This window comes from Beta vulgaris, chromosome 6 (genome assembly GCF_026745355.1).
Source record: "Beta vulgaris subsp. vulgaris cultivar EL10 chromosome 6, EL10.2, whole genome shotgun sequence".
Classification (NCBI taxonomy): domain Eukaryota; kingdom Viridiplantae; phylum Streptophyta; class Magnoliopsida; order Caryophyllales; family Amaranthaceae; genus Beta; species Beta vulgaris.
The window spans coordinates 34,494,466-34,566,554 of NC_079207.1; the positions used below are offsets into that span (position 1 = coordinate 34,494,466).

Below are 72,089 nucleotides of genomic sequence, written 5' to 3' on the forward strand. Positions count from 1 at the left end.
GCTGCCATTGTCTACGAGCACTCTCCTCAGAAGGCAGATTCCAATTGTGAGCAAGATAACGATCGCGTTGTGATGCGGGTCTGCCAAGTTTGCTGCATCTTCTTCATCAATAGATATAGGTATGCAATCTACCATACCTTTTATGCACACGTCGACTGGTTTTTCCATAGCGCTTTCCTTAGCATGATGCTTTACAGCTTAATACATTAGGTCGTACACGTCTGATCCACCTGAAATGAGATTACCAATTCTAGAAGGTTGCGGGGGAGCTGGCGACCTTTCTGAAGTTGACAGTTCGCGCTGCAAGGTTGTTATGGCTTTGTCAGTCATGAGGTCCTTCAAAAATCCTTTCCAGAGCAGGTGAGCAACTTCTCTTTTGAGGGTAATGCATTCGTCTGTTGTATGGCCATCTTGATGAATCCTACTTGTTCGAGGGCCTGTCTGACTTCTTGGGCCATCTGACCACATCTCCTAACTTGTCAAGGCTGTTGAGTAGTCCTGCGGGACTGACATTGAAGTTATATTCTCGGATTCCTTGAGGGTGATTCGAATTTGCGACGTTGATATTTTGCACAGCATCTTTGTGATATGTTTGATATCGGTTGTCCCGGCGGTTGTTTTTGGCTGGGGCCTTTCTCTCGCCTCGATCCAATTCTATGGCGCCTTTTCTAGTATCGACATCTTCCTTGAAATTGATTTACGTGAGGGCCTTTTCCTAGGAATCTTTAAAGGTTGGGAAAGGATACTTCGTCATCTCCTTATACAACTCTGACTCTTCTAGCAAACCTCTTCGGAAAGCTTCGATGGCGGTAGGAGCATCGCATCTTGGGATGGAGACTTTTTTACGATAGAACCTGTTGAGGTAGTCCCATAACGGTTCACCATATCTTTACACGACACGGTACAAATCGTTGTCGTACTTTTCCAGGCGCCTACTGCTGGCGAATTGGAGATTGAATATGTCTATCAAACCTGCAAAAGTCAAAATCACACCATTAGGCAAGTTAATGAACCATTGAAGAGTGGGCCCTGACAAAGTTGCACTAAAGCCCTTGCACATGCAAGCTTCACGCATTTCGCGTGGGACCGGGATGATGATCATTCTATGCTTATATTGGGCGACATGCTCGCTGGGACCCGTCGTTCTATATACAACTTCATAGCAGGAATAGTAAAACACTTCGGAATCTCTACCAAAGCAATGGCATCCGCAAATGGTGAGTTCGCATAGATGGTCAGGGCAGATTTCTCTACGGGCCTTGGCACACCAGGAATCTTGAGGATCATCTCTTCGACCTGCCAGAGATGCTCGTACAAGGGATCTGCTGACATTCGATGTTACGACTTTTGCAACGTTGGGCATAGGCTGCTGGCTTGAGTCCCCTGGTATCGGCTTAGGCTGTTCAGCGGCTACTTTGAGTGATGGATCTTCCTGAGGCGGCTGATCTTGTATCTTGCCAGCATCTTCCTTAAATGGGGAGACCCACTCATAAGTGTTTTGGCCATTCAAGCTAGGATACTTGCCGCCAGCTGGCGCTCCTTGCTCTAGCATGACGTCTTCGTCATCTTCATGGATGGGATCCTCCATGTCGAGTTGCTTGGTTATGCTGCCGATATCACTTTAGTGCTTGCGAGAATTGGACACGTTGGACAACATTTGGGATCAGAGCTCCTCGGTTTCCTTCCTGAGCTGGGCGCCTTGCGTCTCAATCTCATCTCTGAGAGATTGTTTCATTTTGTCACTGGCTCCCATAATTTGGTCCATGGCTTCTTGCCCTGGCACCTTGACAGGCGATTTGGGAGTTGACGACGATTCATCAGCATCGATTCCAGACATGCTTTGCGACAAATTGATGGAGTACTAGGATTGCTTTTTAATTACCAGCCCCACGGCGGGCGCCAAATTGTTTAGGGCAAATTTCACAATAAGGCTTATTTGTTTGGAGTAAGGGGTTGATAATTAGCTTGTGAAATATAAACAAATTAATTGCACGAAATAAAGTTGGAAGAAATAAAATGAAGAACACAACAAGTTTTACGTGGAAAACCCATTGCAAATAGGGAAAAACCACAGGAGGATTGATATCCCACCAATTCACTAAGTTGCTTGAATTTGCGAGAGAGTAGAAGTATTAGCTAGAGTGGGAGAGTAGTGAGTGATCTACAATATTCGAACTAACAGAATATGTATACTAAAATCATCACAATGACGTTGGAGTGTAGTTGTTTTTGTCCCAACTTCTTATTGGCTGAGATCCTATTTTGTTGGGAGAAGATGAGAACGTCTGCTTGTAATAGTTAGAGGCCTCCCCACATCTCTATCCATATTGCGCATATCTTCCCAAGAAATAGGGATCCTTGAACTACTTTGCCACGTTATGGATCTGCTTGCTTTCCTACTTACCAATTAAATGCTGCCACTTAATCGAGCATAATAACACATCTTCATCATGCATCTTGGTACCACGCAAGAATAATTCGATCCCTAACATTATTTAACCTTTAGCTAGTTGATAAATCAACATGTTGTTGTGGAGGATAAAGCTTGTTTGGTGCGTATTTTTCTTATTACCTCTAACTTCTCGAGCTTAGTGGATGTGATGGTGATGCAATAGTAATACTGTGCTCTTATTATTGGATATCTGAAACTACTTGAGAATTGGTTCTGTCGTTCAAACTCGATCTCGAGGAGATGGTAAGTGACGTGCTTCGGGGTGTCCAACTAGTTATGATGGATTTTAGCAAAGATTGGTAGCTAAAGCAACTTTGAAGCGGAAGATAACAGCATCTGACGATGAAAATTCGATTGAACAAACTCGAGTGACCTAAGCAGCTCAAAAGGGAAGTTTCCTCTCGGATTTAATATTGTCAAACTCGAACATAATACATAAATTATTTATGTATCTATTTATATTTGGTGACATGTTAGTCAATTTGGGGGTTGAGTTAGAGGTTGAGACATTCAAGGAAGCAAACGAGAGTTGGAAGAGTGGAAACTATGTAAAATCCAAAGCACCTCCAACAGGATTGGTGAAAGGGAAGTTCCCATTTTCTCTTATTGCTAATATTTCAAGTCTAGCTTATTTGCATAATTTATTTTATGTGCCTCATTCATTGGCATTTGATTTATATACACATGTTTTGGCAACTGTTGTACCGGTTAGTGGTAAGTTAGTATTTGGGACTAGCAAGTTAGTTAGTTAGACTCACTTTGGTGAGTGTGGGGAGGACTAAAACTTCCATGGGAGCTTATGTTGTTGGGAATCCTTGCGTTAATTTTTTGAGTTATGAGATGTTTGCTTCTGCTTATTGCATTTATATATATTATATAATTTTGTGCATTTTATTGTTTGGAGTGGCTTTGTAGTACTCTTGAAAATTCTTAAATTTGTTGACTATGTTCAGTCCAGTGGACTACTAGATTTGATAGTTGCAACTCAAGTTTTATGTTCTTGCATTTATTAAACCCCATAATTGTGTCTTTGATACGTGCTATATACCGTATACAAATTAATAATTTATAATACATATCTTAACCTGAAAAATATAAAAAAAGTAGTAAAAGGGTAAGAAAGGATCGATTGTATGAAAAGATTGTTAAAAATTCCTAACTCTCAAAGTTAACTAGTAACAAAAATACACGTAAAGAATATAAAACTAATATATACATTATTAAATCACATCAACATAAATTAAGAGGTTTGAAATTATACTTGAGTAACTAATATAAATTAAGAGGTCGGAAATATGCTAGACATAGCCCCTACCCTCAATTCCACTCATGAAGAATGATCATGCAACTTCTTATACACATTCAACATTATAGCCATAAATTGAACTTGCAATATCTTCACTATCTCATAGAACCTTTACTATGTATATATACTTGTGTGTGTTCCTTCCGTATAAATTAGGGGTCTATAGACCTAATTGAAAATTTTAATCTTCCGATTATCAATTTTAAGGAAATTACTTGTAGAGAAAAACAAAGAAACAATTGGATTTGCTTTATATTCCCTAAATTGGACTCGTGAATGAGCTATCAAATCTTGAAAATGAGGAAATAACTTCCTCATTGCTGTCTTCTTGCATGGATTGAGAAAATAGAAGAAACTTCATATTTTTCTTGTTGCTTGTTGTGCGAGAAGAAATAGGAAAGAGAAGATGGTCAAGGGTTTATTTTTGTTGTTGCAACTTGAAATTCATGTGTGATTGGTTTCACTCATCCTTTAGCTTATGTAATTGCTCCTCCTTTTCCCTTTTATCTTTGGTGATTTTAGAGTAGTGAGTTATTGTAGTTGGACCAACACATATAATTTGGCTAAATTTCTTTGGACTCTCATATGTTATCGATTGATAATTAAGACGACTGGTGCCAAAAATTCCTAATCACAAAACAAAATAATATTAACCTTCAGTTAATAAGCAAATGTAAAATATACAAGAAGAAAACTAATAACAATTTAAAAGGTAACAACAATGGAAAATAATATATAAAAGACATCCAAAGACTAATCTTGGTGAATGAAGATTAAATTAGGCGCTTATCAATCTTTTTGGAGAATCAAGTGTGTTGATTCTAATGAACTTATCTCATTTGCCTAAATTGGAGTCATGATTAGTGTATACTATTGTGTTTTATATTTGACTTTCTGGTGGTTAGCATTCCTCATGTCAAAGGTTTAGGTGAAAAATATCAAAAGATCTCAAGACTTTCCCATAATTTTTTGGTGCATAATAAGAGACCCTCCTCTTATCCCGCGCCGTCGCCATGACACGAAGATCAATAGCAAAGTGAAAGAATTCGCAAGCTAAGAGTCAATCTAAAGTGAATAAGAAGGGCTACGAGTCCAATTGAAGGTCAAAAACAAAAAGCGATGGCGGAACTCCATGGAACTCAATAATTGAAGGTTCAAACCCCTGAATTGAATCGACCACTTTCATCTAAGATTTCCTTGATAGAGTTAGAAAAACAAAATGCTGATACGTGGAAAATGTCTGAATGGCTCACAATCATGAAGAATACACAAAAGAGATTGGAGGCTAGTGAAATAGTTAACTCAAAACCTCGAACTCTCTAACCTGAATATGAGGAAGTTCAATTGAATTCTCAAAAGCCTGTGAAACCTGCAGTTAAAATCGATGTTGAGTATATTCAAGACCAGAGTAATTATTGGGAATCTTCCATGATTTATTATGTTGTGGGGGCTAACCCTCCGTTTTCGATTATGGAAGGTTTATTGAGAAGAATTTGGGAAAAAAAAGGAATTGAGAAGATTGTAGTGGTCAATAAAGGAATATTTCTAGTTAGATTTCATTCAATTGAGCAACGTGATGTAATTCAGAATGAAGTCTTCCAATTTTTCGATAAAAAACCATTAATTATGAAAAAATGGCATGTTGATATGGATTTCAAGAATGAAGAATTAAAGCTGTAAGTATATAGATTCAGTTGCCTGCACTTGATTTAATTAAAATATTGGGGAGAGAAATTTATGTTCAAACTTGTGTCGGGAAATAGTAAACCTTTGAAGTCACATCAAGCAACACAAAATAAAGATAAGCTGTTGTATCCTAGAGTTCTTGTTGAGTCTAGTATGAACCAGATTTTTTCCTGATTGTATTGAATTTAAAAATGAAAAAGGAGTGATGAAGAAACAGGAGGATGTGTATGAATGGAGGCCTTTTATATGTGGTAAATTTAATGGTATAAGCCATGTGATAGATGATTGTAAAATGAAGAGTAATAAGGTTGGTCAGCAACAATGGAAACCTAAGAAAACTTAGCCTAATGAAGAATGCAAATGAGTTTCAAGCTGTTACAGAGGGTCCTGTCTCACCTACTCATAGACCTCAACATGTGGCTATCATCAATACCTTTGCTGCTTTGGGGGATATAATGGACATAGAGGATGTAGAATTGGAAGAAGACAACAGACAAAATCTTGAACATGTTTGTGAGGAGAATTTGGACATTCATGATGAGGAGGGGGAGCCTCCTATCATGAATCAATAATATTGCTTATTGGAATGTTAGGGGAGTAAACAGTTGAAGAAAGAAAATAGAGGTGAGAAATTTTTTAGTTTCTCATAATGTTAGATTATTGAGTTTCTTGGAGACAAAGGTGAAAGCTCATGCTTGAGGTGAGTTTTACCTGAATGTTTATCCTTGGTGGTGCATTACGAAAATAATCCTTGGCATGGGAATGGAAGGATCATCTTAGTTTGGTATCCTACAACAATGAATGTTAGTGTTTAATTTGCACTAGTTAATTAATTCATGTAGAGGTTGGAATTGTGAATGGTGGCCAGAAGTTTTTGTGTAAATTCAAATATGGAATGAATAGTAGGGCTGAAAGAGAGGGTCTATGAAATGATCCTAAAAGCTTTGGCTATGTGAATCAACCTTGGCTTATTTTAGGTGATTTCAATTCCCTAATGAAGATGGATGAGAGATTGGGCTAGCCTGTTAGACACAGGGAGATAATAGATGTGCAACAATGTATGGAAATGTGTCAGCTATAAGAAGGGGTGGATATGATTTTTTGCATGCTAGAAAAAGCCTTGGGAAATGAGGAATGGTTTAATGCCTAGCCTAATGTTGAAGTTCTTTTATTTTCTCCCTGAGGGAGAATATGATCATTGTCCTCTTTTGGTCAAATCTTATCAGAATGATGCAAAGAAGAAGCCATTTCATTTTTTCAATATGTGGTGTAGGGCTCCCCAATTTCACTCAGTTGTTGAAAGAGTTTGGCAGCAGCAAATTAGGCAGTAAAATGTTCCAAATAGTTAACAAGCTTAAGTTATTGAAAAGAGACATAAAGAAGTTGAATGCAGAGAAGTTTGGGGACGTGTCAATCAACTACACTTAAGCCCGTCATAACTTGAAAGAATCTTTGGAGAAGCTTCATCTGAATGTGCCTTCATCATCTCAGGCGAAGAAAACTCGTGCGATGGATGAAATTCTCGGAGTTCAGGCTCTGGATTTTGAGAATTCTAATGATGTTGAGTTAGTGAATCTTGGTTAGAATTTGTCGCCAAAATCATCATTGAAGCAATTACAACAACAATCTGAAGTTAGATACCAGTTCTCGGAATGGATGACTACAATTAAATCGAAGCAATTGGCTACTGGTTCAACAACCCCTGTTTTGTAGATTTCTCCAGGTAATCGAAATTCACCTGATACTGTGCAAGTGAATGATCCATATGTTGTGATTAATAACAATAATGTGGTTGATTGCGCTGATAAATGTGATGCAACACATCATAACATGGAGAAAAATGATGTAATTGATAAATATGTTAAAATCAATGTGGATGATATTCAAGTTGAGGTTGATTTCTAGAATTCCTCTATTATATGCTATGTTGTGGGTGCGAATCCACCAATTTATGTTATGGAGGGATTTATACGTCGAATTTGGAAGAAATTAGGGGTGGATAAGGTGGCAAGTATAAGCAAGGGGATGTTTATTGTGTGATTCACGTTTATAGAGAGTAGGGATGCAGTTTTACATGGTGGATTTCAATTCTTTGACAAGAAACCTGTAATCATGAAAGTGTCGTCTCCTGAGATGGACTAGGAAAGGATGTGTTGCATATTGTGCCCATGTGGATTCAGCTTCACAAGCTGGATATCAAATATTGGGGGGAGAAAAGTTTATTCAAGATTGTTGGCCAACTTAGGAAGGTCTTGAAGACAGATCAAGCTACTTCAAAGACAGAGAGGTTACAATTTGCTCGTGTGCTGATAGAAGCTGAGGTTAATCAAGTGCTCCCTGATCATGTATGTTTTGTGAATGAGGAGGAGAATGTTGTGCATATTGATGTTGTGTATGAGTGGAAGCATGAAAAATGTGAAAATTGTAAACAATTTGGGCACCTAAGTGTGCATTGTAATAAGAAGGATGAATCTAGAGTGCGGTAAAGGAAGGCTATTACAGTTGATAAGACACAATAGAAGAGTTTTGAAACTAACATTGAGGGATTCAGGAAGGTGGTGAGTCCACCTATAATGCCTTCTCAGAAGAGTAGCCTTGTGAACATTCAGAATTCTTTTCAGTTCTTGGCACTGGAGGAGGTTAATATGGGAGATGTGGTGTGTGAAATAGGTGTTGATAAGGCGTGGAGGGTGGAATTCTCTCCAGCACCAAATGAGTAAGGTTTTATGTTGGAATGTGAGAGGTCTAAACAGTCCAAATAAGGAAAGAGTGGTCAGGGGTTTCATTTCTACATTTGTTGTTGGACTGGTTAGCCTCTTGGAGACTAAGGTAAAGGTAGGCAACATGGGGAATCTTTATCTTAGGGTGTGTCGTGGGTGGTTTTTACATCCAACTCACAATGTCATAATGGAGGGAGGATAGTATTGATGTGGAATCCTCATTTCTTTAATGTGAATATTGTTCTTTGTACTAGTCAATTAATACACTGTTACATAGAACCTAAGATTGGGAAAGCTTTCTATGGCATATTTGTATATGCATTTAATGATGCTGGTAGTAGGAAGGATTTATGGATGGATCTAGCTCAGATTCAGGTGATGCAAGATGCTTGGATATGGATGGGGGATTTTAATAATGTGTTAAATATGGATGATAGAATAAGAGCTCTTCTGAGGGCAAATGAGATTATTGATTTCAGGAGATGTGTGGAGCAATGTAGTATGGAGGATATGAAGGCCACTGGGTGTTTTTACACTTGGAACAATAAACAAGAGGCTGAGAGTAGAATCTTTTCCAAGATTGATAGAGTGATGGGTAATGTTGCATGCCTAGAGGCATATCCATACACAGAAGCTCATTTTCATCCTGAAGGAGAGTTTGATCACAACCCTGTGATCTTGACTTCATATCCAACTCCCAGTTTGGGGAGGAAACCACTCAGATACTTCTCAATGTAAAGCACTGCTGAGAACTTTAAAGCTCTAGTGTCTGAAAGCTAGAGTAATCCTATTTCAAGGGCTCCGATGTTTAGAGTGGTTTATAAACTCAAAAGGTTGTAAGTGGTGTTGAAAAAGTTAAATGCAGAGGGATTCCATGATTTGCAAGCTAAGGCAATGAAGCAGGCTCGATATTGAAGCAATGTCAAGAACAACTTCATAGGCAACGTGATAACATGATTTTGAGGAGGCATGAAATAGAAGCTGCTAAAGAGTATAAGAGTGCTTATAACATATATATGCAATTTTTGCAACAGAAGGCAAAATGTGATTGGCTGAGAGATGGTGACTTGAATACTAAGATGTTTCACGAGAACATCAAGAAAAGGCAGTTGCAGAATGCTATCTTTAACATTCATAATGAAGCAAGAGATTGGGTGGATCAGCCTCAACAAGTCAATACAGCATTCGTGGAATACTATGAGAATATCTCTTGGGATCTAGAATGGGGAACAGGAAGTCTGTTAAGAGCAGTGTGGTTCAATGTGGGCCTCTGGTGACACAGGCTTAATGTGAATTCCTATTAAGGCCAGTGATAGGGGAGGAAGTTAAGCATGCCTTGTAGTCCATTCATGGTGATAGAGCACCAGGCCCTGATGGGTTTGGTAGTCAATTCTTCAAAGACTGTTGGCACATAGTGGGGGAAGATGTAATTGCTGCAGTGGTGGATTTCTTTCAAACTGGAAGGCTGTTAACAGAGGTAAATTCCACCATAATCACTCTTATACCTAAAACTATTTGCCATAGTCATGTTGGTGATTACAGACCCGTCTCATGTTGCAATGTGATATACAAGTGTATCACAAAGGTAATATGTAACAGACTGAGAGATGTACTCCCTGATATTATCATGGACACTCAAGGAGCTTTTATGCATAGTAGATATATCATGTACAACATCATGATTTGTCAAGACTTGGTGAAACAGTGTGGTACAAGAAGTTGTAGGCCTAGTTGCATGATGAAAGTAGATATGAGGAAGGCCTATGACACTGTAGAGTGGAGCTTCTTGAAAGAAATGCTTGAAAGTTTAGGGTTCCCTACAAGGTTCATTGGCTATGTGATGATATGTGTGGTCCCCTAAGTTCTCTCTCATGATAAATGGAGTAATGCATGGATACTTTCCCTCTCAAAGGGGGTTGAGACAAGGTGATCCATTTTCCCCCCTCCTCTTTGTAATATGCATGGAATATCTCTCAAGAATTATGAAAAGGGTGAGTAAGAGAGAGAGGATTTCAAGTTCTGTCCTAAGTGCAATGCTATGAAGTTAACCCATTTATGCTTTGCTGATGACATCTTACTATGTTGTAAAGGTGATTCTCTTCAATACATCTCATACTTAGAGGCTTCAAACTCTTTTCTGAAACCTCGGGGCTGCAAGCTAATGTAAATAAGTCAGCAATGTATTGTAGTGGAATGAAGGATGAGGATATCCAAAGAGCTCTTGATAGATCTGGTTTCACCAGGGGATACTTGCCATTCAAGTATCTAGGAGTACCAATATGCTCAAAAAGAATCTCTATTGCTGAATGTGAAAATCTTACAGAAAATATGGTGGCTAGAATCAGAACATGGAGCACTAAACACATATCTTTTGCAGGAAGGGTTCAAGTCATCAACTTTGTATTGATCGGCTTACACTCATACTGGGCTCATGTTTTTGTCCTACCTAAACAGGTCCTACAGGATGTTACCAAGATATGTAGAGCATTTTTGTGGTCTGGAGATCATTTTAGCTTGAAGGCAAGCTATGTGAAGTGGGATGGTGTTTGTACTCCTAAAAGTGCAGGTGGTCTAGGCATAAGAAACATATTCTTATGGAACATTGCTGCAGTTGGCAAGTATGTATGGGTTGTTGAGAAGTAACCTGTGGGTCAAGTGGATTCATGCTGTTTATATTCAACAACATTCATGGTGGGAATATGTGCCAAAAAGTACTAGCAGCTGGTATTGAAGGCAGGTGTGTAGTGTAAAGTACAAATTGAAGGAGTATTATACTGAGGCCCAAATTCAGCAAATGTCTCATTACTCTATCACTGAGGTTTACAATAAACTCTCTGGTGAATATGGGAAGCTCCAGTGGAGTACTACAGTCTGGGGAAGAATGGGAGTTCCCAAGCATCAATTCTGCAATTGACTAGTTATCCAAGGCAAATTACAGACTAGAGACAAACTACATAGCTGGGGGGTGAGTGATATAGACACATGCTTGATCTGTGAATCTCAAGTGGAGAATCATAGACATCTGTTTTTCAACTGTGAGTATAGCTGGAGATGTCTTAATATAATTAAGCAATGGTGTGGCATTAATACTAGCAGTCAAGACATTCAGCAGCTGTTTCATTGCCTGGTTAGCAGAAGGAGAGGCACAAAGCTCAGAAGAATGGTGCAAGCTGCTGCACTAGAAGCTGTTATTTACTGCATTTGGTAGGCTAGAAATCAAGCTTTTTGGGAGGGGAAAGTTAATTGTATAGATTACACTGTAAAGAGAATACAAGGAGATGTGAAATATAGATGTCTGAGTGTCATTCCTAAGAAGATTAGTCATAGTGACGAAAGCTGGCTGGAAGCTTTGTAAAGTAGTTTGGTAGTCCTTAGTGTAGCTAGTCTACTCAAGGAAAATTAGGATATAAATGATTTTTTTTTTTTGATAATCTCAACTCACACTTAACTATCAAAATAAAAAAAGCTTCATCTGAACCCTACTGACTTAGATTTGAGCAACGGTGAAAAGTTAGTTTGAAGTGCATAACATCAAGCTCATAAAATTTATACAGAGTACTTAAGCCTAAAGGCAAAAGTAAGATGGTTGACTGAAGGTGATGAGAATACTAGGATTTTTCACCAAAGCATCAAATTGAGAAGAATGCAAAATATAATTAACACAATAAATGAAGGTGATGACACCTGGGTGCATACTTCAGGAGAAGTGGTAGATGCCTTCATTGTCATGTGGAAGCAATGGCAACATTATGTATTATATCATGCACGGTTTCGTGCTTATTCATGAAGAGGTAAGGGTGTGATGGCATGCTCAGGTTCATATTTTATGATATGATGGTAGGCTGAACGGTTTATTCTTAATGAATCCACATCTCTTTACTGGTGTAATTCAGTGATACGACTTAATGGATTCGACGAACTTTGTGAAGATGGATAGAGATTATCTATGTTGTATCTATACTAAATAGTACAATGATTGTACTTGTTTGAGGTCCTGAAACGGGATTGTCATGAGATGTGACTTATAGATACATTGTTTCTTCAAATGTGCATGTTTTTGAGATCCCGTGATCAAAACTTGTGAGGTTGGACAATGATTGTCCTTAATGTGCCTATATTAAGTCATGTAGAGATTGCATTTGATTGAGATCATGAAATTGGATTTATAGACACACCATAGAGAATAATGAGATGTTGTATGTGAGGTTGAACTCAATTGTAATGGCCCTGCTATACGGCAGGACTTCAGGACGAGTGATTCAATTAATTAGCATAACAATTATGTTTATTATTGTTAGGAAAAATTGGTGAATAACCACCTGTCAGATACCCCTATTTCAAAATAACCACCCCAATTTCATTTGCATTTAAATAACCACCTCTACTTAGCTTCAAGTTTTTAAATACCCACCTTTTAACGGAAAAAGGTGACTCCGTTAACAGTGGGGCCTGTTGACACGTTTTTTTATTAAATTTCCCGCCAATTTTCCTCGACTTTGACCTATTTATATATCTGTAACATTGACAAACCTAATCTAAACAAATTTGGCAAAGATTTACTTCAATTCCACTGTGATTCCTCTTGAAGCTCAAAATTCAGGTATGTTCTTTGCAATTTCTAGGGTTTTAATGTATATATCTAGGGGAAATTAGGGTTTTTTTCTTGTATTCTTATGAATTCTAAAAATTCTACCTTTAATAATCTTCTTCACAAAATCCCCACCAACTTGAAGCCTAATTTGATATTTCGACATTCTAGCAAGGGTAAAACTGAAATTAGGATTCTACCAATTTCATAAGGCAATCAACAGCAATTAAAAATCAATCAAAAACGAAAAAGCAATTGCTTAACCAAGCTTCTAATTACTTAATTGAATACTTTATACATAGAGTAGTATAGTATAAAGGTTAAAGTTTCAGTTTTTTACCTTGTTTAGGGCATATAATCAACTTCACTGATGACACAATGCAGTAACACCAGCGTCACTCACACGTTCTTCTCATTGTAAAAAACTGAGTTACAGTTTAGAGTAGAAAAATTTGAAAATGAAGAATTTCAAATGGGGAGGGGAAGGTGAAATAATAATTGAAGTTTGAAGAAGAAAGAAGAGAGAGGAAAGAGAGAATAGGAAGAAAAGTGAGAAACGCGTGGTCTGTTGGAGGGAAATTAGGTCAGTAAAAAAAAATGGGCCCCACTGTTAACGGAGTCACCTTTTTCCGTTAAGAGGTGGGTATTTAAAAACGTGAAGCTAAGTAGAGGTGGTTATTTAAATGCAAATAAAATTGGGGTGGTTATTTTGAAACAGGGGTATCTGACAGGTGGTTATTCACAATTTTTCCTTATTGTTAAGTATCTAATAGAGCATGTTAGAAAATATAACAACTAAAATATTATATTATTTTGTGGTATGTCATATGAATATGTGTAGCTTGTGTTATGAGATTTGTGTAATGTTTTATGGTGGAACGAGATATCTATATATTGTTAATAAAGCTCCTTTTTGTGAGTAAGTCATTAAGTTGGGTTATTAAGAAATTATATATTTTTCTCTCTAATGCATTAGGAAAGATCTATATAAATATATTACAAGGCGTGCATAAACAAGAAACTGTACTACATGGCGCTCTCCCTAGGGAGTTTTAGTTTATGTTATCCATGTACAACAAAAAATTTTAGAATTGTGTAGTATAGGTTTGATCCCAAGACCTCAAGTACATATACTAAAGTCTTAACCACTAGATTAAGTTGTATTTAGTGTTATTATCATAAAGTATTATATTAATAAATGAAATTTTTTCTTACCAGAGGCATATCCCAGACCTAATAACTAGTTAGAAAGTATAATGTGAATAATAAAGTATAACTCATATGATTAATGACTTAATTAGGGAGCATAAAGATATGTGTAAAATATTTTTCCTATATAACAATTTCGATTAAATACGAGTAGTTCACATTGTTTGGTCTGCGTATTTGTGTGCGATAATAAGTACATGATTAAGCAGCCAATGAAAGTTGTGTAACATAGTACTATATACCCTCATATGTTAGTTATGTGTGATTTACATATAAAAGAATATATGATAAATTATTAGAATTAAGAGTGGTTAATTGTTAAAAGGGAAGATTATATACTTGTATGAAGATTATTATTAGAGGAACCTTTGAAGAGCATAAGGACTTAAATTTTAAGTAAGAGAACCTTAACTCATTTAAGGAAGGTGGTAGACCATGTAGGGGCTCTAAGCCACTAGTAAGAAGGAAAATTGCATAATTAATATTAAATTAAAACACAAAGAGAAGATCTGAATCTTTGTTGATTGACCATTTGAGATGAAATGACCAAACACGCTCATTAGAGGGGTAAAAGCCACGAGATAAAGCCACTCTAACCTTCCTCATATTCACCATTACTTATTATAATTTGTAGGAAAAATTGATTCTAATAATCCAACCTTTGGGTTGTTCGCTCAAAATAATCCAACCTTTTGATTATTATTTAATAATCTAACCTTTTAGGACAATTCGCAAACAATGCACCGTGACCTGTTGAAACAGGTAGGTGACCATTAGAATAGGTTAATTGCACACGTGTCTTGCCCTGATTTGTTGTGATCTAATTAATTAATGTTAATCTTAATTAAAATAACCAAACAACACCCCACCCCCACCACCACCACTACCACTCCCAACAATATCCATTTCACCCCACCACCACCACTGTCAACAACCCCCCACCACCACCACACAACCGCAGTACCAACCACCATTGCCCACCGCAGTACCAACCACCACTACCAACTGCATTTCACCCACACCACCACCACTGCCAACAACCCCCATATCACCCCACCCCAAACAACACCACCACCACCATCAGTAAGAAGAAGAGAGAGAGATTCGAAGGGGGGGAGGCGTTGCTGCGGTATTCGAAGAAAGGATGCGGGGGAGCGGGAGGGGGAGTGGGAGGGGAAGGGGGATTCGAAGTGGGATGCGGGGGAGCTAGAGGGGGAGGGGGATTTGAAGAGGGATACGGCGGAGGGGGAGGCGCTGCTATGGGGGAGGGGCTGGTGGGGGTGCTCAAAGTGGGGGTAGGGGAGGGCAGGGGAGAGGGCGGGGTGCTCACAGTGGGGGTTGGGGATGGGAGGGGGTGAGGGAGGGTAGGGGAGGGGTGATCCTGGTGAAGTGATGAGTAAAGGACTAAAGGGTGGTAAGGGGGAGGAAGAGAGATAGGGAGGGAGGGGTTAGAGAAGAAAAAAAAAATGGAAAAAAAAAAATTTACAACTTCAACAGGTTACCGGTTTCATGGATTATTATGAGCAGATACAACTAAAAGGTTGGATTATTAAATAATAATCAAAAGGTTGGATTATTTTGAGCAAACGCCCCAAAGGTTGGATTATTAGAATCAATTTTTCCAAATTTGTATCCTAAATCTCTCCTAAAACCCACTGTCCTTAACTAAACCACTTCTTCCTTCCCCTATCGTCATTCCAGTGGGCAGACAAGAGCTCATCTCATCTTCTTTTCTTATATGTCCTTTTGAAATCTCTTGCATGCAAGTTTTTAATATTTTTCTACAAATCCAAGTACATAATGGGCAAGATTTATTTTGAGATTAAAATATAAGGAAGTAGAAGAAATAGAGTTATCTTCCTCAAAAAGGAAAATAATAAGTCTCGTCAAATTTTTGGGTAAATTAACATCAATTCATCATCCCATTCTCCTCAAGACATCCTCTTCTTGGTTTCAACTTTCAAGTGTCAATACATCAAAAAAATCCCTCCCAAAACCCTCTAGTGGCGCACGTTTAGGAGTGAAAGCTATCGTGCACCCCTTGGTGCTATGGGGCAGAAGAAGAAGACGGCAGCTCTGGTGGATGGTTCGCTAGATCCTGGGTCATCTACAGGACCCATATCTGAGATAAGAGGAGAGATTCGCGAAGGATCACAAGAGCAGGGCAATGCAACAGTAACTAAGGAGAACCCTATACAATCACCATTGATTGTTGCTTTTGCACATGTTGAAGAAGCTCAAAAACGATGGCAAGGATTCACGGGTCAGAATAGAATGTCTGATAAAGGTATGACGTTAAGTTTTATCGCTCCTACCATTGTTGATGGATCCATGACAGCTAAACTAGATAAAAATGAAGTTGAGAAAATGAATGAAAAGTGGGAGAATGCAATTATAATGTATGTTATGGGTCAAAATCCGACTATTACTGTTATGAATCCTTATATTAAAGCTCAATGGGGCATTTCTAATTCCCCTTCTTTGTTCAAGCATGATGAAGGATATTTTGTGGTTCGAATAGGCAATAGAGAAGACAGGGACTCAGTTCTCCATTCAGGACCTCACTTATTCTATGGAAAACCTACGATAGTTAAACAGTGGACATTTAATTTTGATTTTCATAAGGAAATTCTTAAGTTGGTTCATATTTGGGTCAAACTCCCAAATCTTCCCCTTAACTGCTGGAGTGATAACTCATTAAGTCGAATTGGGAGTGTCTTGGGTGTCTCATTTATGCTGATGAATGCACCACCAAGGTGTTAAGGGTATCCTATGCTAGAATACTTGTGGAAATAGATGTGACAAAAGCTATAGCTAATGAAATAATGGTAGAGGATCCAAGTGGAAGAAAATTCTCATAAAAGGTGATCTATGACTGGCTTCCTGCATTTTGTAAACGCTGCCAGATGATAGGGCATAATTGTGAGTTGAAAAGGAAGATTGAAAGTAAGCCTGCTCAAAAATGGGTGCCTAAAGCTGCAAGTCAACCTATTCATGGAGAATCAAGTACTGACCCTATCCTTTTGGCCCCTGTTCCTAAGGATGCAGAACAAGTTGTTAACAAGCACAACAAGAATCCACCTTTTTAGCGTCTGAATTTAGCGTCCGACAGTTTAAGTGGACGGTAAATGCAAAATTAGCGTCTGATATATGACAGACGCAGATTAACGTCTTCTTTCTTGGTTTTTAGCGTCCGTTCTTGTAAACAGACCCTAATTAGCGTCCGTACAAAAACGGACACTAATTAGCGTCCGTTAAGTAAATTAGCGTCCGTTTGGCAGACGCTAATTTATCCATCTTACCAAAATCAATCGACCAAACCATCTGTTCATACCTCCATACCCCTATTAATAAGAAATAAAATCCTCTCTCACTCAATTCTCTCACCTCAATTCTTTCCTCTGTCTAACTCTTCATCTCCCTCAAACTATTCATTTTCCTCAGAAAAATTATGGTTTTCGTTATTTCTCTCGTTTAGATCTGGCATTTTTGTTCAGTTGTTGTGGTTAGGGTTTTGTTCCGTTGGTTGCATCATCGCCGCTTCTGTCTCTGAGCATCATCGTTGTCTTCAAGCATCACCGCCGCTTCTTTATCAAGTTTATTTTATTTTCTTTTTAATTGTCATTTGAATTTTCATTTTTGGATTTTCAGTTTTTCAATTCTCAGTTTTTGGATTTCCGTTTTTCAATTTTCAATTTTTTAATTTTCGCTTTTTAAATTTTTGGTTTCTTAATTTTCGTTTTCTGGATTTTCATTTTTGGTTTTAAATAAAGAGATTGGATCTGTTGTTTTGGTTTGGGTGGGTCAGTTCGTGGGGTTGTTCTGGGAGGGTGGTGCTTTCCGGCTCGTGTGGGGGTTCGGATGGGTGGGGCTTTGGGCTCGTGGGTGGTTTGGGTATTTGGGGTTAGGGTTTCGCATTTTGGGTTGGGTTTGGGGGTTTTCGAGCGTGGTGGGTCTGGGGTCTTGGGTTAGGGTTTCAGATGGGTTTTTGGGTGGGTTGGGGTCAATGCTTCATGGTCTTGTTGTTTTTTCCTGCCATTATCGTATCACCATTGATAGAAGCTCAAAAATTTACAGCATTCATCACTGGTTCTTAGATTCAATGGTGACTTTCAATCTTTGGTTAAGTTTTGGACATGCATTTGGTATTTACCTTCATTCTTAATTTCTTATTTACTTTCGAGTTTTCTATAGATTTTATCATGTGTTCTTGTGTATGAGACCATGATTAGAAATGACAGATTTTATGTGGGTTTTAATTTTTTTTTTTTCGAATTTTTGCAATGTCTACAAGTTCTACTCAGTGGAAAGTAAGTTGGATTTGAATGTGTATTGCAATAATTGGTTATTTTTGTCCTAACTCTTCGTGGGTCACATAAATAATGTGCACTTGTTGTAAATATGGATGAACATTCAAGTTGTTGGGTGGTAATTGGTATTGCATTAGTGTGGCAATCCTTGATAATAGCCAACATACACAGACTTGCTCATTGTGTAAGATTTGGAGCTCTTACGGTTGATGTGATTGAAAAGTTGAAATATAAATGCGGTGATGGGTAATATTGCATATATTTTGTCCAACTGCACCTGTTAATTTTGAGTTGGATGAATTTTTTTACTAGAAGAGTATATTAGACTTACTTTGGAGGCATTGATGACTAATAGTTGTATGAAGGGGTGGGGGTGTTTGGAGGCACTAGGTCATGTATGGTGTATACCTTTGCTGTTAGATTCTATACAAAATGAGTGCATTGTTGTGCTGTAAGGATTCAAAAAATTTACAGATAAAAGTGTCAATGAAGTTTCAGAAAACAATGATAGTTACTAATTAGGAAAAAGGCAGAGGATCCTTTTTCCTTCTAATGAAAAGCTATATTAGCTTTTGCCTCCTTGAACTGGGTCAGAATCTAAGCCTCAGATTTAAAGAACTGGACCAACCTTGAAGAAAAATTTGTTAGTGGGTGTTTTACATTATACAACCTATAATTGTTGATTTGATATCACTAATATAAGAAAGATAAAGAAAGGCAGTCGTCGCGTGCTAATACAATAGTCATATAGAAGTACAGTACATGAGTCTGGTCTAAAGAATTGTGTAGAGGTTAAGAACATGAAATGCAATGATGGAAAATAATGCACAATGTTTTGGCTCCTGTTTCCTGCAATTCCTAGGATGTGAACATAGTAACATGAGCTCAAGTATGATAATTGAAGGTATACCAGGCTGCTTTGAAGTATGCTTAGCATGTAGAAGATATTGTATTAAGCACAACGTTTTGTTTATATTGTGGATTGTGGATCTAGTTTTGATGATGAATGAGGTAATTGGATCTGTAATTTTGGTGGGTTTTTGTTAGTATGATGATCTAAGTGTTTCCTCGAGGAAATAATGTGGAGAGAGGAAATGATGTAGAAGTATCAGATTTGCATGTAACTGTGTAAAGATTTCAGGGGATAGCTGTTTGTGTGTATGAAGTTTTTTCTTTGTTCAATTTACAATGTGATATGAAATGTTTCATTGCTCTTTCAGTATTAAAAGGAATGCATAAACACAATCACACCTCTGTCTTAAATTTTGGCTGGGTGATGGGTTCGGGTGGGTGATGGGGGCTGGGTCGTTGGTTGTGTTAGGGTTTGGGTGGGCTGGGTGGTGGGTTGGGCTGGCTCGGGTGGGGGTTGGGGCAAAATAGGTTCCAGATTTATTTAGTTATTCATTTAATTCTTGTTAATAATTGTTATTTTCTGGTTAATTTCTTTATTTTTGTTGATTTGCAGGGTTATCAGATTTGCGTTTGAGTTCCAAATTTTTGTTGTGGAGTTTAAAGTGTACATGTAATTATATGAGATTTGTATTAGATTTTGTTCTAAGTATACTAGAATTTAGTTCTAGATTTATTTTTTTAATTGTATCTACATTTATTATCAATAATAATTGAATTGATTAATTTGTTTGCCTTAATAAAAGAAGTATGGTATTTGCATCATTTCATATCTTATTACATTTAATATCAATAAATTAAAAGCAAAAAGCTATTACATTTAATACTAGTTAACCAAAAGCAAAAAAAAAAAAAAAAAGTGCAATAATGTAATGACTTGGTTCGCTAACTAGTTAACCAAAAGCAAAAAAAGAAGTGCAATAATGTTAACCAACAGCAGACACTAATTAGCAACTGCCAAGGCAAATTAGCGACTGCTTTTGGCGGTCGCTCATTAGCGTCTGCCAAGGCGGTCGCTAATTAGTGACTGCTGTTGACGGTTGCTAGTTTCGAAATATCATAAGCTAAATATTTAGCGTCTGCTAGGCGGACGCTATTTGGAGAACTAGCGATTCCGCGTTTTTAGCGTCTGATTTTGGCGGACGGAAAGGAGTGACATTCTTGTTGTGATGACATCTGAAGATGGTGCTCCTATCAAGGAAGTAGATCTAAGCATTGCTAGTGATCCTCCCTTGGTAGTATAGCCTATCTTAGATGTCACTCCAGTTAACACACCTACTCAAGCTGAGGAATTAGAAGAATCTTGGAAAGTGGTCACTAGAAAATCTAAAGGGAAGCAGGTGGCTTTTCAGAGTGCTAGAATGGTTACATATGGGCGCAATAACTCAGGAAGACCTGGGGGTGCTAGGGGACGAAACACCTATTTATCATGATGAATTTGGTAGCTTGGAATGTAAGGGGCTTCAATGACCCTATTAAAATAAAAGAAGTGAAAGACTTTTTACTGAAACAAAATGCAGGGTGTTGTGCAATGTTTGAAACAAGAGTGAGAAGACAAAAGATGGATTCATTACAGAAGAAGTTAAGAAATCAATGGAGCTGGAGTAGCAAATATGATCACTCTCCAAGAGGGAGAATATGGGTTGGATGGAAGCCAGGGGAGATGAATGTAACATGTTTGGATGTTATAGGACAATGTATAGCATTTCAAGTTACATAGAGTAACAAGGTGTTTATGGTGGTTGATGTTTATGGTCTTCACACTATTAGGGACAGGAAGGATCTATGGAAGGATCTTCTGCAGATTAGAAACATTAGAACAGGTCCCATGATTATTCTTGGTGATTTTAATGCAATCCATAGTGCTACAGACAAAACAAATGGAGTAGAGGTTAGTGAAGCTGAAACCCAAGATTTCACACAATTTTTGCTTGATGCTAATTTGATTGAAGCACCAAGTAGTGGGCTATATTACTCTTGGAACAACAAGGGTGAGGGGAACAATAGGATCTGCGGCAAAATTGATAAAGCATTCATTAATCATGAAATGTTGCTTCTTTATCATGATCTTATGGTCAACTATCAGCCTGAAGGAATTTCAGACCATACCCCTTTGGTTATTAGATTTTGCCAACATGAGATGACTAGAGGAAGGCCTTTTAAGTCCCTCAATTTCATGGCTTTTGATGAGAGGTTCATTCTAATTATACAAGAGGCCTGGCAAAGCAGTAAAAGGGGTAGTAAACTGCAGATGATATAGGAAAACCTCAATCATGTAAAGCAAGAACTTAAAACCCTTCATTATATGCATTACTCTCAGGCTCACAAGAAGGTCGAAGAATTTAGATCTCAGCTGGATCAAGTGCAACAAACTCACAATGTGAGACTTTCAGAAGAAACTCAGTTGAAGTAGAAAGAGACCATTGATAAACTGAGGTATTGGTCTAAGATTGAAGAGAGTATTTTGCAACATAAGGCGAGAATTAATCGACTCACTAAAGGAGATAGTAATACAAAGTTTTTCTTTACTGCATTCAAGATCAGAAAAGCAATGAATAACATTAGTGTGTTGCAGACTGAGCAAGGGGACACTATCACTAGTTCTGAAGAGATCCACCAGGAGCTAGTTGAATTCTATAAGAAGCTACTAGGCTCTTGTGCAAGAAGCCTGCCTTCCCTTGATCTCACTGTAGTGAGAAGTGGTAGTGCTCTGACTCTGGAGGCAAGAAGAGCCTTGATTGCCCCAGTTCATGCTGCTAAGATTGATACAACCCTCAAGCAAATTGATGATAACAAAGCTCCAGGGTGGATGGTTCCAATGTTCTCTTTTTAAGAAAGCATGGAGCTTAATTAAGACTGATGTCTACCAAGGAGTGCAAGAATTTTTACATAAGGCAAACATCTACATGCCTATGAATATCACTCTTATTACACTCATTCCAATGGTGGATCAAGCTTTACATGCTAAAGACTTTAGGCCTATTACCTGCTGCACAATGATGTACAAAATTATTGCCAAAGTCCTTACTAATAGGCTTGGGCATGTGATTCAGGAGGTTATTAATCCTTCTCAAGCTACTTTCACACCTGGGAGATTTATTGCTGATAACATATGGCTCACCACTGAATTGATAAGAGGGTACTCTGGGACTCATGTTTCTCCTAGATGTGTGATAATAGTGGACATAAAGAAGGCCTATGATTCTGTTGAATGGCCTTTTTTAGAAAATATGATGTTGGAATTGGGGTTTCCTACTCAATGGGTGGAGTGGATTATGGCTTGTGTTAGAAGTGTGTCCTATTTAGTGCAATTGAATGGTATTCCTTCTAAACCTTTCCATGCTAAGAAAGGGCTCAGACAAGGAGGCCCTGTTTCTCCCTTTCTGTTTGCTATTAGCATGAAGTATTTGAGTAGATGCCTAGGGGAGTTAAAGGAGGATCCTGACTTTAACTTTCATCCAAAATGTGAAAGAATCAAGGTTACTCACCTCATGTTTGCAGATGATCTGCTGCTATTTACTAGGGTTGATCATAACTCTATAACAAATATTATGGAGGCTTTCAGGAAGTTTCCTAAGGCTTCATGGCTTGAAGCTAGTATTGAAAAAAGTTGTATTTATTTTGCAGGGGTTCCTACTCAGGAAGCCACTAATATTGCAGCTGTTGTGTCTCTTCCTATAGGTGCTCTACCATTTAGATACCTGGGTGTCCCATTGGCAGCTAGGAAACTGAATTATTCATAATGCAAGATCCTAGTGGATAAGATTACAATAAGAGATCAGGCATGGATGACACATTCCTTAAGCTATATTGGTAGGCTGCAATTAATAAGAGGTATCCTTAGCAGCATGCAGAACTATTGGGCTCACATCTTCCCTTTGTCCAAGAAACTTATAAAAGCAATAGAAATGGTTTGTAGAAGGTTTCTTTGGACTGGGAAAACTTTAGAGTCTAAGAAAGCGCATGTGGCTTGGCACACCTTTTTCTACCCTAAGGGGGCTGGAGGGTGGAATCTAGTTAACATGCCAGTGTGGAATCAAGCTGCCTTGCATAAATTATTGTGGGCTATAACTTTCAAAGCTGATAAGCTGTGGGTGAAATGGATGGATGCTCACTACCTGAAATACACAACAATCCTAAATGTTGCTGTTACTAATATGGATTCTCAGGAAGATTGTCAACTCTAGGATTCTCCAGGAAGGGATTGGTGGATGGGAGGTTGTTATGCAGAATGGCAAGTATGGTATCAAGAAGGCTTACAAACTCACTCAGGGTAACTTTGATCATGTAAGTTGGAGAAACCTTATTTGCAATAATCAAGCTAGTCCAAAGAGCAAATTTATCTTATGGATAGCTTTGCAAATTCGGCTAGCTACTTGTGATAGAATCAGTATGGATGCCTAGTTATAATCAAGTTTGTTGCATGTGTTCTACTGAAAATGAGTCTATTCAACACCTATTCTTTCAATGCAATTTCTCTGCTGCTATCTGGTCCCACTTGCAGCAACAAGTTAAAAGGGTGCATACCTTATCAGGGTTTGAAGAAGTCAGCAGGGTTATGCTGGATAAGTCTAGACGTAAGATGGCTGAAGAACAAATTTTGGTGATTTTATTCACTACGGCTGTTTATGCTCTATGGAAGTTTAGAATTTTTTTTCTTTTTGAGAATAGCAGCCCCCTGCCTTGTCCCTTGTCAGGGAAATTATGTTTAACACAACTTGTAACTGTAATGAGAAGCAAAGAATCCTTCTCATACAGTAGGTGTGCTTGTTAGCAGATTTATAGTGATTATGGTATTGCAGGCTTGTCTGTTCTCTGTTGTTTCAAATCTCCTATGGTCTGTTATTTGATGGCATAGGTTGTACCTTTCTCACCAAAGTTTTTTTTTGGTTTTCGATAACAATTTTGAATTGCCAAAAATTTTTCTTTTGGGTAAATCTCCACTTATTTCAGGGGGTTTCTTATGAATTTTTTTTGTGAATGTTAATGCATGATTGAGGATGATAAAGAGCTACAGAAATCAATTTTAGGAGAACGAATTAATCAAGTGATAAGCTTTCGGATTTGAAGTACACAAGAATCACCATATTTAATTACTGTGATTTTTGGCACGATTTTTAAAAGTTTACGGCATGAAAATTATTTCGTTCAATTATGTGTCTTTGCATGTCTTTAAAACTTGACTCCTTGAATGTGTAAATGCTCTGTATTTATAAGTAGTAAGGAGCTTGCATGCAACCTTCGTACCCAAAAGTATATGAAATAAAATTTACATTACCTAACTTTGTCTAAAAGCTATTATCTTTGTGATGTATCTTGTGATGCTATTCTTATGAAAAAGTTTCCAATGCTTATTGTTAAATTCACTTGTTTTTGCTGCTGTAATTAGTTGTTGACCTTGTAAGTTTGATGACTTGATCTTGAGCTAGGAGACTTAGGTTGTTCGAGGTTGTACGACAATCGACGAAGAAGATCGTCAATTGTCTAACCCTCGTGAAAAGTCGTTGGGTGCGACAGCAGAGCCGCAAGGCGCGGCCAGATCAATTACGTTGGCTCCGCGAGTCGTTGGGCGCGGCTACATAGGCAACATAGCCGCGGCGCTCAGGCAAATAAGTTTTGATTTGTCTTATGGGCATGCCGAGCCGCAGGGTGCGACTACAGAGCCGCTCGGCGAGACAAATGTCGAGTACAGCAACACAGGCTCATTAAATGCCTTAGTTTCTGTTTCCTTGGCCTCCTTTCCTCATGTTTTGTAGACCTAATTATATATTCTCTATGTATGGGTTAATTAGAGTTTAATAATTAAAACACAAGAAAGGGAAACAATGAGAAGTTCTAAGAGAGAGAGCGCTTTGAGAGATTCATTGAATAGAGTATTCAAGTGATTCTCTTGTCTATTATATTCGTGGTTCCGCTTGATCATATTGAAAGAGTTTATCCCTGCCCTGATAAATGTAGTTATCAAATTGATAGTGAACCTCGTTAAATCATTCATGTTCTTTATTTGCTTTTGCGTTTTATTGTTTGTTTATTCGCTTCCGTTGCAACAAACATGGTACCAGAGCTTGAGATTATTTAGTTGGGCTCCAATCATGCATCACATCCAAATTACATCATTCCTTATTTTTTTTTTATTATTATACTTTCTCTGTTTTTTTTTATAGATGCTACATTTCTATTAAATAAAAATGTTATAATAAATGCTACATACTATTAATGGATCCGTTTTTCACCATAAAAATCTTAAAATATACTTCTCATATAAAATACTCATTTTTTTCCTTAATAAATATATTTATTTATTCAAGAAGTGTTGGTTCCCTATTTTCTCTCTATCTTTTTTAAGATCCCCACTTTTTCTATGTAGCATGTATAAAAAAAAGAGGAAGTATAATGTTACGATCTTATCCATGAATAGGACTATAGGGGTACTACTCCATCGAGTTCTCCTGATTCCCAGGTCCCAGCTAAGATTTTCTAATAACTCATCATCATAGTATAACTATAGTCTATAAGCATAGATCAATTCATCAATGTAACGTTAGCCGGATGTATGTATCACGGCAAAACCCAAGATTAATTCAACTCTCTTTTGTTTTTTTGACAGATAATTCAACTTCTCTTAGTATGTCTTTGGAAGCAGCAAAACGTAAGCTTTGGGATCTGAATAGCAAAAGTCAGAAATCCCCAGAAAATTTGCAGTAAACCTCACATAATATCTCCATTTTCCATACATTAATTTTCCTTTTGATTTCCCTCTTACCCAAATGAGCAAAAAATACACCCCCTAAAAGAAATTATCTTCCACTTTGCACCGTCTTGACCCCGCCATTCATTCTTTCTCTCTCCTCCTTTTGAAGTATTCTTTGATTTTTCATCACATAAACCCGAATCTTCAACTTGTTTATAGCTACCCCAATGTCTATATATATATAATTATATACATATAATAATATAAGGATCGAATCCCGTCTACATCAGTGCGCTTATATTCCTTTTTGAAGTTGAAGATGACTGGCGGTGGACCTCCGTCGCAGGACCGCCGCCGCAAACCCAAAAACTTCTTCTGCGACGCCGCTGCTGGTGCTTCCGCAGGTTGTTTATGAATTCTGATATTTGCATGTGTGGTTTGATTTGATTTGATTTGATTTGTTAGGTATTTGTTTTCCATAATATTGCATTAACACATGAAATCACATGATTAAGGTTGTTGATACTGAGTAATTGCTGAAGTGCAGGTGCAATTGCTGCAACATTTGTGTGTCCATTAGATGTGATTAAGACAAGGTTACAGGTTCATGGACTTCCTGTGACTTCTACTTCTACCAAAGGTATCTTCATTAGCACTTCTAATGAGTAATTAATCATGTTCCTGATAAGTAGCATGAGTGTTATTAGTTAAGTTAATGTGATTAGTGGATAGAAATTAGAAAGTGGAATGATCCGTACTTGGGTTTTGGGACTCTTTTCTCCACCTTATTTTTTCTCTAACTTTTCCAAGCTTTTCTTATCTTTTCTTAACTAGTCTGAACTTTTCTTTAATTTTTCTGAACTTTTGTGAATTTCGTGAACTTCTGTTATTATTTTCTGAACTTTTCCTTTTTTTTTTTTGAACTTATCTTCTTAACTTTATTTTATTTTTTCTGAACATATCTTAAGTTCTTTTGAACTTTTCTTATTTTTTCTGAAAATAAGCAAAAGTGAAGAGAACAGGCCCCTTGTACCGAATGATCAATTGTGAAAGATGATTAACTCTGGGTTGTTGTTATTTAGTTTAGTTAGTATGGTGTTAGTTTGTTACATGTCGTTTCCGATTTTGATGATGGTAATGTGCCTGTAAAGCAGGTAGTATTATCATTACAAGCCTCCAAGATATTGTTAAAAAGGAGGGGTTTCGTGGATTGTATCGTGGACTTTCTCCAACAATTTTGGCATTACTTCCAACTTGGGCGGTAAGATTAAGTTGAGCTGCTAAATTTTTTTGACTTGAAAGATCAGTTAATATCATCTGGGCTGCAATTCGGAGTGTTTTCAGTGTGCTGCTTGTCTAGTGTCCACTGTGCACTCTATCCTTTTGGATGTTGACAGAGGAGCTGTACAATGTTTCTCAACTTTCAAGTTCTAGTGAAAGGTGTTACCTGTTAGGCATTGTGTAAACTTGCTATTACTTTTATCGTAAGGGTATTTGTGAGCTGGGGCTTACCAATTTGCCATTCATTGGGTAGAACATATATAATCAAGGAACATGAACATCTACTGTAGGTAAACATGTACCTGATTCTAAACATGCATTTAGTTTATTTAATTTCATTGAGCTATAACATACTTCCTGTGTTACTTTTACTTGCAACACTTCCCTTTTATGGCAATTTCAAATTACTTGCAACACTAGCTACTTCATCACATGGGTCATTTTTTATTTCTCTTTATCTCTCTCCTGTCCTTGGCTCCTGTGCCTTCCCCCATGTTGCATGTAAAGTAAACGGAGGAAGTATAATTTGAGCTGTTGGAAGATAGCAATTCATAGCACGAATGTCTGGAATAATATCTTTCTGAACTGGGTTTGATTCTCTGTTTCTTATCCCAGTCAGTGAACTTCATTCATAGAGGATATCTAGAAGCGGTCTGAGTACACCTTTTTCTATTAGAAGTTCGATATTATCATTGCTAATTGCTTCCTGTGCGTAATATAGAAATGATCATCTTGCTGCTTCTTTACCTCTTAGGTTATATAGAATAAGATTTTCAGGATTTGGATCCTGTCTAGGGCTTATACATGCTTTTGTAATCAATCATAAGAACAGTTCAAGATTTTCTATTACTGCTTGTTTCAGGTTAAGAGGGCCACTATTAGTTCCGTGAACAAAATGTCAGTAAATAACATTAGACAAACCCAAAAAAGGTTACAATTAAATGGTTTTTGTGCTCCCTTAGAGCATGTACAATGGGGCTCTCCAACTAGTTCTCTAACTAGTTCTCCAACTAGCTCCCCAAGGATAGAGAAAATGGAGAGCCAACTCTTATCCAACAATGGGGCTCTTATGTGTGTCTCTACAGGGAGACACTTTGCAAAGTGGCTCTTGGGGGAGATACCATTTGGGTTGAAGGAGAGATTGCTCTCCAATGTGTGGTGTCCACATACTATTGCAATTACTTCAATTTTCTTTTCTTCTTGCAACCATTTATTGATCTTCTCTATAAAAATAAAAGAAAGATGGTAATAATTACTATTCCAAAAACTATAATTTTTCTTTATCTACAAAATGAGCCTAATATTGGATATATTTCATACACAAAATCTACTATTTTTTTTTAATTTATGAAATCAAATATTAGCATTAAAAATTAATATTTTTTTTAAAAAAAATCCACAATACATAAATTACGAAATAGATAATTGTTTTTGTAACTATATTTAATTTACATGAATAACATTATTTATATAACTTTGATCATAATATGAAATGAGGTTCATTTATTGATATGGGGACTACAAAGCAATGAAAAGTTAAATGGAGAGCTCTTTAAAGAGTTTTATTGATGTTGGGTGTTTTTAGATATAGTTCTTGAGAGTAGCTTGAAGAGAGTAGATGAGAGATAGTGGAGAGCTAGTTGGAGAACCATGTACCATTGTACATGCTCTTAGTGATAATTAATAGTAGAATTGGTTGTTGACTTAATGAAGACCTTTCAATTTTTTAGTTAATAACCAGGTGATATTTAAGCTGTATTCATTTTTTCAATCTTTTGCAGAAGAATATATTTTTTGGACTTGCCTGGAGAAATACCAGGAATTAATAGGAAATAGGTAGTATTTGGAAAATTGAGACAAATTTAAATGATTCTTGTTAAAAATTGATAAAGTGGTTCTTGTATCCAATTATGTGAACTTATTTCCCCTTAAGTGGTGTTAAGTGTCAATATGTCATCATGAATACGAATTTATAATTGTAGTCTACTGAAAAGTGAAGGAACTATTTTCTAATTGGTCGTTGCCTTCATCTGCAATTATTGGATCCTTGTGGACTTCTTATATGTTCAATGTTTTAATTTCTTCATCTTCTCTTGCATGAATATTGTTTCTTCTATGACTAGTATCTCAAAATCAAAACACACTCAAACACAAGCACACACCAAGCATGAACTTCAAGAGCTAGTCTATATACATGTATTTCCTTAGTTCTCAATAGAAACTTAACCACTTATAAAAGGAGACGTTTCATACTATCCTTAATATTTGCATATTTCCCTTTTCTTTGGGTTTTTTTTTTTTTTTTCTGTTTCTCTCTCTTATCATATGGGGTCCATCCACAATGGCACACGGAAATTGTTACTCTGACGAGTTCTAGAACTTAGGAACTTGAAACAGGGTGAAGTCCAGTATGGCATATTTCAGTTCCTTGGTGGTGGTGGTGGTGTTCCAATAGGGAGGGGGGGGGGGTGTAGAGAGAATGGGGTGGAGAGAGAAAGAAGAGGGAATGAATTTATGGAGGAAGAGAGAGAATAAGGGATTGTGGTGGTGTTTCAATGGTGATCAATTCAGGTAAATAGGTCATATTGGGGTTGATTAGAGTTTAATGGCTAATTAGGGGTGAATGACTAATGAAGTTGACGTTTGTTAATCATCAAGGACTTTTGATGTATTTTAAAGAAACTGAGGTATATGGTGAATTTTGAAAACACACCTTTATGAATAATATTATTAATTCTTGCTCTAAAGAGCAATGCTTGACATAGTTTTGTATCAAATAAGAAAAAGTGTTTGATAAATGCCTCATTTTAATGAAGCTCTTTTTAGAGGATGAGTGGACTGGACATTACCTAGCAAGTACAAACTGAAAGAAGTTTTACATGCATTGCTAATTCTATAAAATATACTCCTGTTTAGATAAATTACCTATGTTAAAATCTAACAAAGCATACATCCCATGTATTGCATGTGCCAACATTCTGATTTCTTTGAATGACATACATTCTTATTTCGTATGCAGGTATACTTCCCAGTTTATGAGCACCTTAAAGGCTTATTACAGAAAGATGGTTGGTTTTTGTAACACTTGTGAATTAATTATTTGATACTAACGTTATAGTGGTTATGGTTTTTTTTTATTGAAGAATTCTTTTCCATTTATGTAGATCATGGCACTGAACAACTTACTATTGTTAAAAATATGATTGCTGCTGGTGGTGCCGGAGCTGCTACAGCTGTCGCAACTAATCCCCTGTGGGTTGTGAAGACCCGACTCCAAGTAAGTTGGATACCTGGTCTTGTTGAACTTAATGAGTTCTGAGTCTGGTTAATGCTCTTAGCATGTGATTACAATCCTTAAGTCATGTATGACAATTCTGTTATATTGACATTTAGCTGATAAGTATTAACACAATTTTGAAGTGAAACCATGTATTGAAGATGATCTATTTTCCATGGTTTTCAATCGATATTGGTTGCAGCCTTAATGTTAAAATGGAGTAATTAGGGATACCTCTTGCTGATCTCTCTGGTATTTTACTATTATTACATAACTTCTTTAACAGAAAGCAGTTTTCTGTCATGTTATTAGCCTGATCTAAAATTTGGAAATCCCAGGTCTGGATTTCATTGTCATGCTTACTGTAGGCTTGTAGCCTCTTGAATGGGATAAGTGATGAGTAAAGATATACAGAATCCTGGATCTTCAATCTGCACAATTCTCGGCAATGATTAGTGACTGTTTTAAGACCCTTAGAAAGCCTTTTGCTTTTCCAGTACTCAAATTCTGAATGGTGTTTGTTGTGCCACTTTCTCTTTTTTCCCATATATTTGTTGTTCTGTGGGATTTTTTTAACAAAAATACTGAAGCCTTCACCCTTCAGGACCTGAAGTACTATTTGCTAATTGAAGTGGCAAATAACATAGTGCTCCTTATGAGGCAAGAGGTTTACCGTTGGGAGTGGGGTTTAGTGGCAAGATCTCCATAAACACCCCTTGAAGTGCTCGTATGCTTATGGGTGTCAATTGCTGTAATGGTTGGTAGGGCTGGCTACTAAGTACTAACCGAGCTGAGCCAAGCCAAGCCAAGCAGCACTCTAACATGGCCCAACTTGGGTTTGATTGATTTTATCGAGTTCAAAAACTCACCTTGAACTTAAAAGTCATGCTCAAGCTTGTTTGTGAGCTTGACTAGTTAAAACATGAGCCATAATAATCATTATAAGATTTTAATGTTGTTGTTAAGCGACTTTATATTTAGTGTTCCGCTTGGACAATTTGTGTTGTAAATCCCCTTGCCTTTGTCATTCAATTGATCATTTTGGCCTTAGGTGTATAAATTATATAACAATGTAAGAAAAAATACATTCTACTATCTTATACCAATGACAGGACTCCCCCCCATAACCGTGTTTACATGACCCAATCTGACTCGGTTGTGGACACGGACAATGTGTCGGACTTGTTTAGGATAAAACAAACTTGACACTTTCTTGTGTCGCATGATGGTTGCTTGTTAGAGTGGTCCATGTTGTTTCTTCTTCTCTCCATCTGTCTCTCTCTCTTCAAATTAAATATTAGTAGGGCTCATCCCATGAGTGTCCAACTATAGGCTTTTTTTGGTTGGCCTGAAAACATTTTCCATGGAAAATGGTTTTCTATGAAATAACAAGGGACAAAATAGTGGTAAATCAATTTTTGTTTTGTTTCTTGCATGAAAAGGAAGAATGTGAATGAAAATGGAAGGATGAATAAGAGGAAGGAAATAAGAAGGTGAAAGTGTGTCATTCATTTCTTGAGGTAAATGTTTTCCATCCTTGGGGAAATTATTTTCCACCATTTTGAAAAACCATTATTTACCCTTTACAAGGCAAAGAAAGGAAAATAGAAAAATCATTTTTATGCCCTAACAAAGAATCTCTGTGTGCTTTGATTTCTGCATTTCTTGTGCAAAGTTGTACCTTTATTAATTTGTACTCTGTATTGCTCATCTTTTTAAAGGAAAACGTTATTTTTAAAAATTCTACCACAAAGCATTACTCCCTCTGTGATTTTTTTTTATCTTAGCAACTTTCCCTATAGAAATGTTTTTTCTTTTATCTTGCTCTCTTTGAATCTTCCTATCTATGGCCGTTGGGACCACTTTTTTCTGTCTCATCCAATTCCTCTCACTATTTGCAATAGAAAAAATTGGTTAGGACTACTTTCTCTCTTCAGCTAATTGTTTATGATAAATTCAAGTCATAGGACCCATTTATCTTTCATCGCTTCATTATTTTTTGAAAAAATAGATTCTATAACTATGTTCTACTATCAACCCATGTGCAAAAAATCTCCCTCTTTTTTCTCATTTCCTTAATATTTGTTCACGATACTAGGTGAGCAAACTAAACAGATACACACGGAGTAAGTCTTTGAAATTGGGTTTATTTCTTGATACTAGTTATTTCCTAGATTGTTATTGAAACTATAGAAATTATCGATTTCTAAAGTCCAAATCCATATTTTTGGATCCTTCTACATTTGTTCTCAAGTCCTTGATTTTGAGATTTCTAGAATCCGACACTTGTTTCCGAAACTGTGTCAGACACTCATTTGATCGTTTCCAGTGATGCTCGGACTCATTGATTAACCCTGTGTATGACCATACCACTGGTCTGCACGACTCGACCGGGGTGCGGCGTTGAATTATCAGCAACAATTGAATAAAGAATCTATCTTCAGAATATGTAGTATAAATTAAATAGATTCTGAAAGATAAAAGCAAGGAAACAAAATTGCAGGTGGGGTCACCATTCGCGGTAACGCTTGCGTTGTCGCAAAAGCAGCTTGTAACGGATGAATGGTATGGATCACTGCCAACGCGACGTGGATTTTTTCAAAAAAATTCACATTAATATGTTTTAATCTTATTTGCATTGTTTTAGATTATGAAGCATTATTACAACATAATATAATCGAATCTATCATAATATTATTATTAATTAGCTACATAATTAATTCATAAAATATTTTTGGAAAATGTTTGAAAAGAACGGATGTAATGAGGATAAAAATGTTCAAACGCGGCGAGTTCGCGTTACGGAACGTACAAAGCGGCGAGAAGTATGTGATTTTTATTATGGCGTTCCGTAAAGGGATTTTGTGGAAAGGCAAATCCAAAATTTGTTACAGAAAGGTCGTTATGTAATGGAACGTGAGAGTTTAAATTCCATGGGTAAGAGTGCATCACAAATTTCCAAGTATATATGCATGTGCCATTTTCTAAAATTTACTACATTTTTAACTGTTTCTTAAGAACCTTTAAAGTATAATCAAACAAAATTTGACAGCTAATTATTTGATACGTTTCCCGTAGCTTGCTCAAACTTAGATTTGAGTGTCCCACACAATAGAGTGTCGGATCTTGTAAATCTTAAAATTAGGACTTAGAAACATGCTTTCGAAGGATCTGTAATTGGGATACGAATTAGGGACCACTGTTTTACAATTTTAGTTAATGTAATACTACCTCCGTTTCCTAAAGATCTTCCTTGGTACTGCTCCTACAAATACCAAGGAGGATCCATTTGTGTGGGGGTATGGGGTGGATAAAGTAGGAGAGAAAGGGGTTAAGATAAATAAACAAATAAAAAGGGGTTAAAGTATGAGAGAGAAAGGGAGTAAAATGAATTAATAATGTGATGGTGGACCATATGATAGGGACATGAGAGGGTAAAAAGGGAAAAAAAAATTCCAAATAAGGAATAAAGTAAAAGAGGGAAGATCTTTTGGAAACGCACTTAAACGGAAAGAGGGAAGATCTTTAGGAAACGGAGGGAGTAAGAATTTAGTATCAGGATATGAAAAGCTTAGAGACTTGTTGCTTTGTTGTTGAATTTCTAAAAATGTGTTTTCTTATGGGTTTTTAGTAGAGCTTCCTTTTTCATCGAATTAAAATTTCCTATTAGAATATTATGGCTTTTTAGTAGAGGAAATGAAAGACGCTCAACTTGTCCATTTGAAGTACTTCCTCCATAACATAATAACTGCAACACATGGGTATTACTTGTGAGGTATAAAATATTCATTTGTTGCGGTTATTATTTCGAGTAGAAGTATAATGTGCGGAAATCAAAGACAGCAGATAACAAATAACAAGCAATACAGAAGACAAAAGAAATTTAAGTGAAAACCTGAGATCCAGATGAAAACCCACCAAGCTGCATGATGATTTGGAATCCATACATTAGATGATGCATAAGCGAATTCTCTCTTATGGTTCTCATATCAGTCTATAGGGTTCTCTAGTCTCTAATATGAGAATTGTGAATTCCACAAATTTCAAAAGGCTAAACAAATTATTTATACTAGGATTGCAGCAGTGCAAGTCAATAATGGTCAAGTCAATATGAGAATTGTGGATTCCACAAATTCGCTTATGCCCCCCTGTACCTGTTGTGGACACACCTATACTTTTATTGGTCAAGGGCCTCAGGTCTCAAGGGTCTGGCACTGCCACTGAAAGCAAGAGAGTTGTCAATCAAAATGTAACATGTCTTTTATCTTCTTCACTCCTTCATTATATGTGAAGTAGTTATCTAAAGACTGGATAGTTTACTTATCCCTCTCACAAATACAAGAATGAAATTTGCATTGTTTGAGTAGACGTTTGTGTTTCATCAATTAGTGAGGTATGAGCTTTTGTATACTAATTACTATGTAACTTATAGCTTCTATATTGGTCCTTTGAAAAAAAATGTACGAGGACCAGATCCAGAAAAAACAAAGGTGTTACGGTGAACACAAATTTATTGATGATGTTGTACTATGTGAGTTTCTTGTGGATTGATAGCGCATATGTGTAACAACTTTTGTTTAGTAAGAAGAACTTGTGTAAGAGTGGACGATCTTAAAAAGCTTTCCTTACAAGTAAACAAATTTGTGGCAAATACTTAGTTCACTGAGCTGATTGATACTTGTTTCAAAACTGACAATCTAATCTACATGTGGTAAAGGTTGGACACATTTCAAAACTAAAAACTTTTTCTCAGACAAGAACCTGAATTACCTTTTTATTGATGGGAGCTATTATAATTAATCAGTTTCTTCATCTTCAGACACAGGGAATGAGGACAGATGTGATTCCGTATAAAAGCATCCTTTCTGCCTTAAGAAGAATAACGCGTGAAGAAGGAATTCCAGGGCTGTACAGGTAATTTTGATTGATCAATGAAATTATATCTTAGTTTTTCATGTCTATTTTGAATATTTTCCCCAGGTAATGCTATCTAGATACTTAATTCCCACTTTACGGTCCTTTAAAACTCAATTCCCAAACTACCATACAGGTGTACACGTAGGACAAAAGCACATAATTTTTTTTTTAAAAAAAACTGGAGAGCATAGCAGCTAACTCAGTTAGCAGTGAACACAACAAAGCAGCTAACTGAGTAAGTGACTTTCTCTAACTCTGCAAAACCAAAGATATCTTTTTTTGCTGTGTTCACCACCGCTAACTGAGTTAGTTAGCAGTTTACCTCTGCAGTTTTTTACTTTCCCATGAACTGGTTCACAACCTAGTTATGGGAATGTGAAATTGTGGAGGTAAAGTGCTAACTAAGTTAGTGGTGCCCAAAGACATAACTGCTAACTGAGTTATCAGTGAACCTAAGTCAGCCGCTAATTCAGTTAGCGGTTTTGTCTTTGGGCACCATTAACTGAATTAAGTTTGAGTGTATGGTAAAGTGGGAATTAAAGTCTGTAGGGAGCATAGGAAAAGATTTGTCTAATTTCAAAGGAATTGTGTCGTATTTCATCTTTAAGGTCTCATAATGATCATCAGCTTCACATGGGGAGTGATATATTACCAAACCTCTCTTGAGCTTGCTTCTAAAGTAACTGTGCTAATTTTTTTATTCCATTTACTTTCTAGTTTCTGCCTACAGATTTTCTTAGTTCTCACCAGTGCTCTTTAGTTTGTTAGATATCAAATGATTTTCATATTATTATTCATTAATGAGTTCAATGTATATATGACCTTTGTGCTATTGGCTGTATATGTTTTGAATCTGTATGTATTGATGTTAGTGAAAATCAAACAATTCAATGTTGTGAGGACCATTTAGGAAATCTTGTTTTGGTTGATTGTAGAATATTTGTTCAGTCATCATGTATATCTTCTTTCACACAATACTTTACATAGTGCCGTTTGCCTTGGATTGTTAATATCCTTAATATGAAAAACAAACATAATTAATAGATCATATTCTGAAGATACGCAATTAAACAAATATAACAAGATCCCATATAATAATCTTTTTCTTGTATATTGATAAATTACAATACCAAATTTGATTTTTAACCCCGAAAAGTCAAGCTGTGTAAAGTATTTTGGGATGGAGGGAGTATGTAACAAACGAAGGATTTTCCGGAGGACTTTTAGGCGGTGAACATGAAAGAGGAATGGTTTTCTGATTACCCTTTTACTACAACAAATTTTTGAATGTTGGACACTGACATAAATGACTGGTGATATATGTACTTCTCGGTACTGATTTGTTGGTTTGAACAGTGGGCTTTTGCCTTCATTGGCAGGAATAAGTCATGTGGCCATCCAATTTCCTGCATATGAAAGAATCAAGCTCTATTTGGCAAAAACAGGTATAACTGAATATTCTTCTCAGAACCATATTCCTCTTATTCCAACAATATATGTTGTGGCGTTGAACTTGGTACTGTTTGATTTTCAGAAAACACTACAGTGGACGAGCTAAGTGCAGGAAGTGTTGCAATAGCTTCTTCATTGTCTAAAATTGTAGCATCAATAATGACTTATCCTCATGAGGTTTGTCTCTAATACCAACGTATGTTCCCGCACTTCCATTAAATCACCTAGTTCCTTAAATTTTTAAGCTTTTTATCAGGTTATCCGTTCTAGGCTTCAAGAGCAAGGCCAAGTTCGTAATCGTGAAGTTCATTACTCGGGTGTTGTTGATTGCGTGCGTAAGGTTTTCCAAGCTGAAGGTCTTGCTGGCTTTTACCGTGGATGTGCAACTAATCTAATGAGAACAGTCCCAAATTCTGTTATTACATTTACAAGTTATGAGATGATACTTAGGCTATTGACGCGGGTAGTACCTAAACCTCACTGTCAAGTGAATGGTGGAGAAGAGAATGGCTCTCAGCAGATACCAGACCAATCTAGTAGTAGAGAACCCTCAATTCCTGTGAGTAAAGACCAATTGACAGCGAGATAATAATAGTTGCAATTCTGTAATGCAGAAATTTTCCATTAGTTGAGAACTTCTTTTTACTTGATGAAACAATGAATTTTAGTTATATTCAGTTGACAGAAAAAAGAGTAAAACTCAATATGGTAACGACATGTCCAAAGCCATTAATTTTCAAACTTGGGAAAGACTTTGATGAGATTCCAACGGAAGGGGAACTCGTGGTTGAGCTCTTGTCGCTGGCTTTCTCGGACCAGACAGTAAAAGCAAAGCCTGATACAATGGTTGTGTTTGGGCAAAGCTATGAAGCTAATGCTCCACTATACTTGATGAGAGTCCAAGGGGACCCTGGCATTGGTGAATTCGACAGCCACTTGTGTTCGTTTCACATAGCCTGAGTTCGGATATGGATCAGGTTTTGTTAGCATAGTTTAAGTACAACCATAGCTTTTTAGTAGATGGTGGTAGTCAGGGTTAGGGTAGAGGTTGAAAAACGCACAAGCGCCTACTAGGGTTCCTTTCTATTGATGTTAGTGACAAGCTGGATGATCATGATTCGCAAAGGCACGGTATTGAATGTATGTTCAAAACTGTTATTTTGGCAAGGGGAATTAGCCGTTGATCAGTGAAAGGAAAGCTATCATTTTACCGTCGAAGCTAGCTCTTTAAGCAAAGAGTTATAGCTAATATCAAAGCTCGCATATCTCTATTATATAAGCCAAATGAGGAGTTATGGTGTCCCCTTTGAAAAGACTTTTAAACCCTTCATCCAATAAAAATACTTACCTATTAAGATTTTGATATTTTGTTCAATCATAATCCTTCCTAATTTAAAATATGTATATCAAAAGAAGTTCAAAATAGCTAAAATAAACTTTCATGAAAATGATTGAAGAACAAATTAAAATAACTAAAGCAGTTTTCAAATCAATTACAAAATCAAAGACAAAATTATTATTTTACCTAAACTTTGAAATGCAATAACAATACCAACATCAATTAACAAGTAATAAAAATACCAAGAAAACAACTTCTTCATCAAGCAACTTTTATATTTTGTATTTACACCAAACGATATTCAATTAGAACTAATGATGATTCTAAATTACGTTCTTCAAAATTATATTTAAATGAAATTTAATAATAACTGTCAAAATAATCCATGCACGCATCGCGTGCAAAAAATGCTAGTTTAATCCTAAAGGAAGGTGTCTCTCATTAGCTATAAAACTCTTATAATTGTAATTAGTGCTTAGAAGTTTTCTTTTCTCAAGTTAAGTCACGGGTCAAAAAAGTAAGTAGACTGTTGGAAATAATAAGTATGATTGAAATATTCAGGAAGAACAAATAAATAAATAATAACGACAAATAATAGAATAAGTAAAACTTATCTGCAGATATCAGTCAACTGAACTTGCTATGTTCTTGTACTAAGAATTGTTGCGCCGTGGTATGGAGGCCACTGCCTTAGAAGCGATTTCGCCACCATATTGGTGTAGGCTTCCGATGACGAACACCCCCCAAGGTTAACACAACACCCAAGAATTCTACACCCCGAACTCTAGGGTTGGAATTTCTCAAGAACTTCTCAGATCTTAGAAAGTAAAGTTGGATTTGTGTTTTAGGCTAATGAATAATAAATTCAGAGAGAAAAGTGACCAAGAAAGTATTTATATAAGGGTTAAAAATAAGCCCGAACAATAAACCGCAAGGGAAAATAAGCCCGCCCAAAACTTTCGCGTTCAACTTGGATAAAATCCAACAATCCCCCACAAACGCGAAGTTAGAAAAATAAGAAATGAGCAGTAAAAAGAAGGTTTGATACTTACAAACTAGTGTCCAAGGATTGAACTAGTATGTTAGTGAGATGGGCCGTCCCCTCACATACAAGTATCCACTAGATTGAACTTGCAGGAGAGAGAAGGGACCCGATAACACATATCTTACCCTCAGAGCTTGAGAAACTCCGCGATATCCATGAATTGCGTCTTGAACAACATATAACTAAGTTGATCATAAAATTCATATTCATTTTAAGACAAGTCACTTGTCTTTCAAATGATTGTGAACATACAAACAATTCAACAATCTTGACCATCACCCTGGGATTCCAGTGAGCGCTCTGGAATGCCTACAAGGACGACATTCGACAGAAGGAGGCCATCCCTTCACACTCAAATCTGATGTTCTATTACATTCAAATAAAATTGAATCAGCCACGAAGGCCATAGAAAAATCAAGTCCATTACGTTCAATTAAATTGAATCAGCCATACAGGCCATGGACTCCAACACAACCCCTACCGGTTGCCGCCAAGTATCATCAGCTCCACTTGTCAAACCACCATAAAAGCTATAGACTCTCACGATCCATTAGGTTTAAACTAAGTAGACCATCCCTTTTACAGGACTATGATACCGACCATGTGAGATCATGCACAAGGCATCACAACGGTGTAACCATCAAGTCCATTCCAAGGACCACCCAAGCTTGTCGGGATATGGAAACATTAAGAGCGGTCAAACTCAACCTCACATACAATATCTCATTGTGTGCCACATACAACATCACATTATATGTCACAGTGTGTCTATAAGTCCCGCCTTAGAACTATTGACACATCAAGGACAATCACTGTCCACCCTGATATCTATGAATCTACTAAGTTCAATTGCCAGTTGAACCACCCAAAAGTTATAAATTCATCAATCCATTAAGTTCAAACAAGTTAAGCCACCACAAAGGTAATGGATTGTCTTGTCACTATACCATCAAGCTGACTATTCAAATCACAATATAAATAAGTGAGAATTTCATTACCCCCACAATGGGAAACTTGCTAATGATTTCCTTACCCGTTGACTTCTTGACTCAATCACTTCAACTCAATGAACTTAATCTTATGGTTGACTCTGTAACACATCTTACTTTGCATTTCCTCAACAATGCAACAAGTCAAGAATAATATGCCAACATATATACACATAATCATTTAGAAAATCACTTTTTAAAACTAGTTCATAAACATGTGTACATAACATAACAGTTCATGCTAACTATTCAACCTTCTAGTTGAACCTGTTTCAAATCATGTTGTTTGAATAAGATTGAGATGAGAGGTACCTTTACCAATCCTTTGGCTTTCCATCAATGAACCACATGAATTACCTCATCTCTAACTTCCATCTTGACTTATAAGTTAAAACCTTCATTTTCATAAAGACATCAAGAGTGTGAACACCAAACACATAAGATAGTGGTATAAACCATAAACCACCTACAAACCATTCTAAGTCTTCTCATCAAGGAAACCTCACAAGCCAGCTCCAAACCTCGGAGGATCTAATGAATCTTCCTTCTCTAAGATCCCACTCATGTATGCACTTTACGAATCAAATTATTACGTCAACTTCTTAGGCATATAGGGATTAGGAACCAATCTAACAATTTTTAAATCAAAACCCTAATAAAAGCCTTGTTTTACCACCTACAAGAAAAGAATAATTTGTATTTTGACTAACAAGATTTCTATGAAAGCCAAAGTTAAATGAGCAAAATCTCCTTCAGGTTCTTTTGAAAAAATTCTATTTTTGTTACATTACTCCAAATGCCAAACTAAACACATGCCCACTATGAGGATTTACCACCCTTATTGCACTCTCTTTTCGGGAGAGGTCGTAGCTCAGTGGAGTACTATTTCGAATTCTAAGACATTGCCCAGGGTTCAAATCCTCATCCCAACAATATGTTGGGGCATTTTTTTCTGGGATGTTTAGCCTTGTACCCAAGCTTTGAATTGGTGTGCCCTGCAGGTTAGTAGCCTAACAAGGGTTTGTTTTCGAACCAATTATCTTTCTCAATAAAAAAAGCAAATGCAAACTTAGCAACAGGTGAGATAACTACATAGGTCAATATCAAAACATTAATGAACCTCAGAATTATGTACCTTGCCCATAGCTTTTCAAGCTTACAAGTTCAAAGTCTATTGAAGGTCAACACACAGCCAAATTATCAACTATGGTTCGAAAAAGACATATACAACGAGTATGACTGGTCACTAATGAGTCATGTTCAAGCTTGCTTCTCTCTAAGCACTATCCCCAATCATAAGTCATAAAATCCCTTTGTGAATTGATCATCATCCCTAAAGACTAAGCCCTAAACTTCACATAGTTGATCAACAATGTCAACTTTCTAACCACGAAGATTACAAGCAAGATTGGACTTTGCTAACTTAGAGATATAGGTAAAAACAAGGCTTTTATTAACCTGTTGTTACTCCTTTGCTGAACTTCACATCAACATTACTAGGAGAGACACCAAATTAAGATAATCAGGCATCAAACACATAATCATGACTACTGAACAATCATACCATTAACAAACAAATCATCAACGATATCATGAGATTCATCCAACAAAGTTCATTCAAGAAGAAATAAAGACATCATCAGATTCAGCACAACAACAACCATAGAGAACTAAATCCTCATGCCATCTTTACAAAAGAAGGATAGAAATCCAACCATAGTTGGAAACCCCACTGTATGAACATTCCAGGTTATTACCTTAACCCTCTTCACACAAGGAGAATAACCAACAACTCATTAGCTTATCTTACACAAGCCATAACTTGCAAAGAATGACGATAACCCCCACATGAGATACGACACTCAAAGATGGTATGAAGAATACTCATAATCATCTTAAAACCCTCATGTCTCTTCAACCTTGAATGATTTTACTCACTTGGCACAAAGCCACATTTAATATCAAACTTCTACTTTTAGACATGGAGTCCCAAATGGTCTCACCTAGACCCTTAGCAAAAGAAATGCTAGCCTCTAATCAATCAACACATGAAATATGATAGCATTCACTAGTCATTACTCCAAGTTTACCAAAGAGGCTCAGTCATAAAATCAAACAATTCAATAACTCTAACAAACACAACCATGGGGATACTCCGAGAAAAGACTTAGCATTAGAGTTTCAACCAATAAACCCAAAAAGTCATTCAACCAATCCAAAAGTCCAGTTGACTATGCAGGCCAGGGTTAACAATTTAAACTCTACAAGAGTACTGCAAGACAACTCTAAACAACCACATGTACGACATGTATACAACATATAAAGTACAACAAGTAGAAGTATAAACTCAAAGCTTAAAGAACGAAATAACAAGAGTTCCCAACAATATTAAGTCCCACGGAAGTTGCCTTCCTCCCTCACAATCACCACAGTGAGGTTAACTCAATAAATTTATAATCCTAGATATTAACTTATTTCCCAAAAAGCACAACAGTTGCCAAAACAGAAATATATAACAAATACCAGGCAGAGGGTCACATAAAATTAATTATGCAAATAAGTTAGACTTGGATCATTAGCAATAAGAAAGATTTGGGAACTTTCGTTTCGCTAGAAGGTGCTATGAGTTCCACATAGTTGCCACTCCTTTAACTTGCGTTTGCTTACTTGAGTGTCTCAATCTCTAACTCAGCCCCCATATTGACTGACATATCACCAACAACAACAAAAACAACAAGAACCATGCAAAAAAAATCAAGATCCTTTACACGTATATTCGAGAGCATGATGCGTATTTGATACCTGCAGAACTATCCCGAGAAGGAAGTCCCACTTCCGCACCATACATGATGCCAACAGATGAAATGAAAGAAATATAGGATATGACAGTTGAAAAAAAATGAAACCCATATTATTGCGACAAAATAAAGACATTTTTCAAGAAGAACAAACCATCGTTCATTATTAGCCTTGAAGATTAGCAATGACTCACACAAAACCAAGAAGCCTACATTTACCCCCTTCACTTACCTCCAACAACGTACTCGGCCGCCCAAGGCCTCTGCCGACGACACGAAATTCAAGACCCCTGCTAGGCTCGCACCCGACAACAATGAGGCTGGCCCATCCAAACGACTCCCTCATAACACCACCAGACGTTGCCCGGTTGCCGTTTCGACAGAAAACGACGTCGAATCACCGGAATAAGTAAACCGGAGCAAAAAAGTTGACAGACATATCTGCTAATAATGCGACAACAACAATGAGAAAAAACGCCGGAATAACTCTGAGCACCTTCAACGTCTGTTCCTGCTGGCTTCATCCGCCATTTTTGCCCCTGAATATTACATCACCCGCAAAAAAAAACCACAACGAAGGAGGCACAGTTATAGAGCACGAAAATGGCACTCTATGCTCTCTCAACACAAACAATAACAAATGTAAAACCCTAGATTAGTAAGTTGTTCGAGTGATTAATCGATGATGACGATAATAATCTTGGGAGAATTCTGCAGAGTTCAAGAAAGCTGCATAATTTATTTACGTTTCCTTCAATTTATGGAAAAATTGTACATCAACATGAATATAACAATCAAGGAAATCGCTTCTAAATTGTTGGAAATAATAAGTATGATTGAAATATTCATGAAGAACAAATTAATAAATAATACCGACAAATAATAGAATAAGTAAAACTTATCTGCAGATATCTGTCAACTGAACTTGCTGTGTTCTTGTACTAAGAATTGTTGCGCCGTGATATGGAGGTCACTGCCTTAGAAGCGATTTCCCCACCATACCGGTGTAGGCTTCCAATGACGAACGACCCCAAGGTTAACACAACACCCAACACCCCGAAGTCTTTGGAATTTCTCAAGAACTGCTTAGATCTTAGAAAGAACAGTTGGCCCTGTGTTTTAAGCTAATGAATAATAAACTCAGATAGAAAAACGACCAAGAAAGTATTTACACTAAGGTTAAAAATAAGCCCGAACAATAAACCGCAAGGGAAAATAAGCCCACCCAAAACTTTCGCATTCAACTTGGATAAAATCCAACATAGACAACCTTCTAGTATAAAGTGATTAGATCTTGTTGCTTTAGATAGACCTAAAAGGTTTGATTCTCACGCTTGTAGGCATATACTACCTCTGTTTTTTTTTAGTTGCAACGATTAGACATAAAGTGTGAGTAGAAAATGTCTAATCGTTGCAACTAAAAAAAAAAACAGAGGTAGTATATAGTAAATTAGTGTTTAGAGCAAGCACAATCATGAAAATTTACCTATCCTATGGTGTTTCTTTCTCCTCCCCTTCTTACACTTTACTTTTTCTCTCAGATTCTCCTTACATCTTCTCTTTTGAAGGTTATCTTACCTTTTTCCCGTCCAAAAGAATCCTTATTACTCTCTCCAATTACAAACATACCTCACAACAACATGATAGCCGAATTTTGTTTCCACATGAGCCCAGATCTAATGGGTATTTACAATTTTAAAAAGTTCACATGGCCTGCCTTTTGACACAAAGATTGAGGAGAGAGAGTGCAATTTTTGCTTTTTTTTATTGAGAAAGATAATTGGTTCGAAAACGAACCCTTGTTAGGCTACTAACTTGCAGGGCACATCAATTCAAAGCTTGGGTACAATGCTAAACATCCTAGAAGAAAATGCCCCAACATATTGTTGGGATGAGGATTTAAACCCTGGGCAATGTCTTGGAATTCGAGATAGTACTCCATTGAGCTACGACCTCTCCCGAAAAGAGAGTGCAATAAGGGTGGTAAATCCTCATAGTGGGCATGCTCTTAGTTTGGCATTTGGAGTAATGTAACAAAAATAGAATTTTTTTTCAAAAGAACTTGAAGGAGATTTTGCTCATTTAACTTTGGCTTTCATAGAAATCTTGTTAGTCAAAATACAAATTATTCTTTTCTTGTAGGTGGTAAAACAAGGCTTTTATTAGGGTTTCGATTTAAAAAATGTTACATTGGTTCCTAATTCCTATATGCCTAAGAAGTTGACGTAATAATGATCAAACCCACTTGATTTCTACTCACTAATGTTTTTATAAATAACACTCAATCAAATAAGATTACAAGTATGGTGACTGAAATGTTTTTAATTGAATTAAAGAGAACATCTTTAAGTAACACAAAATTCATATATATCATGTATATACGCAATATTATATACTTTGGTCTAAGGAAGAAACACGATAGAAAAGATAAATTCATCTCAATTTTTCAATTAATTTAGTTTCAACACTTAGTCAAGGATAAAATTTAGGTAAGACACTAATCTGTGTGATAAGGGCTTTATGAGACAATAAGAGACATGCTAACTAGACATGTTAGAAATTAAGATGTTTATAAAGGGGACCAATGAGGCAGTAGTGGGATGAAAAAAGAGGGAAAGGTTAGCATTCTAGGAATATGTGAACATATAGAAATTTGGAATAATATGTGAATGCTAAGAGATCAATTAGAACTTAGAGCATGTATAATAAAGGGCTTTGCTAAACACCGCCCTGATTTTTCCTACTTACGCCCTGTATTTTAGTACAAAAATACATGGTATTTTTTTTTAATACATGGCATCCCTCATTGGCTCATCACTCCTTTCCTCTTTCCCTTTCTTTATTTAAACCCCCACATTTCCCATGTTTTCCACACATTTCACTTTCATTTTCCAAACTTTCATTTTCCAAACTTTGTTTATTGGCTTTCTTTTTGAAGAAATTTCCGGCATTGACCAAGGTGTTTGGCGACGTTGACCAACATTGACCGGCGTTGACCAACATTGACCGGCGTTGACCAATCAAGAAGAATTTCCTCTTGCGTCATGGATTTCAATGTGAGTTTTTTAGAACACGAAACTGGTCAGGCGCTTAATTTAGGCGTTTGACCATGTGGTCAGGCGCCTAATTTAGGCGTCTAACCATATGGTCAGGCGTCTAACTTAGGCGTCCAACCATATGGTGAGGCGCCTAACGTAGGCGTCCAACCATGTGGCAAGGCGCCTGAGTTAGGCGTCCAACCATATGGTGAGGCGCCTAATTTAGACGCCCAACCATATGGTGAGGCGCCTAATTTAGACGCCTGACCATATGGTTAGACGCCTAAATTAGGCGCCTCACCAGTCCATATGGGTTGACAATTTTAGGCGCCTAACTTGTTTTAGAGTTAAGTCAAAGCATGATGTAGAATTTACATATGCTTAAAATATCTGTTTAGAATATGTAAAACAATAATATCTTTACATGGTAGAATATTTGTAAAAATTTACTATGTTTGAGCTTAAATGTAGAATTTACATGAATATATGTAGATTTTTAGCATATTATAATACTTATATATATTATTACATATATCACATGTAGATGTCTTATATGTAGATTTTTAGCATATATTAGAGTAGTTATATTTAAATTTTTAACATAATAAATGTTCAATTACATCTAGATTTATACCTATAATAATAGTTTTATAATTTTTAACATATTAGATGTAGAATTTACATAAAGTGATATATGTAGAATTTAATAATATTATAATAGTTATATTTTCATTTTTAACATGTTAGAGTAGTTATAATATAGTAGACATAAATAATTTAAATTATAATATTTTGCATATTATACTAGGTTATAAGTTCATCCTAAATTATAAAAAACATGAAAATATGAACCAGTATTTTTTTTGGCGTAGAATTGCTTACAGGCGTCCTAATTAGGCGCCTGCACCATAGGTGAGGCGTCTAACCAAGGCGCCTGCACATATGGTGAGACGTCTAATCAAGGTGCCTGCACCATTGGTGAGACGCCTCGTTTAGACGCCTCACCTTTGGTGCAGGCGCCTCGATTAGACGCCTCACCTATGGTGCAGACGCCTTTATTGGACGCCTCTTATCTGGTCCAGGCGCCTTGATTGGACGCCTTACTTCTGGTTCAGGCGCCTAATCACCACTGTACCTGTGCAAATATATTGGACTTATTTACTTTTCATAATTTTTGACTTGTATTTAGATATGTAATTTAACTATGTGATTTAGATATATAATTTATTAAATAGTTTCTATTACTTCTATGGTATTTAATAGGTTCCATATTCGAGCAATGATGGGGACGAGGTTAATTATCACGGTAGATATTAGATAACTGATGCATTCCCAACGGTTAATGATGCGGTTAACCATCTTAATGAAATTGCAATTTCCATAGGGTTTGAATTGGTTATTGACTCGTATAAGCAGAATCCGACTGGTCCACTGCGTTGCTATTTGAAATGTTTTAGGGGGGCGAGATACTCGGGAAATAAGGTAGATCCGATAAATATGGTGCGACCTAATACATCGACAAAGTTTTGTGGATGTAATTTTATGATTAGGTTGGTTTTGGGGGACAAATGGCATGTGTTTATTCCGAATAGTGATTATGGTTTCCATAACCACGCATTTATAGTATATGCGGAGGGTCACAGACGGACTAGTGGGCTTAATGATGATGCTAGGCGGATGGTTCGACAGATGACTGATGCCGAGACCGCACCCAGAAACATTCAAGGTGCTGTAAATGAGGCATTCCCCCATCTTCACCAAACGATAAAACATATATACAACGAGAGGTATTTTTACAAGATGGAAGGGCGTGAAGAACGGACTTCAGCTGAAAATTTTTTGTACCTTGCTCGTTCGAAAAACTATGTGTATTGGTCATTACGGGATGATGATGGAGTGATCACTCATGCATTCATGTCTCATCCTGGTGGTACGAACGCATTTCGTACCTATCCATGGGTAGTTGGCATCGATTCAACTTATTATGCTAGCCGGATTAATTTATGGAATGTTCATTATAGTAATTAAAGTCGATATTATTATTGTAATTGGATGGAATATTAGTGTTACTTGTAATGTAATTGTTATTGTAATTAATATTAGAGTTAGTTGTAAGTTCATATTATTGTAATTAACATTGTACATACCTACTATTAAATGAAAGGATAGTTTTCACATATGTTAGTGATTACATTAATAAATAGTGTTGAAGGATAGGTTCAAATCGTTACACTATAGCTGAAAAACAATAAATATTCATATAAAATACTCATATAAAATCGTTACATACACTATAGCCGAAAAACAATAAATACTCATATAAAATACTCATATAAAATCGTTACACTATAGCCGAAAAACAATAAATCTCATTACATCGAAAATAAGTTCAAATAAAAATACAAAATATGACTACATTCTTGGACGTCGATCCACACCACGGGTAAGGTTCCATGCCTCATACCACCCAAACAGTCCCTCAAATAATGCTCGAAAATCATCGGGCAGATCAGTGGTGTCCCTATCAAGAAACGGGTCCATCATACCGAACATCGAAGCTAATACCTGCATATAGTAGTATATAACAACAAAGTTAGTATTGAAAATATAATTATATCAACACTTAATTTTAATAAGTAATACATTATAATATACCTGATCTGGAACCAAACCCTCAACATAATGTGATCCGGCTCCACCATCTAGCAACTCAGTCGGTCGGGTTAATGATGAAACGATGGGAGTACGCATCATACCACTGCAAGTAAGCCTCTGTCGCCATCGAAGGAAGTGGGGCCTTATGCAAAGCAGCCAATATAAGCTGTGAAGCACGTGGAAATAAATCCCATGTTTGTCGCTGTGCTGTAAATGAGAAGTCTACCCTGTACCTATCCCCAGCAGAAGGCCTATAGCAAGACTCCGGCTCCAAAATATGATGGGGAACCTCCTGAATGAATCCAAGCTGGCATAAAGTACGATCTGGCATATACGGCTCAATGATATCCAAGTATCGCAGCCACCCGTAGTACGTGCTACGAGGATAAGCAGATACCGGAAAATTACCATAAGGTAACCAATCAAGCTGCATGGCGTTCGTCTGATCCAATTCCTGTCGAATACTCAGTAGAAGGTCAATCCCCCTGTTCTCATGCCGAACCTCCCAACTAAGTGCCGAAGCAGATCCTATAGGAATCATCCTCCTAGTGCGGTTAGGCCGAAACATGGGAAAATACTCGTAAATCCATGCCTGCAATAGCGTGAGGCAACCGCAAATCTGGGCTGAATCAGCACGACTAGCTATGCCAAGCTGCCTGTATAAATAGGCTAGTGTAGCCGCACCCCAAGAATACCGCCTCACATCCTGTGGGCTACAAGACAAAAACGACAGTGGCCAAGGACGGACTCGGTTACCACTCTTATCAACGAATAGAGTGGCACCAAGAAGGGTCAGCATATATCCTCGAAACTGGTGGGTCGGACTCCGATCCGGAGCAGAACATCTCTCTATCAAAGAATCAATGAATACACCACCACCGGACGAATGCGCCTTCAAAAAGGCGCTTCTCTCCATCCCAAATAGCTCTGCACATGAACTCTCCACGTCATTCCATGAACCAAAGTCACCTGTAATCCATCCATCTGATAGGATATGGAGGATAGAACTGACATCGTGTAGTAAGATACTCATCTCTCCAAAAGGGAGGCGGAAAGAGTTTGTATCCGGCTGCCACCTCTCGACAAACGCACAAATCAACGGCTGATCCAAATGATCAAACATGATCTCAGGCAAGTGCCTCAATCCAGTAGCATCTATCATCCCCTGAACCTCGGGTGTCATGCTAGCGTACCACGCCTGAAGCTTACTGCACGTCTTCTCCCGGTTATGACACTTCAACATAGTCCTCTCATCCTCCCTAGCCCAAACGCGTGCCGCTATGTGGCCTCCAAAACTAGGTATGACACTACCGTCCAACGGCCCACCTGGCCTAGCGTCACGTACTAGCCATGAAGTGTCCTCCTCCGTCCCCTTCCTCTTGCCCGGCCTACTACTCCCGGATCCCTCAGCATTGCACGATGCTCCATCTGAAGAACGTGCAAAACGACCACGAGAGGTACGTGGTTTGCATCCCCGAGACGGACGACCTTCCTATGCGTCCGTTGATGGATGCTCCGGCTGACTATCGTAATAAGTACCCGCCTCCTGATCGTTCCCCGCCATCGGGTTGCCTCTCCATGGTGAGTGAGGTCTCCACGCCTCAATGTCCATAATAGGAGTAGGCAATGCAACGGATAAAGGAGGAATCTCTGGTACTTCCTTCGTTTCCGCCCTTGATGAAGACTGAGTGCTCCTGAAAAGCAACTCTCTAGCCTTCCTCGATGAGATTGACACCCCTCTATCATGAGGATGACAATGACCCGAATCTGTAGGCAAAGACTTTGCTTTGCCTTTGTCTCGTCCACTCATCTTTGATTAAACGTATAAAATTTAATTAATATTAATGCCGTCAAAATATGAATAATCAATTACATTCAATAATTAAAATTGTTCTCATATAAATATATTTCTACGCTTCATTAACTATATTTTCTATTATTTCATTCATTTTTCGCAATAATACATTTTCCAATTTTAATACACTATAATTTTGTAATTATTTTCTTTAAAAAAAATTAAAATTAATAGCAAATCGGGCCCCTAAATTAAACTTCCCACCAGTGGTACAGGCACCTAATTTAAGCGCCTGCACCACTGGTGGGGCGCCTAAATTAGGCGCCTGCACCACTGGTGGGGCGCCTAAATTAGGCGCCTGCACCAATGGTGGGGCGCCTAAATTAAACGCCTGCACCAATGGTGGGGCGCCTAAATTAGGCGCCTGCACCAATGGTGGGGCGCCTAAATTAAACGCCTGCACCAATGGTGGGGCGCCTAAATTAGGCTCCTGTACCACTGATCAGGCGCCCAACTAAGGCGCTTGCTCCGTTGGTTAGGCGCCTAAATTAGGCGCCCCACCAAAGGTGCAAGCGCCTTAATTAGGCGCCTGTCCTGTGGTGCAGGCGCCTATTCTAGGCGCCACCCTCAATTTTATGGATTTCAAACACTTTCGAATATTTCAATCCTCTAAATACTCTAAACTACCAAGAAATTATCAAATACTGGAAGATTTTAATCAAACACCAAGAAATTTTAATCCTCTAAACTACCATACTTTAAATTTTAAATTTCAAACACATGCGGTATATCAAATTCTACAAATACGATTTTTTTTAAAAAATTAAAATTTCAAATTAACTAACTAACCTTTGTGTCGCCGGAAATTCGAAGTTTTGTTGCCGGAGGAACTTGTCGCCACCGCAACCTCGCCGAAAGTCTGCTCGCCTTGCCGGAAGTCTGCTCGCCTCGCCGAGAAGGTGTCGCCGCCCCGCAATACTCCTCGCCGGATTTTTCTTCTCGCCAGAGAAACTCGCCGGAGATACTCGCCGGATGTTTTCTTCTTGCAATGTTTGTGTGTTGATGAGAGAGATGGAGTAAGAGAGTGGAGAGTGAGTGAGAAGTGATGGAGGGTCAAGAGAGTGAGAAGGTGATGAGAGTGAAGGAGAGTGGGAGAGTGGGAGTATAAGAATACACAAATACATACATTTTTTTTATACAGGGCTTAAGTATGAAAATTTAGGGCGGTGTTTAGCAAATGAGATAATAAATGGTCTTTATTTGGTCTTAGAAGGGAAAAAATAAGTCTTATTGTTGTAGAAGACAAGTTGAACAATTGTATGAGATGGAGAGATAGCAATAATAGATTCGCGTCGTGTGTTTGCAAAGAAGGAATAAAATTGGTTCATGAAATGTTGCTGCAATGACGCGTGGAAAGGAAAAGCTAGGAAGGTGAATATGTTTTACTTCCAGGAGTTCCAATGGTAACTCCCTTTGTTTTTTTTATCTTTTCTACTTGGATTCTTGACAATATTCATACTTAGAGAGAATTTCTCAGTTTATAAGAAAAATTATAGTCATGTGGGGTCTCGCGTATGCCAGCTCCAAAATCGCCGACTATGGACGTATGGTCTCACCTTTTCCAGCATTGCTAGATTGAGGAATGATAAACCTCTTTTTGCTAGATGTTTGCAAACATCTAGCAGGGGTAAAACTGTCAATATATATAGGAAATAGTTGTCAGTCAAACAAAAAAGTTATCTCGAAAATTGCAAAGTGTCAGTCAAACCAAAAAGTAGTGGCGAAGATTCCGATGCTAAAAAATAGTGTTCATGCTACTAAAACTAGTGTTCGTGTAACTAAAAATAGTGTTCATGCAACTAACAAATAGTGTTCATGAAATATAAAATAGTGTTTTATTCATCTTCTATTTCATGGGACCCATATCACCAAAAAGTTATCTCGAAAATTGCAGAGTGTCAGTCAAACCAAAAAGTAGTCGCGAAAATTCCGATGCTAAAAAATAGTGTTCATGCTACTAAAACTAGTGTTCGTGTAACTAAAAATAGTGTTCATGAAATATAAATAGTGTTTTATTCCTCTTTATCTGCTAGATGTTTGCAAACATCTAACAAAAAGAGGTTTATCATTCCTCTTGCTGGATTCATAATCTTAGTCCTTAACAATTTCCAAGAGCAGCTCGTTTTCAATGTAACTCCTTCCGAAGCCCAAGAAAAGTTCAATTTTAATCCTTCTCGTACTAAGTTTCAATTAGGTGGTTTGGTTCTTGAAGATAGCATTCATCAGCATGCTTCTTCGCCTGAAATGGAGTTCGTCATCACCGATCTTATGACCGATATTCTCGTTAGGTATTTGCTATGCACTTATGTGTTTGTTTCATTTTTGCTGCTAATTTTTGTTTCGTAATTTTGCACCTTGTTTTTTCGATCATTGAATGTGAATAAATGTAAAGATCATAATGTGAATATTTGTTAGTATATAATGTGCAAAATTGGATCTAAATGTGATATTTGTGTCGTTGTTCGTTACGATTTGGTATTTTATTAGTTGAAGTACAATTATTGACTTGACTCTTGTTCAATGTAAAGACTTTATGCTTTGGTTTCGAGTTTAGTGTAGAGCAGTGCTATCTAATTCGACAAGTTGTGGTGTCTGAATGGGCTCATGAATGCAATTTGCTACTTTGTCACTTTTATTTGGTCACTCTCTCTTCTCAGCCGAAGAATTCATGATTTAGTATTTTCTTTGAATCATCTTGAAGCAAACATTTTCAATCACCAAGGTTTCATTACGAAGGTCAACTTTTTACTTATTTATTGTTAGTTTTCATTTTTCTAATTGAATTGCCTAAGGTTTAATTGAAAAAAATGAAATGTCATATCTAGTTTTAATTATTTCAGTTGCTTAAGTTTGTTGTTTTTGGTTTTGTAGCCAATATAAAGAATGGTTTTTCCTATTTTGCAATTAATCTAGGAATTTCCTTTTCTCTACTTTAATATTCAAGATCAAGAATTTTTTTTTATCTTCTTTTTAGTTATTATAGTCTTTTTTTTTTTTAAAAAAAAACAAAAATCGTGAGGAGGAACACAGGAGGAATAAGAAGAGAAGCTCGATGGTGGTTGTGGTCGTGCTTTTCATAGGTTAATGCTATGATGTTGCCATGAATACTTGGAGTAAGAGCTTCCTTGTCAACTGCAAGGTACATGTTCATCCTTTTGGTAATTTTTGTTGCTTATAATAAGACATCTGTTTGTAGTTGTGGATTATATTAGATGCTTTTTGTAATCTATAGTGCCTAAGGTTTTGAATCTTACTCGATTTTTTTAAGATACTTCGAGTGCAAAAAGATACGACATTTTATGCTTCATACGGATCTAAAAGTTAGGACTAATTGACATTTTGCTTACAAGTGGTAGAAATAGAATACTAATTTCCATGCGTGATGGCTAACAACATTCGGTCTGTTCTCTTGGATTTCTCTTATATTATAAGAGGACCTTCACTAGGAATGGACATGTATTGGAGGAATTTCTCGACTGATATCATTTTAGTTTGCCAATGTCATAAGAACCATACTAATTAGATTAGTTAGCTGACTGTTTAGGGTGAGCCAATATTTCACAGCCAAGCCTACAATTGATGTACATGAAGAATAGAAAGTCCTTGTAGATTTATCAATCTAAAGGAAGTTATTATATATATGGATAGGAAATAAAAGCTAGAACATATCAGGATGTGTTCTATCTACAAAGTAGAGGGAGAGAACCGAAAGGAAGGTCTGTGTAATACAAGAGAATGCATCGAGTTGCAACATTGGCCATTTCATTGTTGTAGCAAGAATATGCATATATTTTTGTATGTTGGCTAGCATGTGCATATAATATTTTCATGTATGTTGGCTAGAATCTTGATTCTTGATCAAAACTCCTAACTATTGTTGTGCCCGAATATCAGCAATTAGTCAGGATCATCCCTTCTTTGCTAGATTAAGTTGGTTAGTTTTTTGCTATATTTGTTGTATAGAACTAATTATTACATATAGTATTTAAGAATGTTTGGAAAAGTTCTCACCTTTGCTGAAGTCTTAATTGCTTAAGGTTCACTCCACTAAATTCACTGAGGAAAGGATGACATTTGTATATATCCATCATAAACAAAATTTTCAATTTCTATTTTGTAAAAGATTATGTCATTTCCTCAACTATTAGTAGGTTTTCGGGCAAATGCGACAACTAACCCCTAAAGGAGTATATCTTAGATGATATAGCATATGATAATGAAAACTTAAGATGTTTAGCATCCAATGCACTATGATTACCTAAGGGCCCCAATTCCAATGCCTTTAACATCTAATGTCCAATAATCTCCATTATGCAGTTCTTAACTATAAAAACACCTCCTCTTGCCTATCTTTGAGAAGATTATCATGTAAAAGTATATATTACTTTCTAAACATGTTTGTTATTTGTTACAGAGTTTGTTTTGATTGTTAAGTATCATTCTTTTAAGCTGCAAAAGTAATTAGCTGAGGTAAAAGTTAAAGAACTTCAATTGCACTTGAAGCTCTTTTGCTGAACACAAGAATATATCACCAGTTTGATACTACAGAGTCCATGATGCTTCACTACTATCTTCATCATATCTATTTATGCATGAAATTATAGAAAATTCTTTCCATTTATTACATGAATACTTTCCTTTTGGATTATTTCATCATATCAGCTCCACTTTAGACTCAAACCAATCAGAAGTAACTGAGAAAAGGCAGGTCAGTAAACAGACATAATGTTTGTATCAGTTATAAGATACAGAATTTGGTAAGTGTCAAATTCTTAATAGATTTCCTACTTTTTCATATTAGTTAGCTCCATTAGTGGACTAAAAAACATCAATAATTGATCATTTATCTGCTGAAAGTGATGATATAAATTTTTTCCACGTGTGTGTTTGTGTGTGTTTTTTCCCATGTTTTGGCGTCTATCTTTGACATTGAGCTCTATGCTTTTTTGCCTCTATCATCGTCATCAGTATGCATATGTTATGTTTTGATGGCTCAGTCTTCTTTGTACCTATGTTTAGGTGGGCTACTTGGTGTCCTCCTTTGATTAGGAGGTCCTGACAAAAACTTTTCGAGTTTGAAGTTTCTATTTAAGTATTTATAGACTCCAAGTCCAAGATGTAGACATCAAAATTCTACACCATGTCCATCACAATCTTACTTGTCATGGGAGTCATGTATATATGTCTCACACCTATAATCTACGTGTTTTAGAAATTCAACCTCCCTCCAACCCCCCCAAAAAAAGAAAAGAATAAAAGTACATGGATTTTCTCATGGGGTTAAAAAATAGTCCTTACCTACCTGACAATGTAGGTTGCTTTAAGCAAAGTAAATCAAGAAAGAAAAGTTGGCTTCTTATTGCCATCATTATATGTATTTTGTCTCAATTATATTGATATATTAAGCAAAGAATAATAAAAATATAAAGCTTAATCAAGACTAGCATAAACAAACACTCACTTCATATACTTTACAGAACAAAATCATTACATTAAATTGATATACAGGTTATGGTTCAGTCATATTCTGGCTCTATTTTTCTATGGCATGGTAAAAAAAATGTTTACATGACTTTTATTATAGTTTCGAAGTGATTTGTTAATGGCTCATATATGTGTTACAGGTGCTTGCATTGGAGTAAAGCATTTGAAAAGCTTAACTAGAACTGTGATATTGTCATTAACATTGAAGGAGATGAGTCTTTGACTGATTCTGAGATAAGATATGGGATAGTTACAACTGTGCAGGTTCGTGGAAACATTTCTTTTTAGATCAAAGACATAGGTGGCAAATTAATCGACTACCCTATTAAAAGCAATGACTTGCTTTACTATAGCAATACAATAGCAGAGTTCCAATGTTGCCTTTACTTAAGTTGTCTTCCTCTTTTCTCCCCTTTCTTTTACTCTTGATACTTCCCTTCTCTTCCATGGTTGTCCTCACAAGACCAACTAGTTTAACTCAAAAGAAGCAAACGAAGTATTCACTAATTTTTAAGTTTTCCTCTAAAATACTCGAGTACTCTCTCGAATGGTCCTCAAGAATAATCACTTAGTCAATCAATTAAATTCTCTATCGAATGGTCTTTAGTCAATTGATTAAGAGATTCAATAAATTCGGAAAACCCCTAATGAAAGATTCCCTTAATTTCTAATCAATATCTTGGCCTAGAAATTAAGTTGATTCTTGGAGATGATAAAATAGTTCAAAATTCGATTTATAGAACATTTGAGTCCAAAATACCAAAGCATAAATGTGATCGATATCTATCCTAGGGTCTCAAAACACCAAAATCAATGCATAAATTTCTTTAAAACATCACAATCACATCAACAAAACATTTAAACTTGAATCCATACTTTTACCCTAACCTTAGATAAGAAACTTCTCACTAATCATGGATTATAAGCAATTAAACATGAAATTTACGACTAATCTAAGGTTAAACATAATTAAGAGATAAATAATCTAACAGAAATAACAATTATGAGACTATAAGAATGGAGAACTAATAATAACGAGGAACAAGAACAACCACGGAAAGATGAAATAAAAACTGAAACTTGAAATTAAATTGAATGAAAAGTACCTTTAATGTTGTAGGAATCACAAACTATGATCAATGAATTTCAAATCTAGTAACAAGTTTAAAGTTTTCTCTCTTTAATATGAACCCTAGAATAACTCTCTATAGTCTAGAATAATAAAGCATAGATCAACTAAAATAAAACCTATCGTTTTTAAGTTGGCTTGAATTTTTCTTTTTCGGAAACGAATGGTGCGGGTGCACCAAAAGGAGGTGGGGGCGCACCACAAGCAGGTGCGGGCGCACCAAGCCCTATTGCCTCAAAACCAAAATCCGTCGTCAAATGATGCGGGTGCACCATGCCCTGCTGGTTTTTTCGTCTTCTCAATATAGACTAGAAATTCCAATAAAAACATGAGAAAACATGGTAAAAGCATATGTATTAGAAATTCGATGAAAATTGATCGAAAATCTAGGAAAATGTCACTATGATCAATCAATGATCAAGTGAAAGAAATAGAAAGGAAAATGTGGAGAAAAGAGGGGAGAAAAGAGAATAAAGAGGATCAAACCAAACCAAAAGGAGGTCATAAAGTGCGTTAGAAATGCACTTATCAGTTACTTTTTGTTTTATGTTGGTCATTATTTGGTTTATACTGGTGTCTTTTGATTGTTGCTCCTTTCTTTTGAGTATGTTTGCAGTAAGTTCCTTATTATATATGTTATTACCATATTTCATTTCTATTATTTCACCATTTGAAACAAAAGAGCAAAAGCACGTGGAAGTTTCCATAAAAGTATACAAAACTATAGCGAATAAACTTGTTAATATGAAGATAAATGCTGATAATGAAGAAAAACACTAAAAAGCCAATTGAACCAATTAGACAATAAGATAAGGAGCAAGAAGGTTGACAAAGGACACGAGAATTCTCTTGGTGTTGATGCCAATGCACCAAAAGAATCTGGTTCTTACATCCCCCCTGCAAGATTATCTTAACTTCTATCCTCCACGACTCCAGTGACTCTCTCGTTGTCTATAGTGGTCACCAAATGGCTTGTAGCGGTTATAAAATAGATTATTTTAGTTTTGACTCATATGGTTATATTGGTGTCAATTTATATAAATGGTGTTCCATACACCTTTGTGGTATTCTTTAATATTTTAATTATCAGAATAATATTTTTTTAATTTTGTTATGAATATTTCATTCATGGGAATTATATTCTATTTAATGATATTCGTTTGTTATGGTTAATTTTCATATAATTATTATAATAACTTTGTAGTTATGGTATCTTATATTATTATATTAGTAACTTATTACCTTAAATTGGTCAAAATCTGGCTTTAGAACTTAAAAAGGTAAATTTTATAAGCGTATAATGTCATGTTTGAAAGTGGTGACTTATCATATTAATTTAGTCACTTATAAGTTGTAAGTGGTGACATTTTGAATTAGAACTCAAAAACTAATTTAATATTTGGATTTTATATATTATAGAATGGTCATTTGTAACTTTAGTTATACATGACAATAACAAAGTACATGACAAGTTTTCAAAGAGTTGAAATGTTTTAATAGCAAAGAACACAATACGGTCACTAACTAACATTGAATAGTCACTTATTTACATAAGTTGGTCACTTGTCAACATAAGTTATTCATATTTCAAAATATTGTCTCAAAATAAGATAGTCAATTATTACATTGGGTGGTATCTTATATTATTACATTGGTAACTTATTACATTAAATTGTTCCCATTTTGGATGTAGAACTTAAAAGGTAAATTTCATAAACTTATAATTTCAAGCTTTAAAGTGACAACTTATTATGTTAAATTAGTCACTTTTAAGTTCAAAGTAGTGATTTTTTGAATTTAACCTCAAAAGATTATTTGAATATTTGGATCTTATATATTTTAGAATGGTCATTTTGTAACTTTATTTATAAATAACATTAACAAACTAGCATGTCAATTTTTCAAAGAGTTGAAATGTTTTTTATAGCAAAGAGTCCAAAAGGGTATGCAACTAACATTAAATGGTCACTTATTTACATAAACATAAGTTGTGCACATTTAAAAATATCATTGTATTAACATAAAATGGTCACTTATTAAAATAAGCCTTTTTTGCTTTCCTTTTGGCTTTTGGTGCAGGTCCCCTTTCACTGTCATCCTTTTATCTGCTATTATTCGGTATTTTTTGATACAGACTTGCTCTTGGTCGGTTTTGCTCGAAAAGGCTTTTCTGCATTTTTGTTTGGAAGTTTGATTTATAATTTGACTGTCCTCTTAATTGAAGTGTTCTTCTCCTGTAAAAAATGGTGATATTAGTACAAATCGAATATGTAAAGAATTGATAAGTTTAAAATGGTCACTAATAAAACTAAAAATCGTACATTTCAATACAAACTAGATAATTATCTAAATTGCATAGCTTTCCTATTGTATGTGGCTATTTAATGGAATTTGGGTTGAGTTGATTTGCTCAAATAACTTATATGCATAATGAAAACATCACGAGCAAAATGGGAATAAAAGAAGCATTTAAGAGACGATAATTTCTATGAGAGAAAAAACCTAACTCTTTGATATTTGTTGGACTTCCCACTATTCATGTGAGAAATAATAATTAGTGACACTTCCATGCTTACCAATCAAAATTCCAAGATTCAACACATGATTGGTTACTTTTTATTTAATTCTGGCTACGGATCTTTCTTAAGCACAATTTAGTATTCTGTAAAATGGTCTCTTATTGACTAATATTAGTTACTAATAAAGATTTATGGTTAGTAGGTTTATGGGCAATAATCAACAAAACATTCATTTAATCACCAACACCATTAATACATCTGGGTTCAAAGTTGGTTTGCCTTAAATATTTTGCTCAACATCCAACCATGCTAACATTACAGTATTCAACAAAGCACTTCTCAAATAACTAATTTATTCAGACAACTAGTAAAGCAATAACAACCCTAAGCTGACATTATAATTCTATAAAGCAAAGAAATTATATTACAGACAAATGAAAAAGCCTGTGAAAAACAACAAAGAAATTACATTAGAATTAACAGTAAAGAGCAAAAATGAGAAAAATTAGAGAAAAAACCTAGCAATTAAAGAAATCTAAACATCACTTTATCAGAAGCATGAGAACAATTTCAAATTCATAAACTAGTCCTTAAATGGACTGAAGTAGGCCCCTAAATGGACTAAGCAGTCCCTAAATATTGACTAGAACTGATTACATAGTACAAACAATTTTAACATGGTAGTAGCTTGAAAAGAAATTCTGACCAATTAATAGTAAAACCATTGATCAAATTATGACCAGTTAATAAAAGCATGCCAATCAAAAACTCCTATGTGCAAGCAACTCATATCAACATTATCAGTTTCAACTGATTAACATCCAATCTTCTTCACAAAAGCATATTCAAAACCTAAATTTGTAATTATAGTAGGCCAAAATAGAAATTATATGTTGTTTTAACTGATTAGTTGTTTAAATATGTAGCCTCAACTGTTTATAAGCATGTTAACTAAAAATTCGACAATTAAGCTCAATTTAGGTTCAAATTTTACTTTTGAAGTTATTTTCCCCAAATAAAACCCTAAGTTTTGCCGATTTTAACACATGCATTGAACTTATCGAAGAATCTAAGCTACAAAGTGAATTCAGATAAAAAACAACTCGAATATGGATTTGTGGAGTTGTTTCTAACCTTTTCTCTCTGAATTATCCAACTGAGAAGTGAAATGTAAAAGAATGTGAGCATTATAATGCCAAAAAGTATCTCTACCTTCATCATCATCATCAAAAGTATGCAATTTCAAATCATAATAATCACCTTCAAAAGATCTATTCATATCCCAAAGATCACCATTAACCCTAGAAATCACTGCATTTGACGCCAACTTTCTCGAAATTTGCATTGCGATATCAATTAGAGTTGTAATCCTTTTTTTACCTTCCTTAACATTTCCATCCGGCAATGTTATCCTTCACCAAAACAAAAACAAAAAAAAAAATAGTAAAAAAATCATTAAAAAAGGGGAAGAACAAAAAGGAGGGAGAAACTTGATGGATTCGCCGGAGATGGAGAGATGGTGGAGAGCGATTTTTGCTAAAGAACTAGCTGGAATGAAGAGAGAGAAGATAAAAATGAGGGGTACTGTTATGTTTTTGAAATACGATAATGGTGTGTTATTTTGTTTTGTGTTTCAATTTTTTTTGCCTTTTTTTATTTGGATTGTTTGTGGATATTGGGTTATTTGTGTTATTGTTGGTAGTAGGTATTATTCTCAAGCTTTTAATACACATGTTTATAATCTCAATCAAAAATATTAACAATATATAGTTACTAAGATTCGAGCACATGACCTTTGAAATGAAATGTAAGAGTTTAACAACTAATTCATTACAATTTTATTGCTTAATGTTTCAAAGTAAAATGTAATAAAGTCTTATAATTGTATGTAATTATAAAACATGTAAACAAGCTTTTTAATATCTAACTCTTTTATTAAGTTATAACTTTCTCTTACAAAAATTCTATTAAAATTGTTATTTTTATCCCCAATTCGTTGGATTTTTTTTTAAAACAACTCAATTATCATGTCATGATGTCTATTTTGTAGGAATATAGATGAAAATATAGCGGAATTTCAGGAAACAAATTTCCTAACATCTATCACAAGATCGCATGCATAACATAAAAAAGAATCACATTATAAGGAAAAGAATATTCAACCTTTGTAGCGTGTTTTCCACCAGATTACAAGTACCAGAGATCAAAGAACAACAATTGATGTCCCTCTACTCAGTCCACGAGCACAAATTGAATTCCCACGTTTGCTAGAACGAAAGAGGATGAACATATTTCACTCTCTTCTTTTTTAGGGAGGGTGGCCGGATTTTCCAAAGGATATTAGGGTTTTCTCTCTCTTTTCAGTTTGAAAGTTAATGACAAGAAGAACGTTCTATTCCACTCTCCTATTATAACCTTTTATAATAGTAAGAGAATAGGTTTAGAGAGAGACCTAACCTAACCCTAATTTCTCCTATTGGCCGGTTTTCTTACTTCAATAAGTTACTACAATGTGTGACCTTATAGGATTAGGTTAACTTAGTAGTACGTTCAATCAATATTGTCCCACTAACCAACATTTATTATTTTATTTTTTTTTGCTAAGTAATAAGAGATTATATTATACCATCAACCAACCACCATACACATAGAGAACATTACATTGTAATTGAGAGTTCTCTTAACCACATTCTATCTCTCATAGTAGTTTTCTTTGGCAAAACACTATATATTCTATCTATACATGTGTGTTTTATCCTATGCACTTGTTTCTCCACTATATCCAGTTTACTATTCCATAAAACATCATTTCTTGCTCACCATACTTGATATGCAGCAGCACAGATGACAGTTAGTTTCACTTGGCGCCTGAATCTTGACTCACCACTAATGCTCACCCTTGTTATCAAACCCTGAATCGAGATATCTTGTGATTGCAGTTGCAGCCAATGCATAATTCTTCTGAGAACTTCTTTACTGAATTGACAGTGAAAGAACAAGTGGTTGTGTGTTTCCTCCTTTGAACCACACAGCAGGCATGTAGGATCATCTAGAACACCCTCTTTGGTTAACCTTTCAGTAGTTGTTAATCTACTTAACATTACTAACCAGCATAGAAATCTATGCTTTTGAATGTTCATTCTACCCCAAATAGCATCATGCCAAGTCACTATTTGTTGCTCAGCATCCAGTTTCTTGTATATCTCCTTTACTGAGTATACATTCATATTCATGATATGAGGAAGAGAGAACTTCAACTTCAATTGCTTTTTTACCTGGCAAATCATCTTCCAATACCAACTACACTGCTGAGGAGGGTTGTAAACCCACCAATCTTCCTCTTTTACATACAGTTCATGGACCCACCTTATCCATAAATTGTCCTTTTTTAAAGCAATAGCCTACACATACCTCCCTAGAGCTTCCTGATTCCAAATCAAAATGTTTTTGATTCCTAGACCACCTTCTTTTTTACTGCAACAGACTGAATCCTATCTTACATTCCCTGGTTTTTTACTGTAGTGCTCACCAGTCCATAGATATGATCTGCATATCTTGTTGATATCATGTAGAACATTCCTGGGAATGATCATAATCTGAGCCCAATAGACATGTAATCTCATGAGTACAGAGTTCACCAAGCATAATCTTCCTTGATAGGAAAGATGTCTACTGCTCCAGCACCTTATTCTTGCTGTCATTTTTTCCACAAGGCCTTCACAGTCTTTAATACTAAGCCTTTTGTAGCAGATAGGAACCCCTAGATATCTGAAAGGGAACCTACCCAGACAGAAGCCTGACATGTGCAACAATGTTTGAACTTCCTGTTGCTTTATCCCCACAGTGTACAGTTCTGATTTTTGTTTGTTGGCTTCTAATCCTGAAATCTCTGAGAAATGAGTGAAACCTTGCAGCATTCTCAATACAGACTGGTATTCACCCTTACAACACATGATGATATCATCTGCAAAGCATAGATGGTTGATCTTCTTGCAGAGCTAGACTTGCTTTTGTATCTTCAATATGTATCTGAGAAAAACCCTGTTTATTCATCTCCTTTAGCATTTTCTTCACCTGTTTCAATTTCTGAGTGAATTTGAACATGGCATACCCTCTGACATGAAATCTCCAACTATTATGGACCTTACTCATAAAATCCTCTCCCATACTCCACATGTGAAAGTATTTGAAGGGAGTTTTAATATTACTAACTCCCTCATGGACTCTGATCAATATAGGGGTGTGGTCAAATAAGCCTTCATCCATAAACATGGCCTCTGCAGTACTGAACAGATCCCTCCATTTCTCATTTCCCAGTGCTCTGTCCAACTTTGAAAAAACTCTATCACTACCTTGTTGCTTGTTGTTCCAAGTGTAGTAACATCCATTTGACTTAATATCATCTAGTCCACAGTTATTAACAAACCTTCTAAATGCCTCCATCTCTCCATCTTTAACAAGAGCACCCAATCTTTCACCCTTGTTGAGCACACAATTAAAGTCACCACCAATTATCGATGGCTCAGTCATGGTATCAGCTTGCAACATCAGATCCTTCCACAATTGCTCTCTATCTCCTGCATTATTGAATGCATAAACAAAAGTGCTACAAAAACCTGTTGTTGTTCCAGTAGGCTTTATAAAATAATGAATAGCCTGAGCACTCATCCACCTTATATCCACTTGAAAACTCAATGGATTCCATGCCAATATGACTCTACCTCCATTGTGATATGATGAATTTGAGCAAAAACACCATCCACTAAACAAGCTTTGGTACACTTTTCCCATATTTTTTGCTTTTACTTTAGTCTCAATGAGACTAACCATTCCAGGGGATTTCTTATTCAACAACATCTTCACTTCTTTTTGCTTCATCATGCTGTTGATCCCCTGGACATTCCATATCAGTATATTATCCATTCACTACAGGAGAGTCCCCCCTCCTGGCATTCACAACCTTCTCTGCTTCACATGGAATAGTTCCTATTATCACTTGCTCATCCTCCATTTCATTCAACACATTAAAAGGATTCATGGTCACAACAGGTTCAGAAGTCTGTGTTATTTTCTTAGCAGAATGATTAACCTCTTGAAAAGGTTTTACATCTCCTGGCTTATCACAAATCTGCACTGGAGCCTCCTTTTCCCTCCAAACTTGTTTCATCACACCTCTATTACGCAGCTCAGTCTTGTGACCTAACTGCTTACATTTGAAACACTTCTCTGGCTTCCATTCATAATTCACCTCAATTACAACCTCAATCCCTTTTTTATTCACAAAGCTCAATTGATCTGGAAACTCTTGATCAATCTTCACCTCTATCATCACCCTTGCATACTGGAGTTTTTCCCTTTTAGCAGTTGCAGCATCAACTTTCACAAAGTTTCCTATTGGACTTACAAATTTTGCGAGGCATTTTTCATTCCAGTATTTGAAATCTACCTTCATCTGGATCCAAGTAGGAACAACCTCAAATTGATCCTTTATCACATCCATATCTTGTTCCCAAGCTCTCACAATCATCGGCTTACTATCGAAAAAAGGAATAGGTCCATTTAGAACAGAGTCCTTCTTCTCCATAGTTATAAATCTCACAATATATACTCCCTTCTTTAGCATCGCCACCTTATCCACACCATTATTCCTCCAAATTCTTCGAATAAAACCTTCCATGACATATGGAGGTGGACTAGCACCAATAATTAGGGATGGCAATGGGGCGGGTCTGGGTCGGGTCCACCTGGACCCAGACCCAGACCCGTTTATTTTTCACAGACCCAGACCCGTTTATTTTTCACAGACCCAGACCCGCCCCAGATCCGTTGGGTCTAGATTTTTCAGACCCAGACCCAGATCCGCTGGGTCTAGCGGGTCCATGGGTCCTTACTGGGTCCTTCTTAGTTTTAAGTTTTCATCACATTTTTTAATATATGTAATTAAAAAATTTCGCCCTAATATATATAGGTTCTTGTATCCTTGGTTAAAGCATTCTCTAAATAAAATTTTAAGAATTAACTCATAAAATATTAAAATGTTACAACTTATAAAGTTAGAGTTTAGGTAAAAAAAAAATTTCTAATATGTAAATGGGTCCGCGGGGCGGGTCTGGGTCTAGCATATGTGGACCCGGACCCAGACCCGACCCACGTTCTTCGGGACCCAGACCCGACCCGGACCCATTGGGTCTAAAATTTCTGGACCCAAACCATTATAAATGGGTCGGGTCCTAGCGGGTATGGGTCGGGTCCAGGACCCATTGCCAACCCTACCAACAATATAGCATATTACAGATGACATCCAGAAATCAACTTCAGGTTGAACATCTTCAACCTCAATTTTAACTAAATTTTTCACAATGTTATCAATTACAGCATTATCAGCATTATCAGATGGATTAGATTCTACCTCATGATCAGACATTTGTAGAATCGGAATTGGCTCAATGCATCTTCTCCTTTCATCATTCGCATTCCTCTTCATTGTATCAGCTGAGTTGATTGCTGATAATCACTCCGAAAACAAACGATGCGATTGCATAGTTTGTTTCATCTCATTAGTTTCATCCTCCTCTGTTTTTTCGTCCATCTAAAAATCCATAGCACTAATGCCAAGAATTTCATCCGTTAATCGAGTCTTTTTTGCATTGAATCAGAAACTGGACCTTTTGGCTTTGAATTGCTAGCATTTGCAGCCTTCTGAGCTTTAGATTTCCTCGCCATGGCAGAGGGAATTCTAGAGAGAGAAGCACGCTAGGAATGTAAGTATTGCTTAGCTACCAACATTTATTCTCTAGCAAGTAAATGTGATTACTAAACTAACGTAATTTATTATCTCTACAATAATTCCTTTTTATATTTAGTAATTGATTGGATGTCTAAGGACATATTCCTTCAATCTCCCACTTGTCCGGAGACAAGAGCGCAATGTTAAATTCCTTAAGTCACTTAATGCCAAATTTGATAACACAATGTTATTCTCAAATTTATGTTCCTTGATCGCTGAGTTCGAACTGCTCAAATAAGGATTAACTCATTAATCCTATTCCGCATGGCCATCCAATTTTCCAGTTCTCACTCATCAAGAGGTCCAAACACCATTCCTATTAAATAGGAGGACTTATCCACTCTTGTATGACCATAACTCTCACTCAATTCTTAACCCACCCGATCACTGCCTTTATAACCTCCTTTTACGGCGCGACGTTTAAGAGTGTCAAAGTCAAACTAATTATATTATGGTTATTAAGACATACTCATGTCTAAGGAATCTACAAAATATAGTACTTTGATTCTATTTTTTGAATCTAATTAGGTCAAGTCTCAATGTATTAAGTATACATCCATATAATCAATTAGACATCTCTATGTCTCCATAGTCCATGGAACTGCGCTATCAATTAATTATACACCAGTCTATTAAATAAATCACTTATGTGAAATTTAGTGATTTAGACTAGGGAATTCAAATAAATTATGATTTCTGTTTACTTTATAGGGTTCCATCATCAACGTTTTCGATAATCCTATTTGAAAACACACATTATTTGGATAAATTATTTAATACTAAACCAAACAACTAAATAAGAAACGAATTTTTATTTTTAAACATCCAAAGCATAATAAATGTATTTACAATTGTAAACATGAAGTAAACAACTTAAAGCCATTCTCCCATATGCTTAAGCCTCAAGGACCTAATTTTGACACTCATGCTTAGGTTGAGCAAGCGGTTTAGTCAGAGGATCTGCTATGTTATCCTCTGTATGAACCTTGCTTACTTTCACATCCTCTCTACCAATGATTTCTCGAATAAGATGGAATTTCCTGAGCACATGTTTAAACCTTTGATGCGATCTGGGTTCCTTAGACTGAGCAATGGCACCATTGTTGTCATAATAGAACTCAATGCCATTTCTTAATGCTAGGAACTATACCAAGCTCACAAATGAACTTTTTGATCCAAACAACTTCCTTTGTTGCATCAGCTGCTGCAATATACTCAACCTCTGTTGTAGAATCCGCGATGGTACTCTGCTTAAATCTCTTCTAGCTCACAGCTCCTCCATTGAGACAAAATATGAAACCAGATTGCGATCAGAAATCATCTTTGTCACTCTGGAAGCTTGCATCGGTGTATCCAGTAACAACCAACTCATCATCTCCACCATAAACCAAAAAATTATCCTTAGTCCTTTGCAAGTACTTAAGGATGTTTTTCGGTGCAATCCAGTGCGCATCACCTGGATTCGACTGGTATCTGTTGCATATACGCAAAGCATATGTAACATCCGGTCTAGTGCATATCATGGCATACATAATGGATCCTACTACAGAAGCATAAGGAGCATTACGCATACGCTTGACCTCATTAGGACTCGAAGGACTGAGTCTTGTCAAGTGCAATGCCATGTTGCATGGGAATGAAACCTCTTTTGGAGTTTGCTAGCTTGAACCTTGCAAGAATCTTATCAATATAAGTCTCTTGACTAAGTCCAATAAGCCTTTTAGATCTATCTCTATAGATCTTTATTTTCAATATGTACTATGCTCTCTTAGATCTTTCATAGAGAAATAATTTTTAAGCCATTCTTTGACTGACTCAAACATGGTTTTATCATTTCCTATGAGAAGTATGTCATCCACATACAAGACCAGAAAAGTAATACTACTCCCACTTAACTTCTTGTATACACAAGATTCCTCTTCATTTCTGTGATAGCCAAATTTCTTGACTGCCTCATCAAATCTGAGGTTCCAACTCCTTGATGCTTTCTTTAGTCCATAAATGGACTTCTTAAGCTTGCATACCCTCCCTGGATTTTCTGGATCTTCAAAACCTTGAGGTTGTGTCATGTACACATCCTTTTTCAAGAACCCATTCAACAAAGCAATTTTGACTTCCATTTGTCATATTTCATAGTCATGAAAGGCACAATCGCAAGGATTATCTTAATGGACTTCAGCATGGCCACTGGTGAGAAGGTTTCATCATACTTAATACCATGAATTTGCTTGAAACCTTTTGCAAACCACCTTGCTTTGAAAACACTAATATTTCCATCCTTGTATGTTTTCAATTTGAAAATCCATTTGCATCCAATGGGTTTTACCCCATCAGGCAAATCAACCAAGTCCCATGATTGATTTTCAGACATGGAATCCATTTCATATTTCATGGCCTCAAGCCATCTTTCGGAGTCTTCACTATCCAAAGCATCTTCGTAGTTAGTAGGTTCTTTTGTATCTAAATCGTTATTTTAGGACTTTCAGTCAAAAGGAAATCAACATATCGCTTCGACGAAATGATGGTCCTACTAGACCTACGTTGGGGAACAACAGAAGAAGTTTCTACCTCACTAGGTTGAGTGACTTCGCATGGATTATCTCCAAGTGGGACGGTAAGAGGTACGTGAATTGAATGCACCGTCTCCTAAGCATTTTCATGTCGGGCCGCCTTTGATGAGGTGTTAACCTCATCCATTTGTTGCTCATCTTGAACTTCTTTGAGATATACATTTCTCCCACTTGTTTTTCTGGAAATAAATTCCTTTTCCAGAAAGACACCATTACGAGCAACAAACACTTTGTTTTCGCTTTGGTTGTAGAAGTAGTGTCCCTTAGTCTCTTTTAGGTAACCCACAAAGAGATATTTATCGGATTTGGGTGAAAGCTTATCAGAAAGGAAACATTTTATATAAGCTTCACAACCCCATATCCTTATAAAAGACAATTTTGGAACGTTTCCGATCCACATTTCATATGGTCTATTTTCAACTGCTTTAGATGGTGCTTTGTTAAGTGTGAATGCCGTTGTTTCAAACGCTAATCCCCAAAATGAAATAGGAAGATCAGCAAGACTCATTATGGATCGAAACATATCAAGTAGAGTTCAATTCCTTCTTTCAGAAACGCCATTCAACTGCAGTGTTCCTGGTGGAGTCCATTATGAAAGTATTCCACAATCCTTCAAATGATCACCAAATTCTTGAGATAAATATTCACCACCACGATCAGATCGTAGTGCCTTAATTTTCTTCCCAAGTTGGTTTTGTACTTCATCTTGGAATTCCTTAAATCTTTCAAAGGATTCCGACTTATGTCGCATGAGGTAAACAAATCCAAATCTGCTTACATCATCAGGAAAAGTAATGAAGTAACTGTACCCGCCCCTAGCCGACGAGCTCATAGGTCCGCATACATCCGTATGTATGAGAGCTAAAAGGTCATTGGCCATTTCACTTGAACTTGTGAAAGGAGACTTTGTCATTTTCCCCATTAAGCAAAATTCAAAAGTATCAAATGATTCGAAATCAAATGATTTGAGAATTCCATCTCTACAAAGTTTCTCAATACGATTTGAACTTATGTTGCCTAATCGACAATGCCATAGGTATGTATGGTTTGAATCATTTGTTTTATGTTTCTTACTGTCTATGTTATAGATGTGGGTTTCTAGCTAAGTCAAGCATATATAAAACATTTGATAACTTGGCTGAGACATATAATAAATCATTCAAATAAGCAGAACAATAATTATTCTTAATTATAAATGAAAAACCTTCTGAATCCAAAACCGGAATCGAAACAATATTCTTGGTAATAGTTGGAACATAATAACAATTATGCAGTTATAATACTAAACCAGAAGGTAAAAGTAGACTACAATCTCCCACGGCCAAAGCAACAACTCGTGCTCCATTGCCCACGCGGAGGTCCACTTCTCCTTTGCTCGACGTTCTACTTCTTTTTAGTGCATGCACATTACAAATGATGCGAGATCCACATGTAGTATCAAATACCCATGAAGTTGAAGTAGATAAGTTAATTTCTATAACATAAATACATGAAGTTGAAGCACCACTCTTCTTATCTTCCAAATATTTAGGTAGTTCCTCTTCCAGTGGCCAATCTTATGACAATGGAAGAACTCATGTAGTGCTACCACTTTAGACTTAGGAGTGGCCTTTGCCTTAGAAGTATCATCAGAGGCAACAACCTTGCCCTTGTTCTTCTTCATAGGTACTCCCTTTTTCTTGAATTGCTTGCCCTTCCTAACCATAAGAACATACTTATGTTCAGGTTCAGCTGGCAAGCTCCTTTCAGCCTTATTAAGCATACCATGTAACTCTTGCAAGGTAGCCTCCCCTCCTTGCATGTAAAAATTCAACTGAAATTTTTGAAAATTTTCAAGCAAGGATTTGATCACAATATCAGTTGCCAGTTCTAAGGGATAAGGGAAGCCCAATTTTTCCATGATCAGAAAATGTCCAATCATATTGAACACACATGCGGACCAATGGGTTTTCCTTTGCCCAACTTGCACTCCAGCAACTTACAATGAGCTTCAAACCTCTCTAGCCTCGCGTTATTCTGAAACATAGTTATCAGATGTTGGAGGATGGAATAAGCGTCCAGACCATTAAAACGTTTTAGAAATTCTGGTTCCATGCAAGCAAACATCAAACATCTTTCTTGCACAGAATTTGCGTCAATAGTTTGTCTTGCTCTCCTTTCAGTTGGAGTAACATTATCTAGCAGGGGTTCAGGGAGAGGATTGTCAAGAACATTTTCCCGTCCTTCGGCTCTGAGAACGATTCTCAAAGCCATTTCCCATTCTAAGAAGTTATTTGCAGTCAATATGTCCTTTTCGAGTAAATAGCACAAATTAAAACTGGAGGTGTTGTTGTTTGAACCAGACATGATAACTACAACAAAAATTATAAAGCAAGATTTAATTAATGTATATCAAGAAAGCAGCAATTAAAAAAATTTAATTAACTACTACCCTTTATTCAAAATGAAAGTCCCCTATTGAATAAAGAAATAACCACGAACCCCCGCACTACAATCAAACATACTTTGGCCCTGCCTTCAATTTATAGTAGTTGAGGTAAGTAAACAAGTTACTAATTATAACTAAATCTAATTCTTGGTAGACAGGTTAACAAATCATTGTTTACTCCTATCTCTTAGCTTCAAAACCCAAAACTTTATCTTTTGATGATTTTGTTGAGTTAAACCAAACATTAACATGTAAGTTTCAAAAAACCTACCCTATATATATATTATGTTAATCATTGTACCTCATCTGATAACCTCACCAATGCACGCGGCTATAGAACATAACTGCCAAGGGCCTCAGTCACTGACTGTAGACCAACTTCTGCATTCGGCAGCGAAAGAGGTAATTCTTCGAAACCGAGCACAATCTCTGAAACGCTGACCACATAGTGAATATGAGCGACTGCCTGGTTGTGCAATCGTACCCGGTCCCTAGGGGGTTGTGCTTGGCCATAAGCAACGAGAATGAAATTGCCATGACCATCTCCTCGAGCTAATAGCTCACATGATGTCTCTTCCTTTAAAAACAAAACTCTATTCATAGTTAGTCTATGAAACAACATATATATATAGTAAGAATTTCATGCATTTAAGAA

General features: G+C 36.5%; 4 protein-coding genes and 1 non-coding gene across 6 annotated transcripts; 3 read left to right on the forward strand and 2 right to left on the reverse strand.

Moving 5' to 3' along the window:
• Window positions 1–18,336: 18,336 nt before the first annotated feature.
• Window positions 18,337–18,442, forward strand: LOC125499251 (small nucleolar RNA snoR103). The gene has a single exon (XR_007275966.1). It is a non-coding gene; the product is annotated as a small nucleolar RNA snoR103 (small nucleolar RNA).
• A 7,173-nt stretch (window positions 18,443–25,615) lies between these two features.
• LOC104896572 (nicotinamide adenine dinucleotide transporter 1, chloroplastic) lies at window positions 25,616–37,469 on the forward strand. 2 transcript variants are annotated; one of them, XM_048646457.2, is made up of 9 exons: window positions 25,616–26,275; window positions 26,419–26,511; window positions 27,026–27,132; window positions 30,172–30,220; window positions 30,317–30,429; window positions 35,234–35,343; window positions 36,703–36,791; window positions 36,881–36,975; window positions 37,055–37,469. In XM_048646457.2, exons 1-9 carry the CDS (start codon window positions 26,191–26,193, stop codon window positions 37,385–37,387), a joined length of 1,074 nt encoding a protein of 357 aa, XP_048502414.1. In that variant the 5' UTR covers window positions 25,616–26,190; the 3' UTR covers window positions 37,388–37,469. The 2 variants fall into 2 exon arrangements, with proteins under 2 accessions (XP_048502414.1, XP_010681639.2); XM_010683337.4 differs by having other exon boundaries at window positions 25,619–26,275; window positions 35,249–35,343.
• Window positions 37,470–47,504: 10,035 nt separating this feature from the next.
• LOC125498700 (uncharacterized) lies at window positions 47,505–48,035 on the forward strand. Its single transcript, XM_048646954.1, has one exon. It carries the CDS (start codon window positions 47,505–47,507, stop codon window positions 48,033–48,035), a length of 531 nt encoding a protein of 176 aa, XP_048502911.1.
• A 305-nt stretch (window positions 48,036–48,340) lies between these two features.
• LOC130591934 (protein MAIN-LIKE 1-like) lies at window positions 48,341–49,598 on the reverse strand. The gene is made up of 2 exons (XM_057395934.1): window positions 48,663–49,598; window positions 48,341–48,572 (listed from the first exon to the last, which is right to left on the reverse strand). The coding sequence occupies exon 1, from the start codon at window positions 49,576–49,578 to the stop codon at window positions 48,718–48,720; it is 861 nt and encodes a 286-aa protein (XP_057251917.1). The 5' UTR covers window positions 49,579–49,598; the 3' UTR covers window positions 48,341–48,572; window positions 48,663–48,717.
• Window positions 49,599–63,609: 14,011 nt separating this feature from the next.
• On the reverse strand, window positions 63,610–66,133 carry LOC125498699 (uncharacterized). Its single transcript, XM_048646953.1, has 3 exons — window positions 65,923–66,133; window positions 64,610–65,319; window positions 63,610–64,542 (listed from the first exon to the last, which is right to left on the reverse strand). The coding sequence occupies exons 1-3, from the start codon at window positions 66,131–66,133 to the stop codon at window positions 63,610–63,612; spliced, it is 1,854 nt and encodes a 617-aa protein (XP_048502910.1).
• Window positions 66,134–72,089: the final 5,956 nt, after the last annotated feature.

Bases quoted from the DNA above. Each gene is read 5' to 3' on its own strand.
- LOC104896572 (XM_048646457.2), top strand. From the start codon at position 26,191: ATGACTGGCGGTGGACCTCCGTCGCAGGACCGCCGCCGCAAACCCAAA. The intron at 27,133-30,171 runs GTAAGATTAAGT...TTTCGTATGCAG, and splicing joins CATTACTTCCAACTTGGGCG to GTATACTTCCCAGTTTATGA. The intron at 30,221-30,316 runs GTTGGTTTTTGT...CCATTTATGTAG, and splicing joins AGGCTTATTACAGAAAGATG to ATCATGGCACTGAACAACTT.
- LOC125498700 (XM_048646954.1), top strand. From the start codon at position 47,505: ATGGTGCGACCTAATACATCGACAAAGTTTTGTGGATGTAATTTTATG.
- LOC130591934 (XM_057395934.1), bottom strand. From the start codon at position 49,578: ATGGAGAGAAGCGCCTTTTTGAAGGCGCATTCGTCCGGTGGTGGTGTA.
- LOC125498699 (XM_048646953.1), bottom strand. From the start codon at position 66,133: ATGAAGAGGAATGCGAATGATGAAAGGAGAAGATGCATTGAGCCAATT. The intron at 65,320-65,922 runs GTAGGGTTGGCA...ATGTCATGGAAG, and splicing joins TGTAATATGCTATATTGTTG to GTTTTATTCGAAGAATTTGG. The intron at 64,543-64,609 runs GTTGTGAATGCC...TGGAATGTCCAG, and splicing joins TTCCATGTGAAGCAGAGAAG to GGGATCAACAGCATGATGAA.